General features: G+C 42.0%; 1 protein-coding gene across 3 annotated transcripts; it reads left to right on the top strand.

The window, feature by feature from the left end:
- The first annotated feature begins 18,079 nt into the window (after window positions 1–18,079).
- Window positions 18,080–71,554, top strand: LOC147309183 (junctophilin-1-like). 3 transcript variants are annotated; one of them, XM_086270688.1, is made up of 7 exons: window positions 18,080–18,675; window positions 35,429–36,188; window positions 40,964–41,082; window positions 51,676–51,918; window positions 52,337–52,773; window positions 58,282–58,378; window positions 61,750–71,554. In XM_086270688.1, exons 1-6 carry the CDS (start codon window positions 18,297–18,299, stop codon window positions 58,360–58,362), a joined length of 2,019 nt encoding a protein of 672 aa, XP_086126814.1. In that variant the 5' UTR covers window positions 18,080–18,296; the 3' UTR covers window positions 58,363–58,378; window positions 61,750–71,554. The 3 variants fall into 3 exon arrangements, with proteins under 3 accessions (XP_086126814.1, XP_086126815.1, XP_086126813.1); XM_086270689.1 differs by lacking the exon at window positions 58,282–58,378; XM_086270687.1 differs by having other exon boundaries at window positions 58,282–71,554.
- Window positions 71,555–72,089: the final 535 nt, after the last annotated feature.

The following is a 72,089-nucleotide window of genomic DNA, read 5'->3' as shown; positions in this document are numbered from 1 at the left end:
ACATGTGAGTGAAATTCTTGTGTGCGAGCTTCACAAGCAACAGAGTTGTGCAAAATACAATAATGTAAACAAGCAAAATACAAGAATGGCTAAATCTGAAACTAATAAATACATGTACAATATATAATAGTATATGCATTCCTGGATGTGTATACTAAATATTTTTCTATGTGTGTGTGTGTGTGTGTGTGTGTGTGTACACATATTTTACAAATTAAATAGAGTCAACAATAAATAAAATATATAAAAAGCAGTTAGCATTGAAGCAGTTAGAACAAGACAATGCTATTTCACATACAAGGGTCAGTTCTACAGGCAGAAACATGGGTGCACCATGGTTTCCCCAGTTTCACCCATCGTGGCCAATTTGCACATGGAAGAAGTGGAAAAAAGGGCTTTGCTATCCTACCCTGGAACACCACTTAGTCATTGGTTCAGGTATGTGGATGACACCTGGGTGAAAATCAAATCTCAGGATGTACCACAACTCACGGATCACATTAACTCGGTGGACCGACACATCAAATTCACCAGGGAGGATATGAACAGTGGCAGGTTAGCCTTCTTAGACTATGAGATTTCCATCAGTAATGGAGGACATCTAAAAGCTGACGTGTACCGTAAACCTACACATACGGATCAGTATCTAAGGTTTGACTCTCATCCTCCACTGGAGCACAAACTGGGTGTCATCAGGACGCTACAACACAGAGCGAACACCATCCCCACTGACACAGCAGCCAGGGAGGCAGAAGAACATCAAGAAGGCCCTGAGTAAATGTGGTTATCCCAGCTGGACTTTTGTCAAAGCTGGGAAGAGAATTGTCCTTTAATTGTTCCACAGGGGGAAATTTGCTTGCAACAGCAGCAAAAAAAATACATATACAAACTGAACAGGACACAGGACATAGAACAGAAACACACAAATTTTTTACATATTTACATCATGGACAATCGTTACCAAAACAGTACTGTACAGTTATTAAAATTAAAGTATAGATAAGTGGCAAACCCAGGTTGTAGTGTGTGAGTATGCCTGTGTGTAGAGTATGATACTGAAAGATGTTTAAATAGTTAAGAATACTTAGAATAATTAGAAAAGTACACAGCAAATTCAAAAGTGTTAAATGTTTTGGTGTTAATAGTCTCCTTGCAAAAGTAGAGTTAATTTTACTCTAAGTAGAGTCACATTCTTTTAATGTAACTCTGAGGTGTAAAATGATAGTAGTTAAAATCGAGTGTTAAAAATGAGTGTTTCTCTGTCAAATCTGGAGGTGTTACAATGGAAACATTAACTCTTGACCTCTTAACTCTGAACTCCTAGAGGGGCTATGACACCAACAGAGTAAATTCACAGACTCCGCCCCCAGCACGGCTCCAATCGAAGCTGAAGTGAAGCCGTTTCAGAACATTTTGCTCTACATATTTGAGTTGTTTGCCATGCTTGGTAAGTCATTTTTTCAAAGATTGTTTCAATTATTATTATGAGCTTTTACTTCTGTGGCTCTTTGGAGTTGAGACAAAGCTGTGTGAAAGGCATTAGCCATGTTGCTCGCTGATAGCATAATATTCTGTTTTAGCTAGCTGAAAGGTATTGTTTGCAGGCAAATACCACAGCCTTGAAAAAAGCTTGCATGTGAATTTTCAGTCAAATCTTTGGTCAAATACACCTAAAACAATGTCTAGAATGTGAAATGTTGGTATAATGGTGCTGCTTGAAGCCTGAAAACGATCGCCCATAATAAAAAAAAACGAGCAAACAGCAGTAGCAGACGTCCTGACTGGATTCTACGTTAGCATTTAGATAACTCCAGAGTTTTGTGCACAAGGTAAAAATGAAAAAGGTTGAGGTTTTACATTTAGTTCAGTATTACCTGTTGTCTGTGTCCTTGTCTTTTGGGAAAATACTTTACACAAGTAATGGCTCAAAGAGGATTCCTTTTTTTTTTTTTTACTGGGCTGCAATTGTTTACTGGATTATTTGTGCCATTAATTAGTGTCAACTAATTTTTATTCAATCTCCGCACAGGATATGCTTGTGAAGATGGAATATGGGGGAGAGCAGAAGTGCGTTGAAGTTCCACAAAGGGATGAATGAAGGACATGCATATTGTATTGAAGAAATAAGTGATGAGAATGCTGTTATTTGCATTTACCATGTCAGACCTTTTGATAAACAAAATTCTAATGAAAGTGAGAACATGTAGGGGAGACCGGGGATAGTTGTAACGTGGGTCAGTTGTAACACTTCCAATTTCTCCAATCAGGGCTAAGTTTCAAATGATGTGACTCATCCTGTGCATGCCCAATTCAGTTCTGCTATCACATGTGAAAAATCAGCACATTTTGTCAAACACAGACAATTTAACATGGAAAAAAGTAATTTGTATGCCAAAAAGTAAATTTTTCTACTTTATTTCAATGTGTAATAGCATTATCTGCTTTGCAGTTAAACTCATCAAACTTAAATTATGTTATTTGTATGTCTATGGGGATATATTCTGTGTAAGTCTTTAGTGCTAATGTTTTAGCCGTTGGCTGTAATGTTAGCTAGTTCATGGCTATAGGAGTCTGGGTCAGTTGTAACAGCAACAGTCTGGGTTAGTTGTAACAATAATGCAGATGTTACAACTTGCCACACTATTACTTTAACTTATATTAAACAAGTTGGGGCAACGACATCAGCAGAGAGAGGTTCACTGGTCGCTTTTGTATATGCGGTTAATGCCATTGGCAACACAATTCCTCCACTGTTTGTGTTCCCACATTATGCAGACCTCTGTGTCAGAGATGGGCCAGTAGGAAGTACTGGTAGTGGAAATAAATCAGGATGGGTGCAAGAAACAGATTCCCTCATCTTTCTGAAGCACTTTGCAAACCACACCAAGGTAAGCCATGATAAAAAGTAATGGAATTGCGATGCTGGTGAACAACTACATTTTTTCAGCTTCATTGTTATGTTCAAAATTGGTGCAAGAGTTGTAAGTTATAATGCCCACTGAGCCAATGAGGCCAAACTCAAGGAAGACCAACCAAAATTAATGAAATATTCAGTTGCAGAAAATTCCATAATTTGTCTTTTTTGGGGGGTTGGAATATGTTCAAAAGCTAGATTTCTGCATTCTGTCACACACACAAATAGCTACATAAATGGATGTAAGTGCATTCATGTGTTGAATAAACAAAGATTACATGTTAATGTTTTGTTAGTACCCTTATTTCATTGTGTTACATTTTACCCCAGGATATGTTACAACTAACCCAGAATATGGGGTTAATTGTAACATTTCACTCTTTGTGTTTGAGACCATACCATGCAATGGGTAATTGTGCTGCAGAGAAAATAGCTGCATTATTTAATAGCAGAGACATGTAAATACTTTGCATTACATTTTGAATCCACTACCTTAAAAGAGCTTCAATTTACAGACAGAAATGTCAAAAATGTTACAACTATCCCCGGTCTCCCCTACACTGTTACATCTTTCAGAAAATTGAGGTGCACAGTTCAGAATAAATGTTTTTCAAAAACCATTGCATCTTTTTAGTAAATGTTTATTTCCAAAAGAAATTTCTAGAAGTTCAGAACAGTAAAATTCCCGCTTTTTAGAATGAATTAGAAGATAACTCTTACGTAGTTAAACTAAAATACTCTTTGAGAGTTAATATATAAACTCTTAACACCAAGTGTTAAATTATCAACTCCAGACAGATTTGGTGTTTAACACTAAATCAGAGTTAACGTACCAACTCTCCAAAAAGAGTTAAATTAACACTCTCTGGTGTGGACCCATATAGACACTTTAATAGTGTTGAAATCAAATCCGACAGTGTTAATTTGGACATGCTGGATTTGCTGTGTACAGACTGTGTATTGTACCTGTGCATTAAAAAGTAGACAACTTCCTTTTTTTTCTTTTTTCTTTTTTTGCCTGTCCCGTTTGGCTCTTTTGCATCAGAATTGTTGTCTAAAGGCAAAGAAAGATGCCCAACGGATTTACTTTACCAAATTGACCATCCCAGCCTTGCCGTAATGGTCCATTTGATTCACCTTTTATTGTTTCTTTTATTTTCACTTAATGAATACGGGACAGACTTGACTGGAGGAAAGAAGGGGAGAAAGAAAGAGGGAAAGAGAAACAGCTGAGAAGAGGGACGGGGGAGAAGGGCAAAAAACAAAAACCAACAGAACGGGCAGAGAAAAAAAAATGCATATATCAATCACCTGGATCACCTGCTGAGAAAGAAAAAAGAAAACAAGCAGAAGAGAACAAGAGTAATAGAATAAACAACATCACAATGATATATGGGAATATGACAGTAAATACTAAATGTTAAACATTATTGTGCAGCACATAAGATCAACAGAACACAGTGTGCTTTGAGGTAGGAGCCAAAAAGGGTGTAGTTTGTGGGTGTGATCACCCGTGTGTACACCTGTGAGCATGGACGCGCTTGTTTTTTTAAAAGGTTCCTTCATGTAATGATCTGCTAGAGGGTGTGGGGGGGCCACAGCCCCGTCCTCCAGGGCGTGAAGCAGGTATGGAGGAGATCAAAACTCCAGACATCCAGAGGCCCCCAGAACACAAGAGACCAAGGAAGACCAACAGAGGGGCAGCCGCACCACTGTCCCAAAAAGAGCTGAGGAGAGTCCCAGATGAGGGCTCACTCAGCAGCCGCGGAGCAGAAGCCAGGGGGAGTTGCAGTGACGCGCCCGTGAGCTCCGCCGGCAGCCAGCCGTGCCTGAGTGACCGAGCCCCAGGCCGAGAGGCTGGGGGCACCCCACCTCCGAAGGGGCCCGAGCGAGCCCCAGGCTCCAGGCCCGCCAAGGAGTGAGCCGGTGTGTACCTGGACGCCCATCCCCGGACTTATGTATGTTAGCATAAGATTAAATTCAACAGAAGCAAGGCATCCCACATGCACACAACACGCAGCAGGAGTAGCAAAGATAATTCAGAAAACAGCACACATAGTGAGGGAACACCCACTGAAAGTGCTTACCACACACAGTGTAGTGGCCTATGTGAACTCACAGGCATTCACAATGACTCCACTGACGCAACAAAGGTTGAGCAAAATTTTAGAGGCGCCAAATTTGATATTCACACATGAAGGAATAAATATGGCAGACCTAATGGGGTCAGGAGAACCACATGACTGTATTAAGAAAGCCCAAGTTGAAGGAAAAATCAGGGAAGACCTGAAGGCAGAGCCCATATATGGAGCTGAGGATTGGTTCACAGATGGATGCTGCCACAGAGATGAAGAAGGATTGAAAGCGGGCTATGCAGTAGTCTGTAGAGTAGGAACTGAGTTTCAGGTGAAAGAAGCAGGAAAAATTGAGGGACAACAGTCGGCCCAGAGAGCTGAAGTGATAGCCCTAACTCGAGCCCTGAGGTTGGCTAAAAACATGAGAGTGAACATCTACACTGACTCAGCATATGCGTTTGGAGCAGCTCATGTGGAACTGGCTCAGTGGAAGAGAGCCGGGTTCAGAACGGCCACTAATGCACCCATCTGTCACAAAAAGGAAATGGAGGAACTGGAAAAGGCCCTGGAGGACCCAGACGAGGTAAGTATTATAAAATGCAAAGGCCACTCACAAGCAGACAGTATGGTGGCAAGAGGAAATCAGAAAGCTGATGAAGCCGCAAAGGAAGCAGCGGGCTACAAAGGACAGAGACAACTGGTGCAGGTAACCCCAGAAGAGGAGGTTAGCACTAACAGCATGGAAGAAGTTAGACAGGCTCAGGAGGAGACATCCCCAGAGGAAAAGGGGGTGTGGGAAAACAAAGGAGCCTGGCAAGATGGCGGTTTGTGGAGGGGGCCAGATGGGCGTCCCGCTTTAACGGCCAAAATGGCGGAACAGAAGGTGAATGAGGCTCACGGGCTTGGTCACGTGGGAGTGAAACAGATGGAGAGAAATTTGTGCCGATGGTGGCATCCTGATTTGAGAAGGATGATACTGGAAAAGGCCAGAACGTGCCTAATTTGTGGGGCACACAACCCAAAGCCAGCAGTAAAACCTGAAGCTGGTAAGTTTCTCATGCCAGAAAGGCCAGGAGAAGAGGTTGTGATTGATTATACCGACATGATTGATACAGGCCCAGGTGGGGTGAGGTATTTGTTGGTGTGTGTGGATGTTCTGACTGGATGGCCTGAAGCATGGGCGACCAAATGTGAAGACGCGAAAAGCGTGATTAAGTGCTTAATCAATCATTACATTCCAAGGCATGGGTTTCCCAAGAGAATTAGGTCAGACAATGGTACTCACTTCAAGAATAAAGATTTGCAAGAGGTAGAGAGGATGTTGGGAGTGCAACATAAGTTCGGGACGGTCTATCATCCTCAATCTCAAGGAAAGGTAGAGAGGATGAACCTAAATTTGAAAAACAAGCTGGCTAAAATCTGTGCGCAGACAGGGCTAAATTGGGTCGCAGCCCTGCCCATTGCTTTGATGACCATAAGATGTTCTGTTAACCAATCCACAGGTTTCACCCCTTATGAGCTGCTGACTGGGAGACAGTTTCCAGCACCCTGGACAGTGGTCCCGGTGGAGCAGCCCAGGACAAGCAACAGGTCTCATGCAGAATATTTTAATGAGTTGAAGGCTCTTGTGTCCAGCTTTACAAAACAGGTCACTTGTGAGAGACCCACGGGGAACGGAGAGGTCCCGGACGCAAAGGCAGTGTGGCTGAAGGTCATTAAGCGAAAGTGGAAGGAGCCCCGCTGGACTGGTCCGTATGAGGTGACCGCCCGGACGGCTACAGCAGTCCAGCTGAAAGGGAAAGGCGACACCTGGTACCACTGGTCGCAGTGTGCACCCGCACACGAGAGCTTGGTGGAGGAAAATTCGTCTTCAAAGAACGCAGGTGTCAAGAAACAGAGGCAGAATAAACCTCTTCACCTGTGCAACGGGCCGACCAGTAGTCCACCTGGAAGGCCGAAGAAAGAAGAGCAGCCTAGGAGGAGATCGCCGCGCCTACAGAAAGGAGTGGTAACAAATTGAGAGTTTGAAAAGGGGTGGTTCAAATAAAAAGAGTAAAAAGGGAAAGAGGAAAACAGAAACAAAGTTTTAAAATTTATGCTAAGTACAAATATACATACAACATACATACAACACAATGCCATCCCGCGAACCGGAGATTCGTGAGGAGAAAGGACTGATTAAAATGTTGCTTGTGATTGTTAGTTTGATGACTGTGATGATATTGATAATGGCCCTATGTTTGCTTTGAGTAAGTTGAAGATCAATTGCTGTTTCCAGTGATCTTCCCACATGTGAATTAAAATCTTCGTTTGACTTCACCCGGCCGGACCAGTGTGATTATTTTTCGATCACCTCTTGTACCCTTTCTCAATTTTTGAATCTTAACACCGGACACAAAGAACCACCAACGCACCGACACCTGAGGGAGTCCGCCACTGGCAGGGGAAGTGGTGGTGGGTGGAGATAGGCCTCCAAACCTTGGAGGGCCTGAGATGTCCCCAGAGAGGTGGCGTCTGATACCCAACCTGACATATAGACACAGACATACAGGCACACACAGATACAAACATCCATTCCCACCCTCATGCTCTCATATGCACTTACTCCACACTCAACCAACGTGGAGACAGACATAAAGAGACGCTATACACACGATCACACTCCCCAAGCGTACTCTACAAACCGGGTCTAGGTACCTTTGCCCCTGGAGGGGGGAACTGCACCCAGACCCAGGTGGTGTTTCCCTTTTCCCTGCGGTGGGGGGAGGCAGACCGCCCCGACTCCGCAGCAGCAGGGAGGCCCCACACTCCAGACCGCAGTCAGACAGTCAACTCCTCCTCCTAGCCCCCCCGCTCCAGCAGGCCGCAGAGAATGGGGGTGAGAGAAGACTCCAAAGTAGACAACGTCCAATAAGTCAGTGTATATACATTGAGAAAAGTAATGTGCAAGTTATGACAGAAGTTTTTTGGTTGAGTAGTGCAAGTTACAGCGCTGATGTAAACATCTGTGTTTGTTGGGAGCAGGTCTGATTGTACAGTCTGACAGCTGCAGGGAGGAAGGACCTGCAGAAACGCTCCTTCATGCATCGAGGATGCAGCAGTCTGTCACTGAAGGAGCTCTGCAGTTCAGTAACATTTACATGCATAGGGTGGGAGACTCTGTCCATCAGAGATGTTATTTTGGCCAAAGTCCTTCTGTCTCCACCACCTGCACTGGGTCCAGGGTGCATCCCAGATAGGGCTGGGCGATATGGCCTAAAATCCATATCATGGGTATAATTTGAAGCATTTGTGGTAACGATATATATTGCAATATATTCTTTTCTTCTGTATCATGTATTTCCCACACTATAAGGCGCACTTAAAATCCTTTAATTTTCTCAAAAATCGACACTGTGCCTTATGTATGAATTCTGGTTGTGCTTACTCTCCTCGAATCGATTTTATGTGGTATGCGGCGCGCAGAAATCTGTCAAAATGTTTCAGTACGACTTTGGTAAGCTATGAAGCCGCACTGCTTGATGGATTGTCGGAGCATTACGGCTACCGTAATCAGGAGCTTCACGGAGTAATCTGGGTCCTAAACTCCGTCTGCTTCAGGTCCCAAAGTCAAACAAACACTGTAACATCACTGAGAGTTACAAACTTTCTAAATTCTTTCATTTTTAATAAAATGATCAGCGTTGGTGGTTCACCAGGTGTAACAATTAAGTTTAACATCCAGGCATCCATGAAAACAGAATTTATTAAGTTCAACGGAGTTAGAAGTGGTCATGTGATTGGGTTACCCTGACTACTTTATTCTTCCTCAGTCAAACAGCAGCACTCATGTGATTGTTTTGCCCCCTGAGCTCCAGGTGTTGTGCCAAAAAGTGATCGTCTACCAGAAAGTGTTTACCGCCCGTGGGAGCGTGTGGAGGTGCTTAAAGCTGTAGCGCCCAGATTACTTACAGCTACTTCCGTGCAACTGATGTAAGGTGCGGTAAGCTGAACACAGCTTCAACCATTTGTTTGTTGAAAAATAGTAATGTGACCACACCGCATTTTCCTGTTAGTAACGGTAACGGCGTTGTAACGATAGGAATAGTAATTAGTTCGATTACTTGTTACTGAAAAAAATAACACCGTTAGTAACGCCGTTATTTGTAACGCCTGTATTCACATCACTGGTTGCTGATCACCTTTTCAGACGCACAATGTTGAAGACGCACATACTGTGGTCTTCTTGTCAGGTAATCAACAATCCAGGACACCAGAGAAGCATCCACCTGCATCGCTGTTAGCTTATCACCCAGGAGGGTCGGCCTGATGGTGCTGAATGCACTGGAAACTTCAAAAACATGACCCTCAGTAATCTGGTCCAGATGGGTGTAGGCATGATTGAGCAGATAGATGATGGCATCCTCAGCTCCAAGATGTGGTTGGTAAGCAAATTGAAGGGGATCCTGATGTGGTCTTACTATGGGTCCGAGCTGGTCCAGGATGTCTTTCCAGGGTCTTCATGATGTGGGATGTCAGTGCCACAGAACTGTAATCCTGGGGGCCACTGGGACATGGGGTCTTTGGTACAGGGACGAGGCATGATGTGTTCCACAGCACTGGGACCCTCTGCAGACTCAGACTCAGCATGAACAGTTTATGAAAGACTCCACAAAGCTGGGGGGCACAGGCCTTGAGGACGCGGGGACTCACTCCGTCTGGTCCAGCAGACTTACCTGAGTGGAGTCTCCTCATTTGTCTTTGAACCTGGTCATGAGTGAAAGTGACAGGTGGGGGTTAGGAGTGGTGTGGCTGCGGACTGCAGGCTGACTACAGGTCAGTCTGCACGGGGGTGAGCATTCACTGCAGTGTCGAAGCTGTTAAAAAACACATTCAACTTATTAACTCTGTCCTCAACACCCCCCAGCTCCTCTGCTGATGGATGACCTGAATCCACTGATTGTCTTCATGCCACTCCACACCACTCTCGCTTTTGCTGGAGTTTCCACTCCAAGGGAAGAGAGAGGTTATTCTCCTGTAATTGTCCTTAGCCTCTCTGATCTTGCCCTTCAATAACACCTAAATCATTCTCACCTCCTCTTTATTGCCCACTCTGAAGGCCTTCTTCTTGTCATTCAGAGGAGCTTCGATGTCACTCACCCACAGCTTGTTTTTTGAGTAACAATGGACAGTCTGAGTTGGGACAATGGAGTCGGTGCAGAAGGTAGTCACTGATACACTCAGTAAGCCCACTGATGGGAAGAGGAAGGCACAATACAGTAAGGCACACATTAGAGGACAGGTTGCAAAGTGCTTGAAAGTAGCGCAGTAGACTTAGTCTGAACACAGAGTCTCTGTATTCACATGAGTCATTCAGATGTGTTTGTTGTTACAGAATTACATTCACTTGAATGTTTTGTTTTGGGGGGTTTTTGCCAACTTTCCAACCCTGCAGATATTCTGGCTCAAAAATGTAACAGACAGGAACATTTGATGAAAGTCTGATATGCATGTTTGTGCCGTACGATGTCAGTACGATGGATAACAGTAAATAGAAAACGTAGCAGGAAAAAGGAAAAAAAATAGGAGCTTGTTATGGGGAGCAGGTGTTTGTGTCTTTCCAGCATTTCCAGTGAAAATTGATCCTCCCAGTTCATTTCTTTTGTTTTTTGTTAGTTTTTTTTCACTAGTTCGTTGTTATTGAGCTCAGACAGTAAGTAAAGTCTATTTAATAAGTGCTTTTCATAGACAGGCAGTCTGCACAGAAAGGGTAACATAACCAGAATGTTAAGTAACAAAATCAACAATATAAACAATACAAAAGGTTACACGTACATAAAAATGTCAAATTAAAAAAAACAGTAGATACAGTGGAAAGTTATTTGGTTTGGATTCTGCAGTCCCACAGAAGATTAGGTCATCTCAAAGTGATTATAAATCTGATATTGTTTCTCATATATCTCTGAATGTGGTTGAATCCAAACTATTTTTAATATTCTGATTTTCCTGTTGGAATCCCGACAGCATTAGATCAATGAAAATAAATATAGCACAGACCTTAGAGAAACCGCTGTCTGGGTTAATTCAAGTCCAGTGACCAAGAGCATGAACAGGTTTGCTTATTGTTGCATTTTTTGTTCAGGAAAACTTAGCTGGTGAAACAAAACAGGACAGACGATTAACAAGCCCCTAAAATTAACAAGTGTCCAATGTCAGCCTCTTATATAGCCTCAAACAGAGTTTCTGTCTGATTTAGTGCTCAGCTCAGATAAAATAATTATTGTGGGTGATTTTAACATCCATGTAGATGCTAAAAATGACAGCCTCAACATGGCATTTAATCTGTTATTAGACTCAATTGGCTTCTGTCAAAATGTGAAAGAACCCACCCACCACTTTAATCACACTCTAGATCTTGTTTTAACATATGGCATAGAAACTGAACATTTAACAGTGTTTCCTGAAAACCCTCTAATTTGAGGTAATCTCAAAGTGTAATTGTTACGGTCGCTGACCTCTAGTGGCTCTGTGTAGGAGTTTTTTTCTCCTTTTCTTGTGTTGCAGTCCTGCCTCATGAGCCACAGCTGAGGTGTGTTCCAGCTCGTCAGCCACGGCATATAGTCTGCCACGTCCCCCATTTTTGCCAGAGCTGTGAGCTGTAGTGTTTTGAGCAGTGTGTGTGTGTGTGTGTGTGTGTGTGTGTGTGTGTGTGTGTGTGTGTGTGTGTGTGTGTGTGTGTGTGTGTGTGTGTGTGTGTGTGTGTGTGTGTGTGTGTGTGTGTGTGTGTGTGTGTGTGTGAGAGAGAGAGAGTGAGAGAGAGAAGGTGAACTCTGTGAAACTTTGGTTTGCTTCTCTTTTATTGTAAGCAAAGGTGTGCCCTTACTGTGTTAATTAGTTCATCGTTGTGGAAGCAGGTAGGGGTTCTCTGCCATTTTTGTTTCAACTGTTTTCTCCTGTTTCTGTTAGACAGGGAGCTCAGCCATTGTATTTTGTTTTGGTTAGTGAGTACTTGGTTTGATTTCTAGCTAAAGGGGGTGTTTTGTTTGTTGTTTTGGCCTTGGAGACCCTGAAGAAAAGAGCTTCCCTGTGTTTATTTTTACTGTAGTAGTTTTGGGCAATAAATCATGTTTAATGACATCTATTCTCCGGTAGTTCATGTGTTCTCTTTCACTTTGTGTTACCCCTCACCCCAGTCAACACTTCATTTTTAAGTGGGGCGTAACAGTAATCAAAGGTAATCTCATTTCCTGATAACATTTACATTTACAATATAAATTCAAATTCAAATTCAAATTTTATTTGTCACGTACACAGTCATACACAGTACGATATGTAGTGAAATGCTTGGACAACTGCTCGTGACCTAAAGAAAACAAAAAAGGAAAAGGCTATGAATAAGATAGGAAATAAATATGAAAAATTAAAAAGGGTAAATTTAACTAGGAAGGAATAAGATAAAATATATAAATTAAAGTTGAAAATAAAATAACTGTACAACAAAATACACAATATAGAACTATATAAGAATGTATGAAGAAATATAAATATAAATAAATATATACACAATAACAGCAGCTGTACAAGTATTAACCGGAAATGAAGAATATAGTGACCAGTGTTGTGCAAAACCAAAGTCCAGAAAGTCCAGTGTGTGTGTAAGAACCATATGTGTGGGTCAGTACTGTGTGGTGGTGTGATTGAGAGACCGTATCGCCTGCGGGAAGAAGCTCCTCAGTCTCTCTGTGTTGGTCTTCAGGGAGCGGAATCGCTTTCCTGACCTCAACAGAGAGAACAGTCTGTTGTTGGGATGGCTGAGGTCCTTCACCATCTTCCTGGCCTTGGTCCAGCACCGCCTGCTGTAGATTGAGTGCAGGTCAGGGAGCTCGGAGCGGATGGTGCGCTCAGCTGACCGCACAACCCTCTGTAGAGCTCGTCTGTCCTGCATGGTGCTGTTCCCGAACCAGGTTGAGATGTTTCCCGTCAGGATGCTCTCTATGGTGCACGAGTAAAAGTTCCTGAGCACCTTGGAGGGCAGTTGGAAGTCTCTCAAGCGTCTGAGGTGGTAGAGACGCTGTCGGGCCTTTTTCACCACGGTGTTGATGTGACAGGACCATGACAGGTCCTGCGTGATGTGAACTCCGAGGTATTTGAAGCTGTCCACTCTCTCCACTGGGCACTCGTTGATGACGGGGGTCTGGTAGTTCCTCTCCTGCTTAGTGCTGAAGTCCACTATCAGCTCCTTTGTCTTACTGACGTTTAGAAGGAGGTTGTTCCTCTGGCACCAGTTCTCCAGATTCCTAATCTCCTTCAGGTAGGCCGTCTCGTTGTTATCAGAGATCAGGCCCACCACGACGGTGTCGTCAGCAAACTTGATGATGGTGGTGGAGCTGGTAGTGGCCACACAGTCATATGTGTACAAAGAGTACAGCAGGGGGCTCAGAACACACCCCTGGGGGGCTCCAGTGCTGAGAGTGGTGGAGGCTGAGACATGTCCGCCCATCCTTACTGCCTGTGGTCTGCCAGTTAGGAAGTTGGAGATCCACTGACACATAGATGAGCTGAGTCCCAGATGCTCCAGCTTGGTGGTGAGTGTGGAGGGAATTATGGTATTAAATGCAGAGCTGTAGTCTATGAAGAGCATTTTAACATAATTCCCCCTTCTAGTGTCCAAGTGAGTGAGTGATGTGTGGAGGAGATGAGAGATGGCATCGTCTGTGGAACGATTTGGACGGTAAGCGAACTGTAGTGGGTAATTGATTACACTGGGCAGGGAACGGGCAGCACGGTGACACGGTGGTTAGCACTGTTGCCTCACGGCAAGAAGGTCCTGAATTCAATTCCACCATCAGGCTGGGGTCTTTCTGTGTTGAGTTTGCATGTTCTGCCATGTTTGCCCGGGTTCTACCCGGGTACTCCAGCTTCCTCCCAAAGACGTGCACTCGCGGATAGGGTTAATTGAAAAATCTAAATTGTATGCGGGAGTGAATGTGAGTGCGAATAGTTGTCTGTCCCTGTGTGTTAGCCCTGCAACAGGCGACCTGTCCAGGGTGTACCCTGCCCTGAAAAGGATCAGCGGAAGCGGATGGATGGATTACACAGCAGTGGGGGGTAGAGTTCATCACAGTAGATGTCTTTCTGACTTAGAAATATGGTATCTAAGCAGATTCTTCCTCTGGATGGCATTACCTTGGCCTCCAGTAACACTGTGAGGAACCTTGGAGTCATTTTTGACCAGGACATGTCGTTCAACGCACATATTAAACAAATATGTAAGACTGCTTTCTTCCATTTGTGCAACATCTCTAAAATTAGAAACATCCTGTCTCAGAGTGAAACTAGTTCATTATTACTTCTTTCATTATTATCAGGAAGTCCTAAAAACTCACTGAAAAGCCTTCAGCTAATCCAAAATGCTGCAGCAAGAGTCCTGACAGGGACTAGAAAGAGAGAGCAGATTTCTCCTGTTTTGGCTTCCTGTTAAATCCAGAATTCAAAATCCTGCTCCTCACATACAAGGTAAGTAAGTAAGTAAAGTTTATTTATTAAGCGCTTTTCACAGACAGGCAGTCACAAAGCACTGTACACAAATATTAAAATAAACAATACAATCAATAGACATTATACACAATGTAAAGGATCAAATGCAAATAATGCAAAGAATATAAAATACATAGATCAACAAAAGGCTTGTTTGAACAGAAAAGTTTTTAACTGCTTTTTGAAAGAATCCACAGAGTCAAGCAAACGTAATTGTAGTGGTAAACTATTCCACAGCCTTGGTGCAACAGACTGAAAGGCTCCACCCCTTTTGTCTTCAGTCGTGTATGGGGAACAACCAACAGACTCGGAGTCTGTGAGCGGAGACGGCGAGCAGCAGAGTATTTTATAAGAAGCTGGGATAAATAATCTGGGGCCATTTGGTGCTCTGTATGTTAAAACATGAATTTTAAAGCGAATTCTAAACTCTATTGAGAGCCGATGTAAAGAATATAAGATGGGAGTAATGTGAACACGCTTGGTAGAACGAGTTAGAAGTCTGGCTGCTGCGTTTTGTATTGCCAGGAGGTGAGAGAGAGTCTTAAATAATCAGGCCCCATCTTATCTTAATGACCTTGTAGTACCATATCACCCTATTAGAGCACTTCGCTCTCGCTCTGCAGGCCTACTTGTTGTTCCTAGAGTATTTAAAAGTAGAATGGGAGGCAGAGCCTTCAGTTTTCAGGCCCCTCTTCTGTGGAACCAGCTTCCAGTTTGGATTCAGGAGACAGACACTATCTCTACTTTCAAGATTAGGCTTCAAACTTTCCTTTTTGCTAAAGCATATAGTTAGGGCTGGACCAGGTGACCCTGAATCCTCCCTTAGTTATGCTGCAATAGATGTAGAACAGCAGTCCCCAATCCCCGGGCCACAGACTGGTACCAGTCTGTGAGTCGTTTGGTAGGAGGCCGCAAGTGTTGAGGCTCAGGGGTGAAATTTATGGTTTTCAGGGTTTTCAATCATTTTTTTATCATTATTGTTTTTGTCTTTTTTATCGTTAACTCTGTTTCCCTGAGTCTTTTCCCATGTGTTATGAATAAATACTTTTTTTGGGTACCGGTACTAGTTTTATTTTGTTGTATTTATCTGCGACACTGGTCCATGGCACAAAAAAGGTTTGGGACCGCTGGTGTAGCCTGCTGCGGGATACCCAAGACGTGTTGTGTTTAAACATCACACTGTATTGAATCATATCTGTTATTAATCTCTGTCTCTCTTCCACAGCATGTCTTTAACCTGTCTTCCTTCTCTCACCCCAACCAATCACAGCAGATGGCCCCGCCCCTCCCTGAGCCTGGTTCTGCTGGAGGTTTTTTCCTGTTAAAAGGGAGTTTATCCTTCCCACTGTCGCCAAAGTGCTGCTCATAGGGGGTCATATGATTCTTGGGTTTTTTTCTGTATGTATTATTGCAGGGTCATCTGTACAATATAAAGCACCTTGAGGCGACTGCTGTTGTGATTTGGCGCTGTATAAATAAAATAAAATTGAGTTGAATCAGATATGCTTAATTTTTGTATGTATATATGAAAGAGAGAAAGTCTGAAAGAGCTGCTTTGCTTCTGGGTGTGTGTTTTCTGTTCGTGGTCGCTGAACTGTAACAACTATGATTTCCAGAAGATGGCGCTGTTTGACAGAGCATGAATATGGGAGTTCATTGAGATGACTTCGGATACACAACAGGTAAAATGAAGCATAGTGTTGCTGCTTTATCGCACATGTTTGAGTTTATAAATGCAAATTGTTTACCGACTTTTATTCTGAAATAACCTGGGACAACACTCTATTTTTGCAACAGTTTTGTTTTAAACGAGATAGCAAAGAGTTAATTGGCCTTGAAAAATCAAGACATCACAGTCACATTGATGTGTGTGACTGTACTAGTAATACAGTCACACACATCAATCATTTTCAATGAAGAAGGAGGAACATGAAGTTAGCATTCAAGTAGTTTAGGACCAAAGTTCTGTGAAAAATGTATTCCAAAGTCAGTGCTTTAGGAATTAAAAGGGAAAGTAGCAGCCAGGTGCCGAATGATAATTAAATAGACTTGAATCATGTATCCTCTGCAAGTGTGACCACCTTTATAAAAGCAGACTTTCTTGCTGGTCTGCTGCATTCAGGTATGTGTTGTGAATGCAATGCCAGATTTTCTCCAGGAGTGGACATCCTAGAAAGTTTACCCCAAGTTCAGATCAAGCAATGCTTAGAAAAAATACATTAAAAAGGGGGGGGGCAGCTAAATCTCAGACTCTACGGGTTTTAGTTACCATGATAAATGTGCAGAGTTATGACAGTGCAATCAGAAAAACACTGAATAAGTATGGCTTGCTTGGAAGTGTTGTGAGAAGAAAGCCTCATCTTTTGAAAAAGAACATGACAGCACAGCTTACATTTCTCTAAAGTTGCATGTGGAGAAACAGCAACCACTTCTGGTCATAGTTTGGTCATAATGCACAACACCACACTTGGAGTACATTAACTTAAACACGTCATAGCACCTCTCAAGCATGGTGGTGGAGGGGTGATCATTTGGTTTGATTTACTGTCACAGGGCTTGGGCACCATCTTATTTAGTTGAGTATGAATTCTATTTGGACAAAAGGATCCATGAATGTGAGGCCTGTCTGACAGCTGAAGACTGGGCCAACGGGACGATGATCCCAAGAAAACCAGCTTATCTCAACCAGATTAGCTGAAAAATAATCATGGTGTCACAATGGCCCAGTCAAAGTCCATACCTCAACCTAACTGAAGTGTTGTTGCAGGACCTTGAAAAGCTGTGCATAAACGAATGCCCCCCAGACTACAATGTACTGAAAAATACTTATATTCCTCAACAACAGTGTGAAAGATGAAGTCAGACACCAGACAATTACTTCAAGTTATTGCTGGTTCTAGAAGTCACTGAGTTATGGAATGTAATAGTTTGTCACAGTACTCTATTTAGTCACGTGAGAAACTCCAGGTCCACAAACACATGCATCTATCCATCCATTTGAGTAGCTTCTCAGCTCCCTCTGAGCAGAAGAATGCAGAGCACTGCATCAGCTCAAGATTATCATCTATATTAAGTGTATGCTTAAGGTTCTGTATGATCAGTGTTCATTTGTAATTTTACTGCAGCCTTTGTTACCAGGATTTCATCCTTTCGTGTTAGCCCTTTACTAGATCACAAGCTATCTGAACTAAGTGACACAAAAATAAAACTGAGGAATGAAAACGAATACTGTTTTTGACTTGGGAAGAAACAAAATACGATATTTAGGGAATATGCTGCCTTTTGTTTCACATTGTTTATAGCGTAAGTTATGTTACTAAAGTTATATATAACTAGACATTAATAATGTAACGATGTACAACTTGAAAACTATGAAGGCATTCCTGAATGTTTATGAATATTGAAGCGTCCCAATTAATTTTACCTCGTGTAATCAGATTCGACCCACGCAACAGGTTGTGGTATTATTTTGAAAAGTCAAACAGGAAGCAAAGTACTATTTGATCACTGACAGCTTTGAGCTAAATGACTTGTGAGAGACGAGTGGGGGAGTTTCCAGTACGCGGTATGGAAGCGGCTGTGGCAGCAGTGGCGACTGCTTCCCATCCTTCCACGTCCCTCTTTCAAATCCCGGCACACCGCTGCCGGTACACGCCGCTCCTTCATATCTCCGCCTAGAACTCCTGTTCTGACCTGGACTACACTGTCAGTCTTACATCACTTTTAACAGCAATTCGCAAAATCGGAACGTCACTGGAAGCTACAGAGTAACACTTACCCTCAAGTTCTGAATGACGGGCGGTCGATTCGACTTTGATGATGGGGGGACCTACTGCGGAGGGTGGGAGGATGGCAAAGCCCACGGCCACGGTGTGTGCACCGGACCCAAGGGCCAGGGAGAGTACTCTGGCTCCTGGTCGAACGGTTTCGAGGTAGTTGGCGTCTACACCTGGCCCAGTGGGAACACGTATCAGGGTTACTGGGCGCAGGGGAAGAGACACGGGCTCGGGATTGAAACCAAAGGGAGGTGGATTTACCGAGGAGAGTGGACTCATGGGTTAAAGGGCCGTTACGGAGTCAGGCAAAGCGTAAACACGCCGGCCAGGTACGAGGGTACCTGGAGTAACGGCCTGCAGGACGGGTATGGCGTGGAGACGTATGGTGATGGAGGTAAGATAAAACGGTGCACAGGTGTTGACTGTTCTTCAACCAAACTCCCAGAATAACCAAAGCACCCTTTTCTTCTGTACAGTAGTTTATCTTACACACTATGATAACGAATTTGTGTGTGTGTGTGTGTGTGTGTGTGTGAGTGAGTGAGTGAGTGAGTGAGTGTGTGATGTGACAGCACACTCTAGAAACCCCCACCTGGCCTGATCAAAGATACACCAACCAGCCCTCACGTTGAACATAAAAAACAACTAAAATGCTAATATTTAATTGTTAATGTGGCCATAATGTGTCCTCTGTGATAGAACTACTCACATGCATGTAGAACAGAAGTGGCCCATGTGTCCCTGAGCCCATCATGGATGTTTTGCGGCTGCTCTGAAAATGGGGATTTTAAATGGTGGCAGTCGTTTCATTCTAACCCAAATCAAAGGGTGATTAAAGGATTGCGAGGGGACATCAGGTCACACATAATGTTTTTGTCACCATCAACTAAAATGCTTGTGCTTACTAGTGATGTTCCTAGCCACTAATTTCTTTGTTGACTAACCTACCAGTGTAAAACTAAGGAACACTCACTGAGTTAAATGTGAAAGCTGTTTAATAGAATATGTCAAAAACTGATAACAAAGCCGTTTTAAATCACTGATCACGTTCTTCAATAATGAATCATGCTGTGCCTTATCAATGTTACATGTTATATTTCTGTGAAGGTTCTCAGTCATCCAGGTCATCGTAGTCTAAGGAGCTTGGAGAGACTTCTGGACTTCTGGACTTCTTTAAATTGCTTGAAGACATTAGGGGGTCCATTGTCCCTCCCACAGGGCTTAAATCTGGGACTCTCCACCATTTGACCCTAGATCTGAAGAAGCTTCTCGGATGAGAAGTGAAACGTCTTCAAGCAACTTAGAGAAGTCCAGACGCTTTTCTTTCCAAGCTCCTTAGGTTACATGTTATACTCCAGACGATGAAGAAGAAAAACACTTAAAACAAACAGATGTTAAATATGAAAACATGTTACTACAGAAGATGTTCACGTATTACTAAAATATGACAAATTAACCACTGAAAAACTCATAAATTGTGACGGAAAAGTGTGCCATGCATTATGAATGATGGACGATGTTTGAAAATCCATGACAACGCAATAAATCATCCTGCCATTTTCTTCTGCTTATCTGAAGAAAATTATCCCTATACCACACCTTCTCATTTAATGTTTTTTTTTTTACTTTCATGTCTATTTACATTGTAGATTCTCACTGAAGGCTTCAAAACTGTGAATGAACACATAGTAGGGGTGGGTTTTGATTATCGATTTATCAATTAAAATCACTTCTAGCTTGGATAACGATTCATTAAAATCCTGAATTGATTTTTTTAATATAAATTTATTTTACTTCATGCACAGCTCTCTAAAAATCTGTTTTCTGCATTATTCGCTTGCTTACTACGCACCAGTCTACCGTAGTTTACAGGCTGTCGGCCGCTGGTTTTTTTCCTTTTACTTACTTACTTACAAAGAAGCCTCATTTCTGCTGTTCAACACTGAACAAATTTAAACTTTTTAAAATTGAAAAACTCTCAGCTGTGTCTCTAATAAAACCTCTGTAACTTTGCTTCACTTCAGCAGCATCAGGTAACGTTCATATGTTGATTAATGGTTTTCTTTCGTTTTTGATGTACTGCTGAATATTTTTATAAAATCCCAGAACAGGAAAATCACCTTCATGTTTTTCTATGTTTTATTCTCAGTTACTTTGACACAAAGGCCTCTGCTGTGATGCTCACACCTTTGGTAAAGTCTCGCAAGTGTCAGTTTTCTTTTTATAGATATAAAAATATGGAAATGTACTGATACGTGATCTGAATTATACTATTTCTGACTGTCTGAGGCAAAATTTCCCCGAATTGAATCGAATCGATTCAAGAAATCAGTGACGATACCCAGCCCTAGTTTCTAGTCACCCTTGCATTATTTAGTCTACCAGCCTAAATACATGGCTTGGCTTCTGTTTCATGACTATTTACATTGTAGATTCTCACTTAAATTATGTAGTAAACAAAAGTGTGAAACAACTCAAAACATGTTTTATATGTTAGATCCTTCCTAACAGCCGCCCTTTGCTTTGATTCCTGCTTTGCTCACTCTTGGCGTTCTCTCCATGAGCTTCATGTCACCTGAAATGGTTTCCAACAGTCTTGAAGGAGTTCAGAGGTGCTGAGCACTTGTTGGTCCTTTGCCTTCACTCTGCGCTCCATCTCATCCCAAACCATCTCCACTGGGTTTATGTCAGGTGACTGTGGAGGCCAGACCATCTGGTGCAGCACTCCATCACTCTCCTTCTTGGTCAAACAGCCCTCACACAGCCTGCAGGTGTGTTTGGGGTCATTGTCCTGTTGAACAATACATGATGGGATGGCATGTTGCTGCAGGATGCTGTGGTAGCCATGCTGGGTCAGTGTGCCTTCAGTTTTAAATAAATCCCCAACAGTGTCACCAGTAAAGCCCCCCACACCAGCAAACCATCAACTCCATGCTTCATGGTGGGAACCATGCATGTAGAGACCATCGTTCACAAAGTGGAACCAAAGTTCTCCAATTTGGGCTCATCTTGTGTTTCTTGGCCCAAACAAATCTCTGCTTGTTGCTTTTCCTTAGTCGTGGTTTCTCAGCAGCTATTTGACCATAAAGGCCTGATTTGTACAGTCTCTACTCTACTCAGATGTGTCTCTACTCTGTGTGACATCTATCTGGGCTCTAATCTGAGCTGCTGTTAACTTGTGATTTCTGAGGCTGGTGACTCGGATGATTGTATCCTCAGCAGCAGAGGGACTCCTGGTCTTCCTTTCCTGGGGCGTCCTCATGTCAGACAGTTTCATCGTAGTCTTGATGGTTTTTCTGACTGCACTTGGGGACACATTCAAAGTTTTAGCAGTTTTCTGGACTGACTGACCTTCAGTTCTTACAGTAATGATGGGCTGTTGTTTCTCTTTAATAATAATAATAATAATAATAATGGATTGGATTTATATAGCGCTTTTCAATACCACTATTCATTCACTCTCACATTCACACACTGGTGGAGGCAAGCTATGGTTGTAGCCACAGCTGCCCTGGGGCAGACAGACAGAAGCGAGGCTGCCATATCGTGCCATCGGCCAGAGGGGCCGATGGCACGATATGGCCTTTACTTAGCTGATTGGTTCTTGCCATAATATGAACTCTAACAGCTGTCAAATAGGGCTGTCAGCTGTGCACCAACCTGACTTCTGCACAACATAGATGATGGTCCCAACACCACCAATGAACCCTGACAGGCTCACCTGTGAGGCGAAACCATTTCAGGTGACGACATCATGAAGCTGAGAGAAGGCCGAGGGTTTGCAGCTGGGTGGCTTCTTTCTTGAATCTAAATTCTAAAACATATTTCGAGTTATTTATCTTTTCTTTTTTTGCTACATAATTCCATACATGTTGCTTGATATATTTGATGTAATTAGTATATATCTACATATGTACATATATTGTGCATATATAATGCATGTGTGTGTAATCATCACAGCTGCACAGAAAGATTAAATTGATTAAGTGCTTGCTGCAATCTTGGTGTTGCTGTTTAATGCTAAAGCTGTGTGTTAAAACTGATAAAATTAAAAAGCTTGATTTTTGTGTCCACTTCTGACACCATTGATTGATTGAATCTTTATTTTGAACATGTTGAAAAAGTATAAAAAAAATAGAATTAAAATAGACAAATGAACAAAGCAAACAAAAGGAAAGCGAGCAACCACAACTCCAAATAACGTTCATGTTCAAAAAGGAGCAGGAAGAAGCATAAGCTTATTTAATCCCACCCCTTTTCCACTATCTAGTATCAATAGACTACAGAAATACCTCCTTGCAATTACATTATATGTTATGTGTAATTTTTTTTTAATATATACACATATATGTTTCTATCTATCCATACATACGTATATACACACATACGCACATATACACATTTTCAATAACCCCATTAACACCTCAAGGATACACAACCTGCAATTATATTTATTTATATATATATATATATATATATATATATATATATATATACCCCCATACCAACAAACCCGTGCATGCGCACACACATGAAAATATTAGACAAGAACACCCTATCAAATCTCTACCTTTTCCCTGTACCCTGTAAAAACCATATCCTTAAACCGCTTTTTAAACTGCGCCATGCTTGGACATTGCTTCATATCTTTACTTAGTCTGTTCCACAGCTTCACTCCACACACAGAGATGCAAAAACTTTTTAATGTTGTACGGATACGAGGATGTTTTAAATTTAATTCCCCCCTCAAATTGTATCCCCGTTCCCTTTTAGAAAACATTTTTAGAATATTGTCAGGAAGCAGGTTATTTATTGCTTTATATATAATTTGTGCTGTGAGAAAATGAACCAGATCTGTGAATTTTAGAATTTTTGATTTTAAGAATAGTGGATTTGTATGATCTCTGTAACCAGTTTTATGGATTATCCTTATGGCCCTTTTTTGTAATATAAAGATTGATGATAGCGAACATTTGTAAGTATTGCCCCAAACCTCTGCACAGTAATTCAAATACGGTGCAATCAGGGAACAATAGAGAATGTGGAGTGTTTGTGGTCCAGAATGTGTTTTACTTTACTCAAGATTGAGACACTTCTTGAAATTTTGTTATGTATATGATTTATATGAGACTTCCAGTTTAATTTATCATCTATAATCACACCAAGAAACTTATGTTCAAGTACTCTTTCAATTTCCACACCATCTACTTGAATCTGCACTTGTGCATTTCTAAGGGAATTCCCAAATAAGATAATTTTAGTTTCACTTAGATTTAGCGAGTTTGTTCCTGTTAAACCATTTTTTAATTTTGCACATTTCTGAAGTAATTGTATCCAGCAGCTCCTTTAGATTCCCCCCAGAACAAAAAATATTTGTGTCATCTGCAAATAATACTAATTTTAATATATCAGATGCCTCACAAATATCATTTATATAAATAATAAATAATTTTGGACCCAGTACAGAGCCTTGTGGAACACCACAAGCAATGTCCAAGCATGATGAGGAATGGACACCCAGCTTCACAAATTGTTTCCGGTCACTTAAATAATTAAATAAATAAAAATAACCATCATGCCACAAAACGAGAGTTGGAAATCCATTAATGTTGTTGCTTAATTTTATTGCTTGAATGGGCATTGGTGATAAATCGCCTACATATGCAACTGAAATCAAATCAGTATAATTTGTCAGCTCAATTTGTAATTCTTATATGGCACTTTGATATTTCAGAAGGCCTTCTGCTTCTAGATTATGATAGTTTTTTCTGTAAAGCGGATGTAGGTGGTATTATGAAAGGAATATAATGAAAGACTGGCTCAATAGACCTAAATGACAGAAATCATAACAGTTTTATAGTTATGTATACAGTTATTCATAGATCTTACAGAAACCAGTCTAGTCTGGTGTTTTCAGTCGGACTCTGGAGGCTTATGCCTCATTGCAAAGTAGCTGCTTGGAGTTATGTTTGGCCATCCAACAGACTTCTCAGTGTCTCAAGTTACTTCAGTCTTTTAAAATAGAACATCCTGACATTCTACAGCTGAAAGTACCAGTGCCACAGCTCTCCTAATCAGGCTACAAAGCGAACAGTTTTTTCACTTAATGTCAGACACTGGTCGTAGTTTTAGAATCGCAAAAACTCCCAACTGTCAAAATCTTTTCTTAGACTCAAACATGTTAAGAGAAACATACAGTTATTTGTCTCCAGTTGTGCTTATTGTTCATTTTTTGACTTCAAGACAAGCTCCAAAGATTGCACAGGGTGTAGGATTTGGAAACGGAGCAGAGGATTGAAAATCAGCATGTATTGGAACTCATAGACAGTTAATACATGCAGCACAATAGCACACTATACTCGGTAAATGCAGGGCAGCACAGTGGTTAACTTTTTTCTTTATTATGATTGTAAAGAAATCTAAAATGGAATTAGGTTGCACTTAACAATGAATATAAAAATATGTTATAATATAAATATATTTCTTTCATTCATGCACATTAAACATGGAAAACAACACAAGACCACCAAAATGCATATTTTGATTTATTCCTGTAATTACTGCATGTTTAGTATATGAGGTGTGCTTTCAGTTCACTGTTCATGATGGTAGTGACTTTAAGGTAAAGACTGTTGGTGAATCGTCTGGTGCATGTTCTAATCGATGTTGTCCTGAAGTTGACAACAAATCTTTTTTCTAACAGCGGGAGATGAAGATGTCTTCCAGGACAGGCAGCTGGTTTGTTTGTCTTTTTGTGTGCTGCAGAGCTGCTCCCTTACTATAACAGAATGGCATAAGTGCAGACACCTCAGTGGAGTTCTGGTAGAAAGACACCAAGAGATGCTGCAAGAGATTTACTTCTTGAGCAGTCTAATGGGGGCATTATGCTCACTGTGTCATGGGTGTGTCGTGATGATTTTGACCTCACATGTGTCGCCCACAATCCTTGTGGTGCATCGGCGGATCACGCTCCGCTCGCTTTCTGTAACCCGGGTCTTTGTGCTGCATCCACCGCAGTAAGCCGAAGACACGACTACAATCGTGTCAGTTTTTACCACCATTTTCTTTCCAAGCTTCTCGGACCACCACGACCTGGGTGACTGTGAACCTACACAAACCGTCAGTTTAGTTATTGTTTGCAAACTGTGTAGTTTTGTTTTATTCGATTTTTAATTGACTTGAACATTTTCTTTGTGCTTCACCTTTTTTTTTTCTGGAGAAGACTTTTTCAAGAATACAGATTGGTGTGTGTGTTTTCTTTTTTGGTTCAGTGTTTTTCTGTTTTGCCACCGTCATTCAAAGCAAAGGTGCAATTAACAAATAAAGTGGAAGCGACTGGCAACAACAGCAACTCAGCCATAAAGTGTTAGGCCACATGAAAGCTGTTCTACCTGCAAAGGGTGGGCCGACATCCTATTAAATCATCTGGATTAAGAATGGGTTGTCGCTCAGGTTCATATGTGTGAAGGCCAACAAGGAAATTCTTCTGCAGAATATAGTGTAGATTAGAGTTGGATGTGTCGAGACCAGTCGTGGTCTCGAGACCACTTTTACGTGGTCTTGGTCTTGTCTTGGTCTCGACGGACTTTTGTCTTGGTCTCGGTCTTGCGTTCTCAAATCGACATAGTGTTCGGGAGATTTGGAGTCAACCATCAGCGGAGCGGGGGGGTGGCTTACTGGGCTTAAGCCCGGGTCATTTTTTCAGAAGCATGGGGTCTTTTGGAGTGTAATTTGTTAGCTAGATGCCTGACTGACAACTGTATAAAACAAAAATAACACACGAAGCACAGATCGCACCGTCGTAAATTCCCCCTAATTTTGGTATGATCCAAGCTCAGGCACTGGGCGACTGAGCACAGCACCCATGTGAGCGAGGGGGGAGAAGCTGCTGCCTGCGAGTTTGCTGCAGACAGAGGAGAGCTTAAGTTTGACCAGGTACCAAAGCAAATCATTCGTACTGAACTAATAATGTAAATATGACGGTGCATCACAAAAGATTGATATCAAACTGATCACTTGGTTGCGTTACTTGCTCTTCGAGTGAATCAACAAATGGATAAATAAAAAGCCGAACAGCAACGCTGATTTTTTTAGAGAGTCTTAGCTTACACTTCATATTTTCAGTTGTTTCCCTCCACGGCTAAACAAACTCTAAATCGGTTTCAGTCATGTACTGATGAACACAACAATGGACATAAGGAGCTTCTTTCAAAGAAAAAACTCAGGTAGATGTTATTTTATATATTATGCTTTGGATGTTGTTTAGTATATCTATGCAAAACAAGAGGAATTTCAATACACAGCAGGATATTCACAGCTGAAACCAGATATTTACACTTTATGGAGAAAACATAAAAACTTTTTTTACTGTTAAACATCAATTTAGAGTAAACTTGTTTTAGATAAATAAATATTGAAATATCTTTTGAATTAGTTAAATGTCAGAATAAAGAGAGACAGAGCTTCTATTTTAGTCACTTTCATCAAATGTAGGAGCACATGTACACTAAGTTTATTGTTAATTAATAAGAAAACTCCAGACGATTCCATTCTGAGCTGAAGAAGCTTCTGATAGGTTAGTAGAGTCCATGTGAGTAAATTGGTGGCACAGCTGTGGATGCATATAAGGCAAAACACAGAGCCTGTTTCTGTGACATGGGAACATCAAGAGATGTCAACCAAAACACCAGGAAAAGAATCGTGGAGCTCCATAAGTGTGGCTCAGTTTGAATACAATTTGGTGCCATTTACAATTAAGAAATACAGATAGTTTCTCTCTTTACTCTTAAAGTTAACAAATATGTTTTTTATATTTATCAATCTAAAAAATAAACATTTAGTCTGATTTGATGTTACAATTAAAAAAGTGTTTGTGTTTTGATCTGAAGAGTTTGTAAATATCTGGTTTCAACTGTGTATTTGATGATGTTGGTGTTTGGCTTGATTGTCAGCACAAAGAGGAACAGAGAGAGAGGGAGAGAGAGAATGAGGACAGAACAGAGATGAATAAGAGCAGGTGAGACACACATGTTAGTCAAATGGTTGTTTGCCAAAACTCATCAGAACATGTATCTCGTACCTAGTGTTTCTTTTTAGGTTTGTTACTTTTCAAATTCTGTATTTATTAAGTTATGCAGCTTGTTTGCACAACAAGGCTGAATAATTATATAAACGTTTCTCAATCTAAATAGTGGACTTTGGTAGAATTAAAAAATAAGTGTAGTGCAGGTCTATGATGATTTTTAGTGCTGCTATCATCTAGTTCTGATTCTGGTTCTGTCTTGGTTAAGTCCTCAGTAGTCCTGATTTTAAACTGTTGTAGTCCTGTTTTAATTCCGGATCAGTTCTGGGTCTGGTTGAATTGGGGTTTAGTCCTCGTGTCTTGATACAGCCCTGACTTTGTTCTGCCTTGCTGCTTAATTAAAAAACTAGTTTAAGGTGTCCTGCACATGTGTATATATAATAGCATCTGGCTGCAGTTTAAAGACTTTTTTTGTCTCGGTCTTGGTCTTGGTCTCGTCTCGGTCTCGTCTCAACTTGGTCTTGGTCTTGTCTTGGTCTCGATACCCTCTGGTCTTGGTCTTGTCTTGGTCTCGGATTAGGCGGTCTTGACTACAAGTCTAGGGTAGATTAGGGAATTTAAATTGATGTCCAATACTGATAAATTGTTGCATCCTAAATGTTATGGGGCCATTTGCCTTCAGATGGAGCATTGTTGTTTACAAACATAAATCTGTTAATTTAGACATGAACACTATTAGAATGAAAGAGCAATTTAGCTTTCTCCGAAGGGTGGGTGGGCTGTCCCTCAGCGACACAGTGAGGAGTTCAGTCATTCGGGAGAGGTTCAGAGTGGAGCCCGTACTCCTCCACACCCAAACGAGCCAGCTAAGGCTGTTGCCTCGTGGGCACAGTGTTTCAGCCGGGCATGCCAGTTGGACCCAGAACACACTGAAGAGATTGCATCAATCAACTGACCTGGGAAAGGCTCAGGATTTCCTCGGATAAGCTGAAGGAGGTGGGTGAGAGGGAGGCCTGAACTTTTCTCCTTCGGCTGCTTCCCAGCAGCCTGATATCAGATAACTGGAGGAAAGCCCTGAATGATTTATTGATCTGTTATTTCAGATTTTAACTTTCACTGAAGTGGTTTTAATGAAGTTTCGTACATCATTCATAAAGCATGGCTCAATGTGCTACACTTTTTACTTGCTGTTCAGTTTTTTGGATGTTGATTTGTCATATTTTAGTAATATGTGAACGTCTTTTGTAGCAACATGTTTTCATTTACATGTTTATCACATCATATTCAGTTTAAGTGTTTTTCTTCTTCTTTGTCTGGAGTATAACCTGTAATATTGATGATGCGTGATGCTGCACAGTTAAGCGACTGAAAAATGTGATTAATGGTTTCAAATGCCTTACAGTCTTTGACATTGTCCACTAAACAGTTGTCAAATTTAACTTAATGTCTGAGTGTTTCTTAGTTTTAGACTACTCAGCTAGTCTCATTTTTACCCTCATTCAGTCAACTAAGAAATTCGTTTCCAGGAACATCCCCAGTTTATATACTGTTAATACTCACACCCACACCCCAGAAATCTCTATCAGCATTTGCCCCAGTGATTCTGAACATGAAATAAAGCTTAACATAGAGATACACAAATTTCTAATTGACTGTTGCATTAATAAAACCATCCATTTCAAATATTTTTGTTATTTCCCAAAAATTGGGATATTTTTATTGTCTTGTGAGTGAAAAAATATTTTCATTTCGGAGTAAAAAGAGACCTACAATACAACCATGTGTTTGAATAAAAACTCAACAACATTAAGCCCAGCACCCAGTTTTAAACATCGCTAACACAACAGCTACACTGATGATGACGCTGGCACAGTTTAATGTGGAGCCATTAGTGACATGGCGAGCTCAAGTTCAGTAAAAAAACACAACATGTTTCTAGCGTCCAAGACAGCAGCACTGTTTCAGTAATCACCATTAAAACCTTTACTGTGAAAAAGCTGTTGGGCGTCTTTCATCATAGCAACCATCAACAAACTCGGACATGAAGACTTTGAGCAGCTACAATCCACCACCGTTTGTTTTACACCGCGAAAAATCTTCCAAGAAAAAGAGTAAAGGTACTTTTTTTTTTTTCATGCCTTAGTTATTTCACTTTGACTAAAATTATTTATATATTTTTTGCATTTAAGAAAACATAACATTTTAGCACGGCACATAAATACTATCACAGGTTTTTGTTTTGAGATGTTTTTTGCAGTTAAACTTTAAAACGTTGTAATTTCTAAAATGGACACTAGTGAGCAGTTCATTTTGAAAAACCTGTTTTTTCTCTTTTGAATATTCATTACTATTCATTAATAAGACAAAAGTATTTATTATCCATGGTATTTTACTTGATTAAGTCATGGAATAATCAATAGATTACTTGATTACTAAAGATGACAATATTTGTGGTTATAAATAGGCAGTCTTGTTGTTAAGTGATGACTTATCAACTCAGATAAGTCTGAGCTCAGTCTGCTCGTGCGGCTGACCGGCCAGCTACCTAGCCTGACCGGTCTCTCCAATGTGATGTTTGTGTATTGTATGTACGGTCGGCAAGGTCAGTCTCGTAATTGCCCCTTGGGAATAAATAAAGTCTTCTGAATCTGAATCTGAATTTTCAGGTCCAAGCCTCTGCTGTGCTAACTGAGGCATTGTTATTAACTTTTTGTTACGGTTTGTCATGAGGGCTCACACGCAGGACTCCGTGATAGGAAGCTTCACAAGCAATTTATTTACACAGTTCACCAAATGTATATACAAATGTGCAGAAATACTGCTATATATAAAAGTGGGGGGACAGGGCTCCAGGGAAATCCAGGGAAACAGACTCTCGCTCCTCTTCCAATAATCCACAAACACGATCAGGCTAGAGAGACCAGGTTACATTTGTGACACATGGAAGATATTGTGAATCCGCGTATTCCGGGGCAGTCTTAGATGGACAGAAACAGGGTTAATCAGGGTGTCAATTTCAAAAGGGCAGATGAAGGTGGGAGATAGTTTTTTGGATTCAGACCTGAGTAGGATGAACCTGGCAGACAGCCAAACCTTCTGTCCGGGCGCGTAAGGTGGTGCCGGGGTCCAGTGACAGTACGCCAAGCGCTCGGCCGTGCAGAGAAGGGCAGCTTGAGTGGCTCTCCTGGCGCGCCGACTCCTCTGGCGATGCTGCTGGAAAGAGGGCACAAAGTGCTCACCTTCAACGGCAGGAAACGGAGGTGGTTGGTAACCTAGGGACGCCTCGAAGGGGGACACTCCGGTGGCAGGGGAGGTGAGGCTGTTGTGAGCGTACTCGATCCATGGGAGTTATTCGTCTGGTTGGTGGATGTCAAGCATTGGAGTGCCGCTTCGAGCTCCTGATTGGCCCACTCCGTTTGGCCATTTGTCTGCGGATGGAAACTGGAGGAGAGACTGACCTGAGCTCTGACGACGTTACAGAATTCCTTCCAGACGCGCAACGTAAACTGTGGACCCTTGTCTGAAACTATGTCCGTGGGGATTCCATGGAGGTGTAAAACGTGGTCAGTCAGGAGCTGGGTGGTCTCTAGAGCAGAGGGGAGCTTGGGGAGGGCAACAAAATGAGCAGCTTTAGAAAAGCGATCGATGACTGTGAGAATGACTGAGTTACCTGATGAAGGTGGCTGAACGGTGATGAAGTGGATAGCAATGTGCGACCAGGGGCGGCTTGGCGTAGGTAGTGGTTGGAGTAGGCCGGAAGATGGCTGATGGACGTTGTTGTTTTGGGCACAAATTGGACAAGTGGCAATGCATTCACAATCATCTTCTGCAAGAGAGGGCCACCAGGCGAAGCGCTGAAGGAAGGTAATGGTGCGGTGGACCCCCGGGTGACAGGTGAGCCCAATGTAGCACTCGTGACCTAACAGAGGTCACGAGTTCTACAAAGAGTAAACCTGGAGGGCCCGTTCAGGGGCCCGGTTCTGTTCAATGACCCTCCCTAATGGCAAATTTGATCTCCCAGGTCAGGGTCCCAATAACACACGTGGGAGGGAGAATGGGGGAGTCCTGAGCTGTATCTTCCGAGGCAGTGAATCGGCGTGAGAGAGTGCCGGGTTTGACGTTATGAGAGCCAGGTCTGTAGGTGATCGAGAGCTGGAATCTGGTGAAAAACAGGGCCCACCTGGCTGGCCTGGCATTTGGCCGTTTAGCTGACTGAATATACTCCAAATTCTTGTGGTCCATCCACACCACGAATGGCTGGGCAGCGTTCTCCAGCCAGTGACGCCACTCCTCCAGGGCGAGCTTGATGGCTAGCAGTTCGCGGTCTCCCACGTCATAATTTCCTTCTGCGGGGGAGAGACGGCGAGAGAAGTAAGCACAAGAGTGAAGCTTACCACTTTGTTGCTGGGAGAGCACGGCCCCCACTCCGGCGTCCGAAGCGTCCACCTCCACGACAAACTGTAGACTGAGATCTGGTTGGAAAAGGATGGCCGCCGAGGCGAAACGTAGCTTCAGATGAGAGAAGGCTCATCCCAGCTGACAGGAACCTTGGGTGAGTTGAGACGAGTTATTGGCAAAGCAAGCTTACTGTAGTCACGAATGAAACGAAGGTAAAAGTTAGCAAAACCCAGAAAGCTTTGGAGTTGCTTGCGGTTAGAAGGGGTTGGCCAGTTAATGGCGGCTTTAACCTTAGCTGGGTCGGCTCTGAGGTTACCTTGCTCAATGATGTAGCCCAGAAAGGAAACTGTAGTTACGTGGAACTCACACTTCTCTTCCTTAACAAAGAGATGGTCCACAAGGAGATGTTGTAAGACCTGTCTGACATGGCGTTCGTGTTCGGTGACGGAGCGTGAGAAGATGAGGATATCATCCAGGTAAAAAAGACAAAGTGGTTGATGAAGTCCCGGAGCACGTCGTTTACCAGAGCCTGAAAAACAGCTGGAGCATTGGTGAGACCAAACGGCATGACAAGATATTAAAATGGCCAAGATGGGTGTTAAAGGCCGTTTTCCACTCATCCCCCTCACTTTTCCTGACCAGGATATTTGCATTTTGCAGGTCTTAGTGAAGATTGTGGCCCCCTGGAGAAGCTCGAAAGCGGAATTCAACAGCGGGAGAGGATATTTGTTTTTAACCGTAATGTTGTTGAGGCCTCGATAACCAATGCAGGGCCATAAACTCTTGTCTTTCCTGGTCACAAAAAAGAAGCCAGTGGCTACTGGGGAAGATGAGGGGCGAATTAAACCTGCAGCAAGTGACTCGTTAATGTACTTTTCCATGCTTTCACATTCAGGCTGTGAAAGGCTGTATAAACAGCTGGTAGGGAGCGGTGCGCCCGGGAGAAGGTCAATCCCGCAATCGTACGGCTGGCAAGGAGGCAGCGAGCACGCTCTATCTTTGCAAAAAAAACCCAGTTTGAGGTCACTCCTCCCCCCACCCCAGGTTACTCTCCTTTCTCCAATCAAGGACTGGGTTATGTTGACGCAGCCAGGGGTAGCCTAAGACTAGCGGTGTGAGGGGGGCTTTGAAAACTGCAAGGTTTCAGAATGATTTCCAGAAAGGGTTAAAGAAATGGGCTCTGTAATGTGGGTGATGTCTGGGAGACGCTGACCACTAAGGGCTGTAACTTGAAGAGAGTGTGGTAGTGTTTCAGTGCTTAGTTTTAGCTTATGCGCCAGCGAAGCGTCAATAAAGTTCTGTTTGCCCCAGAGTCAATCGGAGCCCTAAGAGAATGAGTCTTGAGTTGCACAGTTCATTTTGCTGCAATCATGAGACGTGGAGGAGACCGTGAACAGGAGACCTCATCCACCCATACTCTCCTCTCTACTGGCGGGCGGTCTTTTGGCCAAGCGTTGGCGATATGGCCTTTGCAACTGCAGTAAAAACACTCACCGGCCCTCCACCGTCAATGTCGCTCCTCAGGCATTAGTCTGGAGCGCCCCAATTGCATGGGTTGTTCACCCTCTTCCATACTGTCCGACACCTGATTGCCTCCGCCACTGGTCGCGCCTCCGCCCAGCGCCATTTCCGTGTGTCCCAGATGCCTCTGGGTAATATAGTTTCCGGTTCCCCGGCTCACTCTTAAATGCTCGTCTACCTTCATACACAGTGTAATCACATCAGAGAGAGTCAAAGGTAAGTCCCTCATTACCAGTTCATTTTTCAATTCATCACAAACATTATTCAGTGAGGTACTTATCAATGCCGACTGCCCCCACCCGGTCTCTTCAGCCAAAGTCCAAAACTCGACTGAGTATTCCGCTATACTCCGTCTCCCCTGCTTTAAGTTCAACAATCAAAGAGCAGCCACCTCAGCCCCGGTGCCTCTTTCAAAACCACTTTTAAATTTAACGAGAAAGTCCTGCTAAGTGATCTCAGGGTCAGTTCTTAGCATGGCTTGTGCCCAGTTCAATACCTGCCTGTAACAACTGAACAATATAGGCAATTTTGGCCCCATCAGTCTCATAGGTCTGTGATCTGGGTCAAAAATCCTGCACACTTATGAAACTCACCCGAGTAAGATTCCATAGCAGGTAAAGATTGCTCCGGGGGTTCTGGGTGAGCCGGTGCGGAAGAGGTAGATAGTACGGGCGCCAGAGTTTCGGAAGCCGGTAACTGTGGAGAGACATGCAGAGGAGGCGTGGATGGGCGTTGAGCGAGGGCTTGGGTGAGCGTAGCCAGTTGCTAGTTAGTGTGCTGTAGCATTTGTTTGTGGCGTTCCAGAATTGCTTCCGGGGTGAGGACAGGCTGCAGGGTGGGGGTTGAGTCTGCTGAGTCCATGGTTGGCTGGATCATTACTGTTACGGTTTGTCGTGAGAACTCACATGCAAAACTCAGCGATAGGAAGCTTCACAAGCAATTTATTTACACAGTTCACTGAATGTATATACAAATGTGCAGAAATAGTGCTACGTACAAAAGTGGGGGGACGGGGCTCCAGGGAAATCCAGGGAAACAGACTCTCGCTCCTCTTCCATTAATCCACACACATGATCAGGCTCTCTTTCTCCAACTATCACCACACAGGAAACAGGGAAAAGGTCAAGGGAGTCTGTACACAGGGAAATGTTTGTTAGTTCAATGCTCAGAAACACAAAGGGGAAACATAGCTGGCAACTTGACGACACTAACACGAGTCAAACACAACGATCCAGCGAAGAACAGCAGTCATCGCCTGGCTTAAATACTGGTTGTCAATGTCATGTCAATGGCTGTGAACAAAGAGAAACTTGTAAATAACTCATGAAAGAATAAAGTTACGTTGAAACCAAGCACACCATTGTTTTTCTTGTGACATTACCAATAAGTTTGATGTGTCACATGGCCCTCTTCCTATTGAAAAAAACAAAAGTTGTATCCAAGATGGCCGACTTGTAAATGGCCACCATGGTCACCGCCCATCTTGAGGAGTTTGCCCCTTCACATATACTAATGTGCCACAAACAGGACTTTAATATCACCAACCATTCCCATGTTATTACGGTGTATCCATATAAATGGCCCACCCTTTACTTAAACATGGAGTCTGCCTCACAGTGTTTTACACTTCACACGTGTCCTGGATATGTCATGCTTAAGCACATCTGTTGAACACTTTTGGATATAGTTATAATCACTGATACATTTACACAATTATATGATAACAACTTTGTAGATGGGCAGCCTGTTTATGGCAGTTGAAGTTTGTACAGTCTCCTGACACATTGCTAACATTTCTGTTGGCTAGGAATGTCACCTAAGTTGTTAATAAAATAAAATTATATTTTTACTCTACCTCTGCAGTGACTTTGTTTTTGTTTGTTTTTTTTAGCTTAGTATCCTACGCTGTCATAAAGTAATGTGGTGTGGTACGATATTTGTCTTGCTATAATGATGCATGGCCAAAAGGTTGATTAAAATGACTTTCATTCGACTATATAAAGTAGTTGGTTCATTGATTCATTGTTGGATCTCTAGTTGCATTCTTCTTTGCATTCTTGATCTTTTTTATTTACTTTGGTAGCCTCTATCACTCACTTTGTATTCTACATTATTCTGTATATGCTTTTTATTCTGTCTCTGCTTATTTTTTATGCTTTACTCACAGTCTGTCTTCTCTCTGTGTGTCTCTCTGCTACTGCTGTAGGCACGTATCAGGGTCAGTGGAGTGGTGGCATGCGTCACGGCTATGGAGTACGTCAAAGTGTTCCTTATGGCATGGCTTCTGTCATCCGCTCACCTCTACGAACTTCGCTGTCTTCACTCCGCAGTGAGCAGAGTAATGGTACAGTACTGCGTGACAGCCTATCCGATAGCCCTGCTGGCACACGTGGTGGTTTTGTGCTCAACTTCCAATCAGATGGAGAGGGTTCAGAGAAGAGAAAGGGTCTTTTTCGCCGTGGCTCCTTTTTTGGTAGCCTTCAGCGACTACGCAAATCTGATTCACGCTCATCAATTTCTAGTAAGCGCAGTTCAGCACACAGTGACACTACTATGAGCCGCATCAGTTCAAGTGACGCCAACTCTACCATTAGCTTTGGAGATGGAGACCCTGGCGATGACTACCTGCCTCTTGAGGACAGTGTGGATGCTACCACCACCGAGTCGTATGTGGGCGAGTGGAAAAATGACAAACGCAGTGGCTTTGGTATCTCTGAGCGGTCTAATGGCATGAAATATGAAGGCGAGTGGTTGAATAATAAACGCCATGGCTATGGCTGCACCATCTTTCCTAATGGGACGAAGGAAGAAGGGAAGTACAAGAACAATATGCTGATCCGGGGTATCAGGAAGCAGCTGTTCCCACTAAAGAATACCAAGACCAAACAAAAAGTGGATCGTGCCATTGAAGGAGCAGTGAGAGCAGCAGCCATCGCCAGAACCAAAGTTGAGATTGCCATCTCCAGGTAAAATATCCTGAGAACCATAAGGAAGTTACAACTACTTTTACCACCTTTTTCTTTACTACATTGGAAGTATATTGGGTAATATATACTGTACAAAATTTTATCCATATTTTATCTATACTATTGTCAGAGCATATACTGCTCATTATTAAATACTATTAGTAATACTCTTAATACTACTCTGCATATTTTGGCTTGACACAAAGACATTTTATTGCTCATTTTGACACACTGGCTTACAAATGTAATTGAAACTTCATAGTAAGCATATGGTACTTAGTATTCTGTGGAATGAAAAAATATTTGCTGCTTGTTAGTTTGGGATTGTCTTTCATATGTGTCACATGTTTCAGATGATCAAATATATTTTAAAACTGGACAAAGATAACCCAGTATGTAAATGCTCATTTAGTTTATTAAAAGAAAAAAAAAGCTATCCAACCCTACCTGCTCTATGTGAAAAAGTAACCGTTAAATCCCCAAAACCTTTGGAAAAATATTCTGTCTAAACTTTTTTAAAGGGTTGAGTCTGGTTACATCCTGGTGTAAAACTAACACACCATTTCAAGCCTGTTTTTCAACAGTTTTAACTGCACATCCCCCATCTCAAATATCATCAGCACCCCTAGATGCCCTCCTCCCACTGCCTCACTGATCTGACCTCCTGTGACACCTGCATATTCACCTGTACTCCTAACCAACCCCGAAGTCCCCACCAGTCAAGCCAACACCAGCATCACTTCCACCTCAATCTCCTCTGCCGGCATGCATCTCAGCCCCAGAAACCCATTTTAGATGCCATACCTAGAATCTACTGGAGCCACTCACTCAATTTTGGGCACAGTGACCCGAGTATTCTGATTACTACAGGGACAACAGTTGCCTTCAGCTTCCACGTATTTTCTATCTCCTCTCTCAGCCCTTGTTATTTCTCAGGTATCTTGTTCCTATTTCCTGATGTTGCTATTGCTACATCTTATCACTACAGCCTTCCTCCTCTGCTTGGACCCAACTACTATGTCTGGCTGGTTAGCCTTGGCACTTCCAGGCCATACTCTGCAACGGTGTTCCTGCATGCTATGCCATCCACTTCATTATAGCTTTCCATGTATGATCTGCCAACTAGTATTTATGATCTTTGCTGTTCTTGTTCCTTTTCTCTCTTGGGTTTCTGCTGCCTGAGGTATCACCAAGCACATGATCATTCCTGGCCATCTTTCTGATGTACTGATGGATTGTTGTTGTTGTTCTTACATCCTGGATAGTAATTCTACACTCACTATTCGTTGGCCTGGATTTGGTATGAAACCTTCGATACGTGGTAAAGGCTTTTCTTTTTTTAATGTCAGTGGTTTCTATCTCCTCCCTTGGCTAGCTTATTATTCCAGCAGGGTATCTGGCAGGGCATAGGTGTTGATTACCTAGAGCTTGTTCTTCCCATTCAGCAGACTCCTCAGGATTTGCCTTGCTCTTTGGCGAAGGCAGCTTCTCTAGTGGCCTCCTCATTGTTCAGTTCACCTCTTGTATTCCCATGTAATTCTAGCTATCCTCAATATCTGGAATATTGCATTCTGATAGTGCAGTCTGCTCAGTTCTGACTACTTTCCATCTTTTTGTTGTTCAGGCTTACGTAGAACAGCAGTGGGGACAAGGTAGGGCTGGGCGATATGGCCTAAAATCCATATCACAGTATAATTTGAAGCAAGTGCGGTAACGATATATATCGCGATATATTCTTTTCTTCTGTATCACGTATTTTACACACTATAAGGCGCACTTAAAATCCTTTAATTTTCTCAAAAATCGTTAGTGCGCCTTATGTGTGAATTCTGGTTGTACTTACTGACCTCGAACCAATTTTATGTGGTACATGGCGCGCAGAAATCTGTCAAAAATGTTTCAGTACAACTTTGGTAAGCTATGAAGCCACACCGCTTGATGGATTGCCGGAGCATTACGGCTGCCGTATTCAGGAGCCCCGCGGAGTGATCTGGGTCCAAAACTCCGTCTGCTTCAGGTCCCAAAGTCAAACGAACACTGCGGCATCACTAAGAGTTACAAACTGTCTAAATTATTTCCAGTGTTGCCAACTTGGCGACTTTGTCACTATATTTAGCGAGTTTTCAGACCCCCTTAGAGACTTTTTTTCTAAAAAGCGACTAGCGACAAATCTGGTGACTTTTTCTGGTATTATTGGAGACTTATTTATGACGACTTTTTGACGTGAAAATGCATATTGCTCTTACTCTCAACAAGCAGCGGTGCTGCCGTGGGCACCTCACCCGTGCCAAAGCACTCACAGGCGGATGATAGTCCTCCCCCATCTGCTATCAGGGCACAGAGATGTTGACCCCTATGCGTCCAAACTGCAAATGAATCGCGCATGAGCGAAGCCGCTGCTCTCGCACTGACTGTAACGCAGTCAGTTCTTCTTTTACTGTTATGCTGTTTTGTGGATCACAAGGTTTAAAACTACTTATAAACACACACACACACACACACACACAGCAACTCCACCAGAGTGCCAATTTCGGGTCACTTTTGCAGGTGTTCTGGGAATCCATCCTACCTCAAAAAAACATCCTACCCAATGTTTCTGCGCAGACGCGGCGCATGTGCACAACACCAAAGCCGAATTAACTTCTTTTTCTCTCACCCATCTGGAATACTTCTTAAGGTTATGGTTATGGCGCGCTTTTAAGCGCTTTGGGTGCCTTGAAAAAAGCTATATAAATCCAATCCATTATGGTTAGGGTTATGGTTAGGGGTAGGGTTAGGTTTAGTCACAAGTCACCGTCAAATTATAATACGGGTAGGACGATTTGTCAGAGTAGGATGGTTTCTCAGAACACCGGTCCAAGCCCGGATAAAGGAGCAGGGTTGGAATTGTGACATTAAAAAACAATAATTGCTAAAAGAAATTTAATTTATAGTTCTAAATAAATTCTAACTGCATTTAGGACATTTTTTACTCACTTTTTGCCTCTTCCACGATGTTATTTCTCTGTAGGTTACAGAGAGGTTACAATTACATTGGCAGAGGCTTCCATGTGGTGTTAGGCAGTTTATTGGACGTTAGTTAGATGGGACCAGTCCCTTCGAAGGGTCCTTGGTAATCAAGACTGTCCAGCCTTCAGTTAGCTGTTCCAGTTGCATCCATTAGCAGCTGGTTCATTTGTTCTGCCAGGTGCTCACTGAATACAGTTAGGCTCTTAGGCAGTAGGTGTGAATGATGTGCGGGCCTGGTGCTGGCGAACTCATGCTTGAGACTCTTTCTTGGATGTGATGGTCACATCACATGACATGCAGTTTAGAGTGGTTGCTATGGGGTGCTCTTAGATCCACTAAACACTGAGTATTGTTGTTGTGTTGCATCCATCTCCCATATGCTATTCCAGTGTTGCTTCATCTCCAGTCTTGGTGGGACTGCTCTCATATTGTTTTCCTGCCTTATATTAATGCATCTTTGATGGTTTAGTAGAGAACATCTGGTTTATTCTCATGGTTTCTACTTCTGGTATACCTCTTAAGGCGGTTAGCCAAGACTGTGTATCTTTGTTTGGTTGTTTCAAAGGCCTCAGAATTAGCAGCTTGTTGTACTTCTTCTACACTCCATTCTTCCTCATACCTTTCTGCAGTTTAAATATTTTGCTAACTTCCTGCAGTTTTCCCTTGATCTCAGCCTCTTTCTGCATGGCGGGTATTGCTACTTGTGGCTGGTCAACTTGTAGCCAAGCATCTCAAGGATCACTGTTGCTGTGGTATAGATCAGCTGGTTGGTTTTAGTAATGATCACAGCAGGGATTTTATGTAATGTTGGATTCAAATGTTGCATCGCTTTGACCTTCAGATACTAACCCCAAGTTGCTCTCCGATACATCCATCAGCGTATGCATGTGTGTGAATGCTTAGATAGAATGCACTTAAAGTGTAGAAGAAAGTGCTTGTGTGCATGGCTGTGAATGGGTGAATGTGATCTAAAGTGCTGTGAGTGCTCCAGGAGAGTAGAAGTGCGCTATATAAGAATCAGTCCATTCACCATTTTAAGTCTGGATGAGCTGAATAGTGTTCATAAAAATTGATGCATATTTCTAATCAAATGTGATACCCATGTAACCCTCTACATAATTTTAATGTTTCTTTTTCTATACTGTTCCATTTTAATCACCCTTTGGTTTTTACCTCTTTAGCCAGTTTGGCAGAAATACTTTGTTAGATTGACAGAGAAACCACATTCCTCAGTACAGCACCAAGAAAGCTCTTAGGGGTTTATACCCCATCCCTAAGACATCTGGGAAGCTCTTGGGGGGGGGTAAACAAACATATGTGTTAGTTTCCTCATTATTTCATCATTAAGGAGATAAAAGAAGTGAAGTTTATTCCTTTAGAAAAATATCAAATCAAATCAAATAAATTCAGCAACACTAAAAGCCCTGAAAGACCCCTCAAGGCAACGAAAGTAGATATTTACAAAATCCTTTCCTTGATTAAGAGAAAAACTCTTCAGTTACTAGCCAAGTCAAAAACACACAAAGACGAAGGCTTATCGTTGTCAAAGTCTACAATTAAGAGAAATGTCCAGCCAACATCAAAGGAGAGAAAAAAACCTAAAAGCTGTGTGCATCACATTTCTTCACAGCTGCCTTGCATATCAATGCTTTTTAGAAGCCCCAGATGGCAGCCCCATGGAAACTATTGAAACACTTCCAAATAAACCAGACAGAGCACACTATGCTGAGTATGTTAGTTACTAATGAGTATATGGATTCTTGCAGGACGTCCCATGCCCAGGTCAAAGCAGAGTGTGCAGATCAGGCTTCACAATCAGCCTGCCAGGATTCTGATATTGCCCGAGCTGTGGCCAGGGAGCTCTCCCCATCTTTCCATCAGCCAGGTACTGTAACACCTGCACATGTTGTAGAGCTGCTGCTTGTAAACATGCGATGTTGAACTTCTGTTGTTAGGTTTAATTTGTGACCTTCTGTATGATTGAAATGCCTAAAAGGTTGTGAAAGGTTTTAGAACAACTGTTTGAAGGTTGGGTTTGAAACCCTTTGAGGTTGTCTTGGTCCTCCCCTATTTTCTTCAAATTTTGCTACCAAGGAGCCAGATCATATTGCAATGTTTTTTTTTAAAATTGTCTTTAGCAATAGTTCTCCATGCCTTCTGAAGGTTCTTACAAAGGTTTGGATATCGGCTGCTTTTTCCACAAATTTTCAGTCCGGTCTTTGTACCTGATCATTTTCAGTGGAATGTTTTTTGTTAACATTAACCTGTGAACTTCAGACAAAAAAAGGCGTGAAACAGTGTTGTATCTGCACACATTTTAAATTGTATCTTCAGGCACAAAAAAAACTATTTTGATTGTATGATAAATGCCAAATATAACACAGTTTGACAGGCATAAGAGTATTTTTACATCGAAAAGTGATTTCCAAAGAGCTTTTAGTTGAAACCTTGGCATATCTTGGCATGGTGTGTTCTTTAAAAAATTAAGAACCGGGGTGGCAGGAAGTAGAGCAGATAATCTACTGACTGAAAGGTTGGTGGTTCAATCCCTGGCTCTCCCTAGTCTGCATGCCAAATATCCTTGGGCAAGATATTAACTCCAAGTTGCTCTCTGGTACATAGTAGTTAGTAGGTAGTTAGTAAGCACTTCAAAGTATAGAAGATAGTAGAGCAGGGCGATATGGCCAAAAATATTTATCACAATATATATTTGAAAATTTGCGATAACGATATAACTGACGATATAATGGATGCGAGACAAAATACAACTCCACAACATTACTAGCGCAAAAAGACAACCTTCCATTTATTTTCACTTAAACAAGAAGCTGGTTTTTATGTACATTAAAGCTTTATAAAAATGCAACAGTGCAAATGCAAATTCCTTGCTGAAAGTTTAACCAAAAGGCATTTCCAGTACAAATGGGCTGACATATCCTGAGCATAACCATGTATAATATCCACTGAAGTTAAAAAGAGGTGCTTTGCAACATTAAACTGCAGTGTGCAGTACGTATGTTTCGGACCATAAGGTGCACGGGATTATAAGGCACATTAAGTGAAACAAAGCAGTCAGATAAATCAAACTTTATTAAACTCATTCTTCTTGCTTCCTCCACTTCTGTACCATTGATTCATTAATGTTGAATTCTCTGGCAGCTGCTCTATTCCCATGTTGTTGCAGTATATTAATGACTAACCTCGTATTGTGGATGGATTATCTCAGTTGTTCTCCTGACTGAAGTTTGGTCCGTTTACAGTATCCTGCCATGCGATTGCATTTGTCTCTAACCATGAGGAACCTTCACGTTAACTTTTATAAGTGGAAAAAAGTTAGCGTTCATCCTCCAGCTTCACTGTGCTAATGTTATGCTAACATAGCTGTGTCGCTAGCGATCACGTAGCACATCATTATATACCAGCTAGCCCAACTTCAGTAACCCTACAAACGTCACTGCTGTTTAGTTTCCTGTCTTCATTTATGTTGGAAGTGATAGCAGAGCTGTAAGTTTGATTTTTTTCAGAAATCTCTCAGTCAGAACATGCTATATCATGCTTAGGTAACTAGCGAAACTAGCGAGCTAACTTCCGCTAGCTTCCTGCTAACTTCTAACTCCGTTAAATGTAATAACTTTTGTTTTCATGGATGCCTGGAAGTTAAACTTTATAGTTATACCTGGTAAAGCAGCAATGCTGATCGTTTTATTAAAGATGAAAGAATTTAGACAGGTTTTAACTCTCAGTGATGCTGCAGTGTTCGTTTGACCTGAAGCATACGGAGTTTAGGACCCAGATTACTCCCAGATTTAAGAGCATCTTAGTCCGACAAATACGACAATAACAACGGCTGCTTGCATGTTCTGCAAAAAAATGTGCTTTGTTGTGTATCTGACGGACAAACACCAAACCAGTTCCACACCACTGAAGTTGCACCATTTTTACAAACCAATTCTGGTTCATCTGTTTCACTCAACAATCGGCCATGTGCGTATGAAAACAAAGGCACTGCGCATGCGTGTTTTACTCCCATTCTATCGCGATATTTCATTTTCCTATCGTTGCCTAACATTATACCGGTATTACCGTGAACGGTATAATATGGCCCAGCCCTAGAAGATAGTGCTTGGCTGAATGTGGCATGTTGTGTAGAGCGCTTTGAGTACTCTGGGAGAGTAGGAACTGCTATATAAGAATCAGTCCATTTACCATTTTTAAATGATCTTTAGGGCTGGACCTGGTGACCCTGAACACAGCCTTAGTTATGCTACAATAGGTCTAGGCTGCTGGGGGTTTGCATGATGCACTTCTTCTTCACTCACCTCTTTTTTTTATACAGTGTGTTTATACAACAATGATTCAATCATTGGTTTTAATTAATCGTTAGTTATTGTTAATCTCTTTCCGTCTTCCTCCACTCACCCAACCCCTCGTGCCAGATTACCACCCCTCCCTGACCTTAGTGCTGCAGGAGGTTTCTTCCTCTTAAAAGGTTTTTTTTTTTTCTTCCTACTGTCGCCAAGTGCTTACTTAGGGAGTGCAGAATTATTAGGCAAGTTGTATTTTTGAGGAATAATGTTATTATTGAACAACAACCATGTTCTCAATGAACCCAAAAAACTCATTAATATCAAAGCTGAATGTTTTTGGAAGTAGTTTTTAGTTTGTTATTAGTTTTAGCTATTTTAGGGGGATATCTGTGTGTGCAGGTGACTATTACTGTGCATAATTATTAGGCAACTTAACAAAAAACAAATATATACCCATTTCAATTATTTATTTTTACCAGTGAAACCAATATAACATCTCCACATTCACAAATATACATTTCTGACATTCAAAAACAAAACAAAAACAAATCAGCGACCAATATAGCCACCTTTCTTTGCAAGGACACTCAAAAGCCTGCCATCCATGGATCCTGTCAGTGTTTTGATCTGTTCACCATCAACATTGCGTGCAGCAGCAACCACAGCCTCCCAGACACTGTTCAGAGAGGTGTACTGTTTTCCCTCCTTGTAAATCTCACATTTGATGATGGACCACAGGTTCTCAATGGGGTTCAGATCAGGTGAACAAGGAGGCCATGTCATTAGTTTTTCTTCTTTTATACCCTTTCTTGCCAGCCACGCTGTGGAGTACTTGGACGCGTGTGATGGAGCATTGTCCTGCATGAACATCATGTTTTCTTGAAGGATGCAGACTTCTTCCTGTACCACTGCTTGAAGAAGGTGTCTTCCAGAAACTGGCAGTAGGACTGGGAGTTGAGCTTGACTCCATCCTCAACCCAAAAAGGCCCCACAAGCTCATCTTTGATGATACCAGCCCAAACCAGTACTCCACCTCCACCTTGCTGGCGTCTGAGTCGGACTGGAGCTCTCTGCCCTTTACCAATCCAGCCACGGGCCCATCCATCTGGCTCATCAAGACTCACTCTCATTTCATCAGTCCATAAAACCTTAGAAAAACCAGTCTTGAGATATTTCTTGGCCCAGTCTTGACGTTTCAGCTTGTGTGCCTTGTTCAGTGGTGGTCGTCTTTCAGCCTTTCTTACCTTGGCCATGTCTCTGAGTATTGCACACCTTGTGCTTTTGGGCACTCCAGTGATGTTGCAGCTCTGAAATATGGCCAAACTGGTGGCAAGTGGCATCTTGGCAGCTGCACGCTTGACTTTTCTCAGTTCATGGGCAGTTATTTTGCGCCTTGGTTTTTCCACACGCTTCTTGCGACCCTGTTGACTATTTTGAATGAAACGCTTGATTGTTCGATGATCACGCTTCAGAAGCTTTGCAATTTTGAGACTGCTGCATCCCTCTGCAAGATATCTCACTATTTTTGACGTTTCTGAGCCTGTCAAGTCCTTCTTTTGACCCATTTTGCCAAAGGAAAGGACGTTGCCTAATAATTATGCACACCTGATATAGGGTGTTGATGTCATTAGACCACACCCCTTCTCATTACAGAGATGCACATCACCTAATATGCTTAATTGGTAGTAGGCTTTCGAGTCTATACAGCTTGGAGTAAGACAACATGCATGAAGAGGATGATGTGGACAAAATACTCATTTGCCTAATAATTCTGCACTCCCTGTAATATCAGATATTTATATTGAACTGAATAAAGACAAAAACACAGCTTTTTTGATATTTGCATAGAAAGTAAAATCAGATTATGACAGAAAATGTAGATAGATACAAAGATACAGTTTAGTGAGAAGTAAAAAACTTAATGTGTGAAAACTATAAATAATTCTGCACTCCCTGTAAGGCATAGGTGTCAAACTCTGGCCCGCGGGCCAAATTTGGCCCGCAGCCTAATTACATTTGGCCCGCGAAGCCATACCAAATGACTATTAGAGCTGGCCTACTGGTATTATACAGCTAATATATATATTGTTTAGTATTAAGCTTTGCTTGTTCTATATTCAGTTTTTCAGCAAAACGTGCTTGAGTCCATAAGAAAAGATTCATTCTTATATCTGGAGGAAGATTTTTTTTTCAGTAAATATTAACGTTAGCCCGCGACTTTGTTCCAGTTTTGAATTTTGGCCCACTGTGTATTTGAGTTTGACACCCCCGCTGTAAGGGTTCATCTGATTGTTGATCTTTTCTCTGTATTATTGTAGGGTACCTTACAAAATAAAGTGCCTTGAAGAGACTTAAATGGAAGTGTACAGAGTGCTTTCGGTTCAGCACCCACGTCACTCAGCTCTCTAGCTGACTGCACTAAAAAAGGAAAAACGCTCATTGGAGAAACTATCATCACCTGCTGGTTAATGTTTTAATTACACAGGTGGGTTGCACCTGAGACATTTGTTGGTTTTGAAGTCTCTTCATGTTCAGTGCATTGTCAAGAATTGTCGAGACTTTGATAGAGGGACAGACATCAGTCTTTTGGGCAACGGGTGACATGGACTGCTGTGGTACAGGAGAGTAGTGGATAGGCCAGGCACTACCTGTGGGTGACCCCACAGGAACTAGATAGATCCAGTGTGGTGACTGTGGGTGCTGTTGTTGACCAGGACACCAAGTGGTGGTGATAGTACCAATTATCTTGTTGCTGGCCTTGCATAGACTGGAATCTCCTTTTCTCTGCCTCTGCTGCGCTTTCAAAATCTATCAAATGCTTCATTTTCCTGTTTTAGACATTTCTGCTCAGCTTCATATAGTTCCTCCAGCTTCCTTCTCTGTTATGTATGACTGTGACAGATTCAAAGTTGTATTAGCTTTGGCCTCGTGTTTGCTCACATGAACCTCAGGAATGGCCAGCCTTTCACAGCTTCGTCCACTCTCACCATCGTAGTCTGGATTGTTTTGACTTTACCGGGGATGTGTGCTGAAATGCAACAACAGGGCCACTTTTTTTCTCCATAACTCGGTGTCCTGATGGAAGTTTCTCATCTGAATATTCAAACAGTTATATGCTACGTACTGTATACATGGCATGCACTAAGTTGTCCACTGTCAGAGGCCATAAGAAGATCATTTGTAACCTTCACTAAAGCTGTTTCTGTGCTGTGATGAGCTCTGAAACCTGACTGAAACTCTTCAAATAAACCTCTGCAGATGATCTGTTAGCTGTTTGACAACTACTCTTTCAAGGATGTTTGATATGAAAGGAAGGTTGGAGATTGGCCTATAATTAGCTAAGACTGCTGGGTCTAGAGATGCTTTTGAGTAAAGGTTTAACTACAGCCAGCTTGAAGGCCTGTGGTACATAGCCGATCATTAGAGATAGGTTGATCATATTTAACCTCCTAAGACCCGAACTCTTCCACGGCATGCATTTTTAATTTCTATTTGGTATTTGGACTGATTGGGTCCTGATGAATGTAAAAACAAAGATTTGCCAGATTTTTTTTTTACCTAATTTTTGTTTCTGAGAAAAATGAGAGCCACATATGAGGATATTCATTTAAAATTTCGATAGAACAGTAGCAGTATAATGTCCTCGGTGGAGTGGATATCAGGCCCTTGTAGAGCAAAATTGAGTATTTTGGTCTAAATAACCCAAAATGTGATGTCCACATATGTGGACGCCAGGTCCTAGGAGGTTAAGATCGAAGAATTAATTAATGGCAGGACTTCTTTGAGCAGTTTTGTAGGAATGGGGTCTAAAAGACACGTTGATGGTTTGGAGGAAGTAATTATTGAAGCTAACTCAGAAAGATCAATTGGAGAAAAAGAGTCTAACTTAACATCAATGGTACTAAGAGTAGCTGTAGATAATAATACATCTGTGGGATGATTATTGGTAATTTTTTCTCTAATGATAAAAATGTTATTTGTGAAGAAGTTCATGAAGTCATTACTGGTTAACGTTAAAGGGATGGTTGGCTCAACAGAGCTCTGACTGTTTGTCAGCCTGGCTACAGAGCTGAAGAGAAACCTGGGGTTGTTCTTATTTTCTTCAATCAGTGATGAATAGTAAGATGTTCTGGCTTTGCGGAGGGCTTTCTTATAAAGCAGCAAACTATTTCTCCAGGCTAAATGATGATCCTCTAAATTTGTGACACGCCATTTCCTCTCCAGCTTACGAGTCATCTGCTTTAGGCTACGTGTTTGAGAATTATTCCACGGAGTCAAATACTTCTGATTAGAGACCTTAGTTTTCACAGGAGCTACAGTATCCAGAGTCGTACAATATAATTATTTTATCTGAGCTCAGAACTAAATCAGATAAAAAGTCTGAGAAATCAGACAAACTCTGTGTAAGGCCCAGGTGGACGATAGATGATAACAAGTAAGACTGGTTTCTGAGTTTTAAATCTGGGGTGGACGAGGCTAAGCATCAGGCTTTCAAATGAATTAAAAGTCTGTCTGGGTCTTTGGTTGATTAATAGGCTGGTGTGAAAGCGTTGTGCAGCGTTCGATACTGTCGACCATAATATCCTATTAGAGCGATTAGAACATGCTGTAGGTATTACAGGTACTGCACTGCAGTGGTTTGTATCATATCTATCTAATAGACTCCAGTTTGTGCATGTAAATGGAGAGTCCTCTTCACACACTGAGGTTAATTATGGAGTTCCACAGGGTTCAGTGCTAGGACCAATTCTGTTTACATTATACATGCTTCCATTAGGCAGCATCATTAGAAGACATAGCATACATTTACACTGCTATGCAGATGACACCCAGCTCTATCTGTCCATGAAGCCAGATAACACACACCAATTAGTTAAACTGCAGGAATGTCTTAAAGACATAAAGACCTGGATGGCCGCTAACTTTCTGCTTCTTCATTCAGATCAAACTGAGGTTATTGTACTCGGCCCTGAAAAGCCTAGAAATATGGTCTCTAAGCAGATTCTTACTCTGGATGGCATTACCTTGGCCTCCAGTAACGCGGTGAGGAACCTTGGAGTCATTTTTGACCAGGACATGTCCTTCAACGCACATATTAAACAAATATGTAAGACTGCGTTCTTCCATTTGCGCAACATCTCTAAAATTAGAAATATCCTGTCTCAGAGTGACGCTGAAAAACTAGTTCATGCATTTATTACTTCCAGGCTGGACGACTGTAATTCATTATTATCAGGAAGTCCTAAAAACTCCCTGAAAAGCCTTCAGCTAATCCAAAATGCTGCAGCAAGAGTCCTGACAGGGACTAGAAAGAGAGAGCAGATTTCTCCTGTTTTGGCTTCCTGTTAAATCCAGGATTCAAAATCCTGCTCCTCACATACAAGGTCTTAAATAATCAGGCCCCATCTTATCTTAATGACCTTGTAGTACCATATCACCCTATTAGAGCACTTCGCTCTCGCTCTGCAGGCCTACTTGTTGTTCCTAGAGTATTTAAAAGTAGAATGGGAGGCAGAGCCTTCAGTTTTCAGGCCCCTCTTCTGTGGAACCAGCTTCCAGTTTGGATTCAGGAGACAGACACTATCTCTACTTTCAAGATCAGACTTCAAACTTTCCTTTTTGCTAAAGCATATAGTTAGGGCTGGACCAGGTGACCCTGAATCCTCCCTTAGTTATGCTGCAATAGACATAGGCTGCCGGGGATTCCCATGATGCATTGAGTTTTTCCTTTCCAGTCACCTTTCTCACTCACTATGTGTTAACAGACCTCTCTGCATTGAATCATATCTGTTATTAACCTCTGTCTCTCTTCCACAGCATGTCTTTATCCTGTCTTCCTTCTCTCACCCCAACCGGTCGCAGCAGATGGCCCCGCCCCTCCCTGAGCCTGGTTCTGCTGGAGGTTTCTTCCTGTTAAAAGGGAGTTTTTCCTTCCCACTGTCGCCAAAGTGCTTGCTCATAGGGGGTCATATGATTGTTGGGTTTTTCTCTGTATCTATGAAGCGCCTTGAGGCGACTTTTGTTGTGATTTGGCGCTATATAAATAAAACTGAATTTAATTGAAAAATTGCTGCCACACCGCCCCCTCGGCATGTGCGTCGAGGTTTCTGGTAGTTAGAATGACTCGGGGGTGTTGATTCATTTAAACTAACATAATCATCCTGCTGCAACCAGGTTTCTGTAAGGCAGAGTAAATCGATTTGTTGATCAATTATTAAGTCATGTACTAACAGAGACTTGGAGGAGAGAGACCTAATATTTAATAATCCACATTTCACTGTTTTACTCTTTGGTTCAGATGTGGATGCTGTATTGTTCTTTCTTTGTGATTGTTTATGTTTAAGTTGTTTGTTGCTGGTTTTTAGTTTGTTTTTTGTCTGTTTGGAAGCTGACACAGTCTCTATGGAGATGGGTTTTTGGGGAAGTAGCAGGAGGAGAGAAGCTGCAGAGAGGCGTGTAAGACTGCAACTCTGCTTCCTGGTCCCAACTCTGGATAGTCATATTTTGGGGGGTTTAATAAATTTGTCCATATTTCTAGAAATGAGAGCTGCTCCATCCAAAGTGGGATGGATGCCGTCTCTCCTAACAAGACCAGGTTTCCTCCAGAAGGTTTGCCAATTATCTATGAAGCCCACATGCTCCACCAACCTGGCTGTCTGAAAGTGGTAGATGCTGGTCCAGATAAATTGAATCTCTAATAATTTGCACATTTCTTTCAGTGTGAAAGACATGAGCGATGTGCACTAGTCAGTCAGTCAGTATCGCTTTCAAGAGATACTCACCCACTCTGACTCCAACCCTGGGTTAGATCAGAGTTTGGGGGACCAGGTTCTGGATGCAGCCCAAGTCCACCATATAGCCTTGTGTATACCCCCTTGGTAACTTACCGGTGTGCTGTACGTCCCTCTCAGATGGATAGAGGGTGTTGGAGGGCCTGCAACATGGAACACCTGTCTGACCTCCATCCATAGACATTCCCAGCAGATGTGTCCTTATCACGTGCACCTCCAACACTCCTGCCCCAAGCTCGTGTGGGTCCTGGTGCAGTGCCTGGGAAGGCAGAACAGGGAGATGTGATTGCAGCACAGAAGGGAAACCAGCATCTCGGAGCTGAGACTGGCCTCATCCCACTCGTTAGGCGGCCGCGTCTCTCAGTCTCCTCTAGCCATGCTGCTTGTGGATCTCTGCCAGCATGACTACCACCTCCAGGCTCGCTGGTCGAGGGCAGTGGACCCATTGCGCTGTCTTCCCAGGGAACCCCTCCACGAATTGTTCAAGGTCCACCAGCTCAAACTGCCACGCTTCCCCCTCTGATCCCCCGGGCTGCAGCCACCACATCAGAGAACCGCTGGGCCCATGAACTGCTGAGTGAAGGGCTAATACTCTGCCGACATTGCACTTTTCCAGAATTGCCAGCGGTCCAGCATGGCCCGGCAGATGTTGGGAAAGCACCGCGATGCCGGCAGCAAGCTCAGGGCCACCATCTAAGCCTCCCTCCATAGCAGCAGCAACCACTCGTCCATAGGCCACTGACACCCCTCTGCTGTGGCCAGGAGTGTCTTCAGTTTCCCCTTACGCACCACCATGTACTGTTTGTGCACGGCTGTGAGCTCTGCCGCCATCTGACCCAGCAGCTGGGCCAGCTGTACAGGCTATGGATCTGACATGCGTCCTGCGTTTTCGGGACAACTGTGATAGACAGACCCAGTAAACAGCGTTTTCAGGTAAGTGACCATTTATTTAAAGACTTCTTTGAGTTTTGTTGTGGCAGCTTTGCAGCTGACATGTCTCAGCTTGGCAACAACAACCCTCTGCCAGGTCCCTGCGTCAGTAAAAAGGAAGAGCCTGATTAGCAGACTGGCCCCAGCTGCACTGCCAGCCTCTCTGGCACTGTGCTCTGAGCCCACTGTGCCACCCCTCTTCTGCAGCGGAGCTACAGACCACACCTCCACCACAGTGGTGTTGATACATGGTGTCCAAATTTGTAACTGTTCCAACTGTAATTATTTTTTGTTTTTTTGGGGGGTTTTTTAAGGCAGCTGTGTCCGATCTGACTTTGATCTGTCTTTCAAACTAAGTGTAGAGAACAAAAAGTCTTTGTGTGTGTGTGTGTGTGTGTGTGTGTGTGTGTGTGTGTGTGTGTGTGTGTGTGTGTTTGTGTTTGTTTCTAGGACCCGACTACACACTGCAGAAGTACAGTGACTCGCAAGATGTAACTGAGAAGCCCAGAGAGGAGACAAAAGAGAAATCTCTTTCGGGGAGCCCACATTTCTACAGGAAAGGCACAACACCAACCCAGTCTCCATCTGCAAGCCCAGGTCCCAGCCCTAGTCCTTCACCTACTGCTGCTAAAAAGGCTTTTTACAGCAGTAAAACTCTTGCCTCTGATGCAGCAGAGGAGGCTTTGACAGCAGGTAAGCAACTTTATTGCATGTTTGTCTATCAGATATTAGCTGTAATAGTAATACAGCTAATTTCTACATATTTACTGCAACAGGAGGTTTCCCAACAGTCTGGAGGAAGTTCTCCTGAAAGCTGTTATTTTTTCTTTGACTCTGTAGTTCATCTCATCCTGAACCATCTGTGTTTGGTGGGTTTAGGTTGGATTAGGTTATAGAGACCCATGGTTTGCCAATTAGGAAGCTGGAGGGTCTTTTTGCTTATTGTCTTGCTGAAAATTAACAGCATCCCGCAGATACTGTGAAGCTGAACTGAGATGTGAAGCTTGACTGAAAACTTGAAATTCTACCTCCTGAACCAGTATATTGTATACGCATTAGTCATTTGGTTAACTGTGGTCTCCATTACTCCTGTCTTTTTTTCATTGTACAGGCATAACAAAAGCAGCGTCAAAACTTTCTCTGAGACAGCAAGTAAGGCAACAAGAGGCTTCTCCAGCAGTCAAACAGTCTGCTACCACTACAGTCAGCAGTTACTCAAGCAATGGACAGATTCACTCCCAGTTCCATGGTTACCATGTTAAAGCAACTCTTAAGATTCAACCCCCTGAAGAACCAATTGGTGTAGTGGATGATCTTCACCCATCTGACCTTGTACACTTGCTGCCATCACCTGTCAAACAAATTCAACCACCAGCACCAAAACCCCTGCCAGCCCCTATCCCTTCACAAGTTCCAGCAAAAGATGGCACCAAAGCACAAGAGCCTCCCAAGGAACCGCAAAAAAAGGAATCAAGCAAATCAAGGAGCCTTGCAGAAACCAAGAAAGCCAGTATGGAAATGGATCCTGAAATTGTAGAGGACAAATCGGTGAGTTGAGTTGCCACACATATTTTTATAATATAGTATTCTAACAATCAGGGAGAATCGAACGCACAGTGAGTGTGCGTGTTCAGATTGTACTGACATGACTTATACTTTCTAGAATTTCCCACCAATGTTACAATAACTATAATCTGAATATGGATATATGTCCAGAATTAGGGCTGTTGCCATATCATGGTGCCCACGGTAATACCACAATACATTTTTACCTCATATAAAAGTGCCATATTTTGATATTAATGATATAACAATGCTATACATTTACATTCCCTAGCACACACACACAGACAGACATGTTTAGCAGTGAGGCCCACATGTCAGCCTTCAGTGGGATCTGATTATTCCAGATGTTGTGTGCGATGAGATGGATTTAAATTAGAGTCTGGATTTAACAGGAAGCCAAAACAGGAGAAATCTGCTCTCTCTTTCTAGTCCCTGTCAGGACTCTTGCTGCAGCATTTTGGATTAACTGAAGGCTTTTCAGTGAGTTTTTAGGACTTCCTGATAATAATGAATCTTTGAGCTCAGAGAAGAAATTCAGCTGTTTTTACAGGAGGAAGACATGCATGAAGTTGCAAGGAAATGCTGTAAAACTTGTGAAAATCCAGTTAAAAGTCCAAAGTTACTGGTTGTACTTGTTTGCGGTGAGCAGCAGATCAAACAAGTTAACAATTATAAATGGTTTCAAACACACATCCAGGCCTGTGAGACTCATTTAGACACTCAGACACTGACCGTGGTTCTCTGGTACACTTCTGCATACTTTTTGTATATTTTGTGTAATATGTGTAATAAACTGTAAATTTGGACTTTTTCAAGGAAGCATTTTTTTATTCAGTGTTTTCATTTTTTAATGAATTTACTCCTACTGGGGAGAACACACATGAGGTTTAAGGCCTGGACGATGATGAAACCTGGAAAATGGTTGCAAATAAATATGGGTACCACTTTAGGCAGCTCCTAATTTTATGGATTCGGCACCCAGCTTTGCTTGTCTTTTCACTTTTTCGCTACGCGATTGCATTTAATTCCCGCTCGTCTCTTTCTGTAGCTAGCCTGTATCACTACACTAGCTGTCTTGAAAGCGTCTAACTCCCTCCCTTCTTTCACATAACAGTATGATTACAGTCAGTCTTGTGATTTGCTGCATGGTGTGCCCATCAAAATAAAGTCCTTCCTACATGGATTCTCAGCAGGGTTGAAGATTCAGCTGCCACATACCGACAGGCCATTAATCAGAATCAGAATCAGAATACTTTATTGATCCCTGGGGGAAATTATTTTTTGTTACAGTGCTCCATTTTAAACCAACATTAAGACAAGACAGACAATACACTAACTAAGAATAGTACAATATATACATATATATATATACATACATACATACATAAGTCACTCATAAATAAATAGCTGAAAAAGAAACATGTGTAGTTATAGCAGCAAACAGTGTGTTAAGTGGATGCGTTGTACAGGGAGCTACAGGCAGGAATGATTTCCTGTGTCGTTCAGTGGTGCATCATGGGTAATCTCAGTCTCTCACTGAACGTGTTCCTGTGACTGACCAGCATGTCATGGAGTGGGTGGGAGGTGTTATCCAACATTGTCTTTATCTTGGACAGCATCCGCCTCTCCAACACCACCTTGAGGGAGTCCAGCTCCATCCCCACAACATTGCTGGCCTTACGGATTAGTTTATTGAGTCTGTTGGCATCTGCGACAATATTGACATATGAAATTATATCGCGGGCCGGATGTGGCCTTCAGACCGTTTAGGAGCAGTGCTCTCTCACACAGGGTTTAGTGGGGGTGGGGTGCTGCTGACTTCAACTGTGGATATAGTCGGACAGCAGGAAGAATACTTTGAGGACCTGCTTCTGTAGAGGACGCAGAGTGTGTGGATGAGGGGCACGATTTGCCTGTCACCAGGGGCAAGATCAACAAAGTAGTTAAACAACTACTTGGTAGCAGCAGGGCCTCTGGGGTGGATGAGTTGCTCTGACTTCCTTAAGGCTCTTGTTGTTCTAAGTCTGTCTTGAAGATCTGGCAAATTCAAATTCAAATTCAAATTTTATTTGTCACGTACACAGTCATACACAGTACGATATGTAGTGAAATGCTTGGACAACTGCTCGTGACCTAAAGAAAACAAAAAAGGAAAAGGCTATGAATAAGATAGGAAATAAATATGAAAAATTAAAAAGGGTAAATTTAACTAGGAAGGAATAAAATATAAATTAAGGTTAAAAATGAAATAACTGTACAACACAAATTAGAATGAAGGGTAAATTTAACTGGGAAAGAATAAGATAAAATATATAAATTAAAGTTGAAAATAAAATAACTGTACAACAAAATACACAATATAGAACTATATAAGAATGTATGAAGAAATATAAATAAATATATACACAATAACAGCAGCGTGATTTAAGTAATGAAGTGAAACAATGTCCAGAATGTCCAGTGTGTGTGTAAGAACTGTATGTGTGGGTCAGTACTGTGTGGTGGTGTGATTGAGAGACCGTATCGCCTGCAGGAAGAAGCTCCTCAGTCTCTCTGTGTTGGTCTTCAGGGAGCGGAATCGCTTTCCTGACCTCAGCAGAGAGAACAGTCTGTTGTTGGGATGGCTGAGGTCTTTCACCATCTTCCTGGCCTTGGTCCAGCACCGCCTGCTGTAGATTGAGTGCAGGTCAGGGAGCTCGGAGCGGATGGTGCGCTCAGCTGACCGCACAACCCTCTGTAGAGCTCGTCTGTCCTGCATGGTGCTGTTCCCGAACCAGGTTGAGATGTTTCCCGTCAGGATGCTCTCTATGGTGCACGAGTAAAAGTTCCTGAGCACCTTGGAGGGCAGTTGGAAGTCTCTCAAGCGTCTGAGGTGGTAGAGACACTGTCGGGCCTTTTTCACCACAGTGTTGATGTGACAGGACCATGACAGGTCCTGCGTGATGTGAACTCCGAGGTATTTGAAGCTGTCCACTCTCTCCACTGGGCACTCGTTGATGACGGGGGTCTGGTAGTTCCTCTCCTGCTTAGTGCTGAAGTCCACTATCAGCTCCTTTGTCTTACTGATGTTTAGAAGGAGGTTGTTCCTCTGGCACCAGTTCTCCAGTTTCCTAATCTCCTTCAGGTAGGCCGTCTCATTGTTATCAGAGATCAGGCCCACCACGACGGTGTCGTCAGCAAACTTGATGATGGTGGTGGAGCTGGTAGTGGCCACACAGTCATATGTGTACAAAGAGTACAGCAGGGGGCTCAGAACACACCCCTGGGGGGCTCCAGTGCTGAGAGTGGTGGAGGCTGAGACATGTCCGCCCATCCTTACTGCCTGTGGTCTGCCAGTTAGGAAGTTGGAGATCCACTGACACATAGATGAGCTGAGTCCCAGATGCTCCAGCTTGGTGGTGAGTGTGGAGGGAATTATGGTGTTAAATGCAGAGCTGTAGTCTATGAAGAGCATTTTAACATAATTCCCCCTTCTAGTGTCCAAGTGAGTGAGTGATGTGTGGAGGAGATGAGAGATGGCATCGTCTGTGGAACGATTTGGACGGTAAGCGAACTGTAGTGGGTCCAGTGTGTCTGGTAGTGAAGAAATGATGAAGTCTCTGACCAGGCGTTCAAAGCACTTCATCACTACTGAGGTGAGGGCTACAGGGCGATAGTCATTGAGAGAAGCAGGGTGGGGTTTCTTCGGGACAGGAACAATGATGGACTCTTTGAAGCATGTGGGGATCACCGACTGAGATAAAGAGATGTTGAATATCTCAGTGAACACAGGAGCTAGCTGGTATGCGCAGTCTCTTAGGATACGACCTGGGATGCCGTCTGGTCCTGCTGCTTTCCTGGTGTTCACTCTCTTGAAGGCTCTCCTTACTTCATGCTCGGAGATGACGAGCACGTTTCCGGTGCTGGCAGTATCTTCCTGTCTGCAGCCGTTAGCGCCGCTAACACTAGCATCGTTGGAGTCCTTAGCTGCAGCCTCGAAGCGAGCATAGAAAGTGTTCAGCTCGTCTGCCAGAGTCACGGCCACGTTCGTCATACCGGTTGTTGGTGCTTTATAGTCCGTTATTGTCCTTAGTCCCCACCACAGGCTCCTAGAGTCACTCTGTTGGAGTTGTGACTCTAGTTTCCTCCCGTAGCGCTGCTTCGCCTCTTTCACCGCCCTCCGCACGTTATATGACGCGGCTTTGTACGGGTCCATGTCCCCCGTCGTGAGTCCCGTGTTGTAGGCAGCGGTGCGGGATCTCAGAGCGTCGCGGATGGTTTTATCCACCCACGGCTTCTGGTTGGGAAACGTTGTGATAGTCTTTGTCTCCACGGTATCATCCGCTAGTTTCCCGATGAATCCCACAACCGCTTCCGTAAACACGGTTGTGGCAAGGTGCTTCTGGATTGGTAGACTGGAGTGGTGATTCCCATCTTTAAGAAGAGTTTCTGGAAGGTTATAGGGGGATCACACTACTCAGCTTCGCTGGGAAGATAGACTGTACCAGGGTACTGGAAAGGAAACTTTATCCATTAATCAAATCTCAGATTGAGGACTGTTGCAAGAGCTACAGTTGTACACTGCCAGCAGTCAGTGTTGGACTTATTCACAGTAGGTGTTGGACTCAGTCACCAATCCTGCTCATTATTTTTATGAACAGAAATTTTAGGCATAGCCTCGTGCCTGAAGGCTTCCAGTTTGGTAGCTTCAGAATCTCACCTCTGCTTTTTGCAGATGATGTGGTTCTGTAGGCTTCAGTAGGTGGTGGCCTGTTTGACAAGTATTTGTCTTGCAAAATTTAAATAAAAATTTGCAGTTCAGATTTATTAACAAAATTCATAAATGGTATAATAAAGGTTGCATGCAAACGAGCAAAAAAGAAAAGAACGACACACACACACACAGGGTGATATGAGTCTCTACAAGAGCAAAAGGTGAAGCAACAAAAGGATTATAAGAAGATGACAAACAAATGTTACCAAAGACCTTCTGCAGAAGAAGAAAGTGGGAACTCTGAACTAGACAGCTGTCTTGGACAACTACTATTTTCTGTGGCCATCGCCCTGTACAACTCCTCCATCTAATACGCTGTAAACACTGCAATAGTTCCACACTGTTGCACACGCTCTACAGTAAAAAGGTCACAGGTTAGAATTAAATGTCAATCATATATATTTCACCTCTGTGATACTCTTCATACTTATAGTTGAGCGATTTGTGCCAGCTCTTAAATTGGTAAACTCTGCAACATATTGTATTATTTAAATCGTTTAGTCTGTTACTGTTACTGTCTTTGGGCAACTGTAATCCACACAATTTCCTGAGGGATTAATAAAGTATTCTGATCTGACTGAACTGAATTCAAGAGGATATCTTTACTAGTTTCCACTACATACTGCATGCTGTCAGTGGGGCCCACTGCTTGTCTTGTTGATTTTGATAGCGTCAGTAATCATAATGTTGCAAAATAAATGAAATAACTTAAAGAGCTTTCTTGTGTGTCTCCACAGGGCCCTAACTCTATCTTGGTGGTTCTTGTGATGCTGTTGAATGTAGGTCTAGCAATCATTTTTGTCCATTTCCTCACCTGACCAAATATGGGCTCGGGTAAGAATTTGCAGCTGTATGAGTATTTCACAACTGAAACTGGTTTGCTGTTGTGTTTATCGTGCACTCAGGAAAGATCGGTCATTTAGAATACAACCTCAATACAAACTGTATATAAAAACAGAAGTGCAGTGATCTGCAAAGCTATAATTTATTCACAACAGAAAACAGAAAGAGTAGCAAATGTTTACAATAAGACAATGTACCCCTTTAAGAAAATATTACTTTATAAAGAAGTTAAGACGGTGGCAATAAAAGACTGGAAACTGTAAGTGGTACTAAAAAGAGGAACATTTTACTAATACATACTAATTATTATCATTTTACAAGTAATCAAAAAGGAGTTATCTTTAAAATCCTTCTATTGCTTTATACAGGTCCCAATGCTTTTCCCTGCTTTGTCCCCTCTCCACTACAGTGTCAGACCTCTCAGGTCATCAGGTGCACATCTTTAAACTGTTCCCAGAATTAGATCCGAGTGTGGTGGGGGGGCTTTGAGTTACTGTGGTCCTTGTTTTTGGAACACGAGTCCCTCTTTAGTCCAGACATGTTTTCCACGAACGATCTAAAGAAGGACCATCTTGCTTTGTTACCTGTGCTCAGTTCAAAAGTCTGCATATCTGATGCTATGGGATGCATTAGTGCTTATGGAATTGGCAACGCCATCATCAATGCTAAAAGTGTTTAATATGTGGTTCCAGCTATATGACGTCTGACGTTCTTGCACATTTTTAATTTGTTGGTGTAAACATGATATTTTCTGTTGTGAATAAAATATGGCTTTATAACATTTGCAAATTATTGCATTGCATTTTACACATTTTTGGATTAAAGGCTCATCAGTCCGAGTCAAACATGGCTGCTGATTACATTCAAAACTGTATTCACTCCACTGACATGACTGTTAACACATTTTTGTTCTATCCCTGCATTGCACCTTCACAATGGTACGGTTCTACAGTTCTGCTGTGGTAATTCTTCTGTTTTCAGTTAGCCTGGAACGTTTGTGCTCCAATTAGCAAAACTGACCCCTGGGCCTGGTTTGAATATATGTTTGACACTGACGGATGCACAGGACACGATGGAGTATCCATGGAGACTCCATCCTTGCCTCATCCTCTGGTGAAAGGACTACGAGGAAGAGAGAAATTAATAATTCAGTAATTTTTTCCAATCATTGTATTTTTTCAGGTTTCAGTGTATTGCACATCAAGTGTTACTGTGATGCTGTGGAAAGCCAAGTGAATAACTGGAACTGAGTGCCTAAGTAGACTGAGGGAAAGTGAAGCTTAGTTGGTTGTTTAAAGGGCAACACTGGTCTTTTTTTAAAAATTGTTACTACTACTATTGTCCTACAAAAGGACGATAAACAGCTACTAACGGTGATGTAGCCCTTTTCTCCCGTTTTTACAGAACATAAAACAGAACACTGTCCCACTGGGTGGCGTTCCTTTAAAACAATGAGTTCTAGAGTTGGTCTAACAGTTACAGATGACCAAAGCTGTTGTCATGTTCAGACACAGTCCTGTTTACGCTGCTTTGCTTGCTTCTTGGCCCACAATCATGACCTATAAACTTTAGGCCAAGAAGGTCTCGATCAGTCGTCCAGGTAAGTAAATCCATCTGGATGTAGCGTAATTATGTGATTCCGCTACATCCAGATGAACATAATCAACCTTTTGGGGTTTAAGCTAAGGAGAAATTTAAGATGTGAGGTAAAACGTCCTGACAGTCCTGTATTTCTGACACACAAGAGCAAACTATATTAGTATCAGCTAGAGTATTCAGAATTGTGAGGGCAGCTTTGGATATTATTAATTTCATGAACTGTTTGTAAACAAACTGTAGTTTTCAAATGGTTCATAAAGAAAGGAGACTTTACCAGGTGTTGCTTTGTTATGTGCTTTTAATAAACTAATAGGTGTTGGTAGAAATAATTAATTGTTCACATGAAAGTTGTGAGAATCATTCTGTAAAGCAGACATGGGATCCCTCTGATTTATACACAGGTTTCTTTTCTTTTGTGGCTTAAATTGGAAACCTTAATTCAAGTACACATTATAGCATTCAGTTGAAGGAAGTCTTCTGTCTCGCCAGCCGGACAGACATAAAAACTACAAACATCACAAAGCTTTGCTGGTAGCAGGTCGATGCTCCAGGAAGCAAAATAAGTACATTTGAGTCTATTGTATGATGGATTTACCTTAACCATCAAGTTCTGCTGCTATTTTAAGAGCACTCCACTTTCTGTCTGCTTATGAAACTGTGATGTGAACAGTATATTATTCAGTGTGTCACAATGATGACAACACTTTAACTTGAACTTTGTTTGGGGATGGGGATGAACATGAATGGAGTACGATGGGGCAGCAAAGGCTGTGTTGGTCCCATGGATGTGCACACAACAGCATGCAAGAGCTTGTTTGCAGTGAATGAATCTCCTGTGATAATGCTCAGTTTATTAGAAGATTTGCTTCTTCCACAAATTTGAGATCACATAAAAGTGGTCTCAGTGGAACTCTGAGCCATCTAAAATAGCAGTTGTACTGGAAGTGGTCCAGAGATACCCAGGAAGGCACATATGTATAAACCAGTGCTGTGTCTACACATAAGACAGTTTAGCAAAGAACCAGTTTTAAAATGTATCTTTGCTAGCAGCAGCATGTTGGAGGGAAAAAAACATGATTTGCTTCTAATTTTTTAGTTGAATTTATGAAAAAATTTGGTAAAATGCCAAATATAAAACAGTTTCACATTTATAAAACTAAAAATTCGATTCAGAATGAAACATTTTAAATTGTTGGTTCAAAGTATCATCAATCTGTAGGAGGGAGTAAGATAAAGGCCCCGGGGTGGGTGTTGACAGCCATCTGTAAAACACCGTGGATGCTCTGCCACAGTTTGGGGCTGAAGTCACTGATGTCATTGATCTCGTCAGTATTAATGGAATTATGAGCAAAGAGAAGTACTGTGACATCATCCAGCCTCCCCACAGTCTGGACCTCAACATTATAAAACTGTGAATCCCACTGACAGAGACTGGAACAAAAGGTGCTTCAGAGAGTTCAGTCTGTATTGAGTAAAAGTCACTTTAAGCTTGTTAGAATTTTTTTCTGTTTTTAACCTAATATACTGTATTTACGTGTGTGTGTGTGTGTGTGTGTGTGTGTGTGTGTGTGTGTGTGTGTGTGTGTAAGTAAATGTAATTTTTAAAAAGGAGTGACTTTACACTCTTTATGGTCCTTGGAGAGTGAGTGTGTTTGTTGATCTGTTCACATCCATTGCATATAAAACTTGATAACTTGTTCTCTGCAGCAGTGACCGGACTCCTGAATGACTTTACTCTAACAGCTACTTTTGTGACCTTGCAGTGGATCCATCCAGACTAGTCAGAGGGGCCTTTTTAAAAAACGACAGCAGACAGAACAGCAGACACAGACAAAACGGAGGCCTGAAAATAGCCGGGTGGAGGAGAGGATAAAAACACATGGAGGAATGAGGGGGGTGGCAAGGGAGAAAGATGAAACCATCACCACCCCTGGACTGTGTGAAAGTCTTTGGTGCCCAAGTCCAGCCTGATTGGACTGTTGATGACGTGTGACTTCAGAGTGCAGTGAAAGCTGAAGCTGGGAGTAGCTAGTTGGAAACCAGGCCTTTACCCTCAGCGAGATGAGCCAATGGGAGCAGAGTGGATTTGAGTGTCGGGCCTAGCATCTAGACTGCCCATAAAAACCTGGAGTATGTGCCTGTTTAGCAGTCAGTCTGACTGCTGAGTAAATTTTCACGTTTTGAAATGCTGCAATAAAAAGTTTGTGCCTTATCCAGCTGAGATGTAAAGAATTTGTTTTGTATATGATCAGTGAACAATAGCACGGACATTCAGTCGTTATGTTGCTCTTCTGTTCAGTTAGTTAGCCGTCATTTACTTTGCACCAAGCATACATTGTCTAGAAGATAACTTTGCACTGATGCTTCAGTTCAGCAAGAACAACTCACCTTTTCTCTCACATGTAAGTTCTCATAAGACTGTTGTGATCTAGCTTGTGCACAGATTTGATCACATATGTGTGTGCTTCAGCAGTTTGTGTGTGAGAGGATGGGCAGGTGTTGGGCTGGATAAGTTCAGAGATGCACTTTGAGTTGATGGAAGCCAACAGCTGCCTTACCGTTTTACAGAGTGACATGGTAGTGGGTAAGAATGGCTGGACAGGAATGTGAAGCACCAAGCTGCTTCCCTGTGCCAGCTCCTAGGAGAGCAGCTCTATTTCTATTGGTCTGTTTAGTGATCTGTTCACATCCATTTTTATCTGATTCTGTCTCAGTCCCTGCTTTTTTACTTTATTAAAACTTAACCATAGACGATATTTTCATTCACAGTCCACATTATTTCATTTAAAACTGGTTTATTGCACTTATAGTTTTGATCATTATGATGGCTGAATACCAGTCTGTATATGTTGAATGTTAATATTTTAGTTGACAAATGAATCTGTCTTCCAGTGGGCTGAAAATGCACTCGAATCTCCACCGAAGCAGCTCACTCTTTGGACGATATTTACTTTTAAAGGAATATTATTTTATTTTGTATGTATCCATTTGTTTTCTTTGTTCTTTTTAAACCTTAGTTTATAGTGCAGTAAAAAGAAGTGCAAAGTGCAGGCTTTTGTTTGCCTTGTTAAAATCTATTTTAATATAAATGACAGAACTTTGAGTATAATTATTTTGTATTTATGTGGATATGAAACATGCACCATTCATTTTATTGTATAATGAGTTTAAATGTGTGGTTCACTTGATGGCTATTACTCTGTTGACCTTGAAGGAGAGGTCACAGGTCAAATATGACATAATATTACCTTAATAATATTACCTTAATAATATTACCTTAATAATATTACCTTATATTCGAAATATGGTAGTTTTTGACAATGCACTCTTTCACATTGTGCTTTCTAAGTTCTGAGGTTTTTTGTCAATTTTCAACCAATAAATCATTAAGTTGACCTTGAAGACCTGGATGGATGTAGCCCAAACTTTAACATGACCCCACTCTAGACCCTACAACGTTTTATCAAAATGTGCTCAACACTTTTTTAGCTATTGTATTTTCAGACAGAACGGTACACACATACATACACATGCAAACATGACAAACAAACATAACCATCTTGGAAAATTTAAAGTCTTATTAAAATTCTGGATTTTCCCCCAGAATCCTGGACTGGCTGGTGGAGCGACGGAATAAGACTTTGAAGCCCATGATTCATAGGTTTATTCACGGGGATGAAAGCAATCAGGATCACGGGTTAGAACCTTTGTTGCTTGCAGTGCGGGAGGTGCCCCAGGCCTCCATGGGATTTTCTTTCTTTGAGCTGCTGTTCGGCAAGAAGCTTGATTAAGGAAAACTGGGAGGAAGGTCCAAGCCCAGCTAAGAAGGACATTCAGTATGTTCTGGACCTGAGAGCAAAGACACGCACTGGGAAAGTTATCACGAGAAAATTGTCTCCAGGCTCAGGAACTTCAGGAGTGCCTGTATGGCAGAGCGGCTAGAGGGAGACAAAGTGCTTGCATTACTCCCTTCTTTCATCTCAAAGTTGCTCAGCAGGTTGCAAGGAGCCTTCATGGTCACACAGTAAATGGGTAACAGGTGTTGACTATGCAGTGGTGCGGTCAGACAGGAGAGGAGCCACACAGGTATATCACCTTAACCCTCTCAGGCTCAAATTAAACTTTTTGTTGCTAATGCACAACCAAGTCCTGCAGTGGTACTTCTGAGTAAAAAAAACTCATAAAATATGTATGTGAGGTAATCAGGTTGTTAGTTTTTAACTGTTGCAAATCGGCAACGCCTGCCTCGAGAGGGTTAACCTTCTCAAAACATGGAGAGAGGCCAAACCCACTTCTCTGATGAGGGAGAGAGATGAGTTTGGCCAGAGGTGCCCAGTTCCTCCTTCCCTCCATTATGATCACACTCAGGCTGAGCGAGTGAATGTTGCTGCGTTGCAACAGCATTTTGCAGATGTTCTCCCCATGCCCAGCCGTACCTCTCTGATAGAGCTCCAGTTTGAAATGTGTCCTGGTGTGACAGTGCACTCACAGCCCTACAGGTTACCTGAAGGACAAATTGTTCAGAAAGAATTGGCTGAGGCGCTAACGATGTGGGAGTATTTCACTAGCAGGGTCCACTCCCTTGGTAACGATGAGCAATGAGGGATGAGGGAGTGTGATTAGTGCTGCGGTTTGGGGAAGGCCTTGAAGGGGACTGGCGATGGCTCTCAGGCCGTGCAGAACCCCCTGTACTAACGAGAAATAAAGGGAGGAAAGGAAGAGAGGAGAGGACAGGAGAAGAGAGGAAAGAAAAAAGGGGGGGGCATGAAAATGAGAACAGCGGGTATTGGAGAAGGGGGGCTTTTATGGCCTGAGGCCAGAGGGGGTGTGAAGGAGGAGTAGTCCCGCTCCTGAAATTCAGATGATATCTCCACTAGAAGAGTCTTACAGCGCCTTGTGTAGCCCCATAGTTCGTGTGGGAAACAAAGATGGGTCTATGTGGTTCTGTGCTGACTATCGTAAGGTGAATGAGGTGTCACTTATCCCAGGGCCTGGGTCGACAAGCATCTGGACCGGTTAGGCACTGCTCATTGAACCAAGGGATAGTGGCAGATTCTTTTTGTCCAGAGTTTAAGGAAAAATACGTCGTTCTCCACTCAGTACGGTTTGTACCAATTTGTCACACTTCTGTTCGGCTTGTTTGGAGCCCCAGTCAATTTCTAGCTTCTCATGGACCAAGTGCTGCGTCCGCATGCTGCATGTGCTGCCACCTATCTGTTTGGCTCGGTAGGCTCGGCCAGATGGCTCCCCGGCCTCAGGGCGGCGGAGGTATGTGGTAGGAGTGGTCTGCGGCTGTGCTGCAGAAGAATGGAGAGGCAGTGGGCTGGGACTGCTTTGGGGAGAGCTGTGCCAGGAACAAGTCGGCTGCAAAGCTGCTCAAAGTGATCTTTGGAGGGGGGGATGCAAATAAAACATTACTAGTACTGCAACAGCGTGTAGTACATTTTATTCCTGTTTCTGTACATTTTTCACTTTGAATATACAGTACTGTGTGAAACTTTTCTAGTCTAAAATAGGTGCGGTGTTATTGAGCTGTGCAATATACATGAAAATACAGTCCATAAGGCAAAAGTAGAGTTTGCACAATTATAACAAGGTTTAAAGTCAGTATTTGGTAGGACCAACACAGCTTGAACTATCTTCAAGAAGCTGTTTGGTAATATTTTTAAAAGTAGCCATCAGAAATAGTTCTTTGGGTTTGTCGAAGGATATTTAAAACTCTTTGGATGTTGGCTGACTTTTTTCTGTTCTCTGTCCAGGTGACCACACACTGCTTCAATAAATAACGCTGTGGAGAGACCCAGCCATACACTCTGAATTGCTGAGCTAAAATTGAGCCACTGAGTAATTCCACCTGAAATGAACATAGGCCTTCTGCTCTAACAGTCTCCGATTTGCACAAAATATAAAGATAAAGATTGACATGAAATTTAATCTTCATATATCAAATACCTGATCTTTTTTGTCAAAGGTCAAACAAAGGTCCATCCTGCAATTTTCAGTCCTTTTGGTTTCTGCACATTGAAATTTGAGGCAATATTTGAACATATCTCAAAAACTCTTTACTGCTGTTTCTTACCATCAGAATTAATCAGGAGCTGTAATTTGTGTTAATTAATTTACTTTAGGCGGTTAATTAAAATATGGAGAAAAAAATCTTGCTGACCTGTAAACAACTTAACTTTGCAAAAGATTAATGATAATGTCTGAATGGTATATAGTTATATTTCACATTAATCCAGAATAAAATATGTCCAATATTTTTTTTAACACGAAATTCTTATTTAACAAAATGAAGAAAATATTTTCAATGAACTTTGAATTGTTGAGCACATATGACAAAAATAGTAACATCATCAGAAAGGCTTATGTGAATGACACAAAGTTTGGCTCTGTGTGTCAGATACTGTTTGTCTGATGTAGATTTTAGATAAAATTATAATTTGATTCTAGTCAATACTCTGTCGCCTTTGGAAACGTTTGGTAGATTCAGACCTTGGAAATTCCAGCGTCTTGCTCCTTGGAAGAAAAATATGTAAAAAAACAGGGATGACTCAAGACTTTTGCACGATGCTGTAATTCTGAAACTATTTGCTCTTCCAGTTTTTTACAGAGTGCTGAATCCTTCCACATCTTTACATTTGGAAGTTGCATTGAATCCTTTTTGGAAATCAGGTTGTAGACGACCGGATTCTGATTCAAAACTTAACCTGATGAAATCGTCTGTTCTACTATTTCCTTCATGCTTCTCGCTACAGACTATAAAATGATCCCGTTAACTTTCTTAGATGTCAGCTCCCGTCTCAGGAGTACCATGCAGTGTTGGAGCATCTGACAGGCTGATTAATGTATAGTATGTCATCTTCTCAATATAGCAACAGGCCCACACATAACAGGCCCTCCTGCTTTTTTAGTGCTGTGCTATTTTAAGCCTGAACACTTGCTTATTAGGAATAAAGTCTGTGTCTTTCCATGGTCGAGGTTTATGGCAGGCAGTGCGTTATGAAACATAATATTTTACTCAGGTCTGATTTTTTCTTTTCTTTTTTAGAGTCCAAGAAAAACTGTTGATATAGAAAGAAGTTGTATGAGTAGCAAAGAGATGGAGACAGCCCAGGACTGACAGTTTGATAATATGCTGTTTGTGACGACAGACTGGGAGAGTTTCTTTATGGAAAATAAATGTCTGTAATGTGTAAATGATATTTTGTCTGAGTTAGATTTCAGCCTTTGTGACAAATAAAAGTATGTGATTGGATTAAGCATTAATATCTCTCCTGTGAAGTCTATTTTAGTATTGATTTTACACCAACATGACAGTCTCCTCTTTTCTAGGGTTTGTACTTGACTCTATGCTGTGTGTTTCTGAGGCATTTTAAGAGTCTTTATTTTAAGGGTTTTTTAGATGTAAAATGTCCACGTAGTCAGGCCACTGGCTGCCCAGTGGGTGGCAAGTATGGAGTGACACATCAGTGTAGTGATTTATGTGCAAGTATACCATCAACACTGACACAAATACAAGACAGCAGCCTTTGAATAGCTGTCCACTGTAGTGACCACTATGGCTTGACTTCTAAAGGTAATTATCATCTTGACTGTTACAAGTGATACGTTTGTCATGTTGTCACGTGTTATTGTGCAATAAATGTTTATTTTCTGTTGTTTTTTTCCCCTCAGTTGTTTCTAAGGAGATGCATTTAAAACTGGATTTCATGTTACATGATGTGTTTGTGTAATCTGGTCCAGTGTCTTTGTTTTCAGTCTGTGCCAAGGAAATTATTGTTACTGTAATCACTTTGGTAAAATGGAATATAGATAATTAGATCACATGCATACCAAACTTTGATGCCGTGGCATTCAACAGTCAGGGCCGTTAGGGAATGGCAGGGAGCATAACGCTGTATTTTCCTTCTACTCTGTCCTATGAGAAATCCTCCAACTCATAAGTGGGCGTGGCTTTTCTATTACCAAAATGGTCATGGCTGCTGGAAAGTGCAACACAACATCAAAGATTATTTTTATTGCAACTGTGAAAGAAAATAGTGTCATTGTCACTGCTAAAAATAAACTTGTAAACTAATCTTTAGGTTCTTGTTCTGTTTTTATTTTATTTTTAGTGCTGCACAAAGTTGAGTGATAGATATTACACAGACGTGTTCTTAGGTATGTCATTCATTTGATTCCATTCATCATTCCGCATGTAGACAGTCCCATTTTGTTACATTTGTGTAAGATCATTTTAATTAGTTGTAGAATCTAAGTGGTGCTTTTTGTCCGCTCTAATAGAAAGCTTTTTTTATTTTTATTTCTTTTGCCATGCCCGTGATGCCGCCCCCCACCACGATGCCGCCCGGGCAACCGCCCGTGTCGCAATTTAAGATAACTTTTACTAAAGGACAAGCTTAATCTACTTTAAGTATTTCTATGTTACGTGTTATGTTGCTTCTATTCTGGCATATTTTGGATGAAAATATTGTACTTTGTATATCATTCTAGTTATGTTAAAAACCTCTGCTTCGTCTATGGAAACATTATTATATATAAAGCTATCCAGCACCATAGACATAATGATCTGCAATGATTCAATAATATAATGTAGATTCTGAAAAATGCCATTCTACGTAATGAGTACATTTACTTTAGGCAGTTTAAGTAACTTGTGCACAACGTAGCTTTTCATGATTCTTGGTCTGTGACCCGGTGTTTTGGACTCTCTGTTTCTCTCATTTAATGTTTTTGTGTCATGCTTCTAAGAAGAACTAAAATTAGTTCTTTTTGTCGTTTTTGCAGTCTTGAGTTGTGACACATTTCCGGTTTGGTTTCTTTATGTTTTCTCATGTGTTTGGTGACATCTGGTGGCCAAAAATATGAAGAGCAGCTTGAATCATTATGATTGCCCAGTCTGCAGAGCCAGCTGATAGCTTCTGTTTAGTATGGCGTTATTTTTGAGAGTTAAACGCGCACGGGCAGAAATGTTGAGAGCGCGAGCAAGACATTGCGAGCGAGCGCAAATGCAAAAACTGAGCGAGAGGGGCTGCTGGTGTGTGTGTGTGTGGATAATAGCCAACACTGGAACACAGTTTTTGCACGCAGGAATGAATTTTGTTCACTCAAATTTAGCTTTTCGTCGCTCAAAATAAATTTCTCCTCAAAATGCAACACTTGCACCTGCAAATTTTTTACGTGCGCTCAGAATAGTGGCACAACTGTTCTGTGTGATACTGAGCTCCTATTTTGGTGCTTTGAACTTGCATTTTGGGGGGGTGAAAAAATGATGTTATGTCCTGTTGATTAATAAATGTATGCTTGTGCTGTAAGGTCCCTGCCTCCACATGGCTTTGTAATGGACCAGTGACAGGTACATTTACATGTATAGTCTATTTCTTATTTATGTTTTGGACCTGTGGGTAAAATTGCTTATGAACTGGTGAAATAAAAACATAACACATTATGTTATTCTGTTTGAACCAGTGAGGAAGAGAGGAGTTCAATCTCTGTCATTGTGTCTGCTATTTATCACAACACAAATCCCACCAGTGATTCACTTTCTTATAAACCACAGAATCAGGTCCCTGAGTGACGTAGATCACTGCTTTGATACCGAGCTCAGTTGTTTAGTAAATGACCTGTATTTGTGTAGCCAGAAGGCAACGGGTGAAGTGTCTTGCCCAAGGACACAATGTCCGAGCCGGGGCTCGAACTGGCAACCTTCCGATTACAAGACGAACACCCAACTCTTGAGCCATGATAGGATGAACTGTTTGTTTGTTTGTTTGTTTGTTTGTTTGTTTGTTTGTTTGTTTGTTTGTTTGTTTGTTTGTTTGTTTGTTTGTTTGTTTGTTTGTTTGTTTGTTTGTTTGTTTGTGTCAGTGTATCTATTTGAATAAATAATTGTTTTGTTTAAGCATGTGCCACGGTCTCCCTTTGCCTGTGACATCTTAATGTTTGTAAACATATTCAATAAAAATGACAATATAAATAATAATATACAACACAATCGTATAATAAGTTGGGGGTGTGCTGTGAGGTTGGACTGGTACATTTATATATAATATATAAAAACTTATACATATAGTGTATATTTTATTTATGTTTTGGGGGTAGAATTGCTTGTGAACTACTAAAATAGAAACAGCACATTTATTGTTATTATGGTTATTCTATTTGGTTTTTATTTAGGAATGACAGCGCATCCTCTCTTGCTGGTGTGAAAAAATTTGCTAATTATTCACTTCCTTATAAATAATTGAATCAGGTGCTGAAGCTGTGATACACTGAATAAAGCTTCGGACGTCACTGATCACGTGACCCTGGCCAGACGGACCAAACCTCGACACAATGCTTCTGTTTTGGTGTTTCTTTGACACGTGTCAGAGCTTCAGCTTCAAACGGTCCATCTTTAGCCATCTGTACCTGCTGCCTCATTAGATAAAGGTTTGTTTCTGTTTATTAGAATCTGTCGTGAAGCATTTTAGGTCCAAATTCCACACATATTATGACAAGCTTAGAGTCCAAGTACATTTCCAGAGATATGAGCGGATGAAGCTTTGTGGCGCTTTTGTGAGGTTTCTTCCTGATTGTACAAAAAACGATTCACAGACAATCCTGTCAGTGACATCTAGTGATCAGCTGCAATAAACAGAGAGGCAGATGTTGTCCAAGATAATGATTAAGTCTAAGGAGCATGTTAAGTGACAGACTGAGATGACCCAAAATGCACCACTGAACAACACAGGAAATTATTCCTGCCTGTCGCTCTGTCCGTGTACGACTCCTCCATCTAATCCACAGTAAACAGTGCAATGACTGAACCATTTTGCATGAGCTCTACAGTGAAAATAACGTTTTACAGTTCAGAGCATTTTTTTTTATCTCTGTGATATTCTGGATATTTATGATTGAACTATTTGTATATGTTAGATCTATTTCTTTTATTTTGTAACTTTGTTATATGTTGTATTATTTAATTTGGTTATTATGATTCTGTAGAATTATTTCTGCAGATTCTATAGAATTATGATTCTGATATAGCAGAAATGATTCACACAACTCATTGATTGCAGCTCCACTACAAAAGCAGTAAATAGTGTTTTAAACAGCTGTGTCTTCAGTCTAAGATTCAGAGCCCACTAATGAAAATGTTACAACATTTTGAAATGTAAATTTACTAACAAAATGTTTAACACTAAAACCACCAAGTGGTCATCAGGAATCAAAACAACTACTGTGGCATGCTGGGTTGACTAGCAACACTTATTGTTTACAGACACATAAAGGCTCTGTAACATAAGCTAAATGTGAAAAACAAATGCATAATAAACTGCAGTTAAAAAAAGATTAGACGACTGTAGACCTGAATGGGTGATGCAAAAAAAGTATTTAAACCATTGTAAATGGCTTGTTGTCCTATAGTCTGCCAAACATGTCTGTCATGAATGGTATCGAGTCATTTTGAGATGGAAGAACATTTCTGTCACAAGGTAGATGTCACGGGAGTGGAACGGACTCAGGCGCAGACCGAGGTAGCACAGTTCAACGACACTTTATTAATCACACTGGTGCACTATATACACGTGAAGGGGGGGGGGGGGGACACCAGGGTCCCGGGGATCAATAGGCTGGGGAGACACACTTCTTCGCACTCGCTCTGCTCCTCGTCCAAACAGTCTCCACACAATCAGCTCACTCTCCTACTCACGGGGTCCAGGGGTCACAAAAGGGCTGATCCAGGTAAACCTGTTTACACAGACGAGGGTAAGTCGAAGGCAAACACGGGAACAGTAGAATCGCAAGGAAGCCAGGCAATACTAACGAGAGTTACTCAATATTCCAGCGACGAATAGCTCAGAGCCCCAGCCTTAAGAGCCAGAGAACTGCAATTCACTCGATCAGCTGCAGGTGCGTGGGCCAAGGGCAGGAGCCCAATCAGAGCTCCGCCCAGGCAGACAGGTAGGAGAGAGAGAGCGAGAGAAAAACAACAAACACTTGTGGCCACACTGGGCTGGCCGGGGAGGCACAGGGACCATGACAGTAGAAGCTGCAATCAGTTTTGGCAAAGTGCCTTTTTTTCTATCCTTCATTTAACCAGGTATCAATGTTTACT

Source organism: Aulonocara sp. 'chitande type north' Nkhata Bay, linkage group LG18, assembly GCF_057382095.1.
Source record: "Aulonocara sp. 'chitande type north' Nkhata Bay isolate Kocher_YH1m ecotype deep benthic linkage group LG18, A_spYH_male_GT1.1, whole genome shotgun sequence".
NCBI classification, from domain to species: Eukaryota; Metazoa; Chordata; class Actinopteri; order Cichliformes; family Cichlidae; genus Aulonocara; species Aulonocara sp. 'chitande type north' Nkhata Bay.
Note: the sequence above shows the minus strand (reverse complement) of the source record. Positions and strands in the feature narration are given on the sequence as shown.

Excerpts from the sequence above, each read along its gene's own strand:
- LOC147309183 (XM_086270688.1), top strand. The coding sequence starts at position 18,297 with ATGACGGGCGGTCGATTCGACTTTGATGATGGGGGGACCTACTGCGGA. Across the intron at positions 18,676-35,428 it reads GGAGACGTATGGTGATGGAG|GCACGTATCAGGGTCAGTGG; the intron begins GTAAGATAAAAC and ends CTACTGCTGTAG. Across the intron at positions 36,189-40,963 it reads GTTGAGATTGCCATCTCCAG|GACGTCCCATGCCCAGGTCA; the intron begins GTAAAATATCCT and ends GGATTCTTGCAG.